At 33.3% G+C, this 72,089-nt stretch overlaps 4 protein-coding genes across 4 annotated transcripts; 2 read left to right on the forward strand and 2 right to left on the reverse strand.

Moving 5' to 3' along the window:
• Positions 1–24,821: 24,821 nt before the first annotated feature.
• Positions 24,822–33,820, forward strand: LOC131648870 (ATP-dependent DNA helicase 2 subunit KU70-like). The gene is made up of 19 exons (XM_058918598.1): positions 24,822–24,978; positions 25,091–25,168; positions 25,252–25,368; positions 25,442–25,556; positions 25,630–25,735; positions 25,838–25,955; positions 26,069–26,152; positions 26,243–26,301; positions 27,134–27,267; positions 27,436–27,479; positions 28,006–28,082; positions 30,002–30,149; positions 30,610–30,671; positions 31,253–31,313; positions 31,630–31,722; positions 31,837–31,954; positions 32,765–32,867; positions 33,232–33,415; positions 33,576–33,820. The coding sequence occupies exons 1-19, from the start codon at positions 24,904–24,906 to the stop codon at positions 33,687–33,689; spliced, it is 1,890 nt and encodes a 629-aa protein (XP_058774581.1). The 5' UTR covers positions 24,822–24,903; the 3' UTR covers positions 33,690–33,820.
• A 725-nt stretch (positions 33,821–34,545) lies between these two features.
• Positions 34,546–36,097, forward strand: LOC131648871 (F-box/kelch-repeat protein At3g06240-like). Its single transcript, XM_058918599.1, has 2 exons — positions 34,546–34,722; positions 34,765–36,097. The coding sequence occupies exons 1-2, from the start codon at positions 34,678–34,680 to the stop codon at positions 35,935–35,937; spliced, it is 1,218 nt and encodes a 405-aa protein (XP_058774582.1). The 5' UTR covers positions 34,546–34,677; the 3' UTR covers positions 35,938–36,097.
• A 155-nt stretch (positions 36,098–36,252) lies between these two features.
• LOC131648872 (protein LEO1 homolog) lies at positions 36,253–37,425 on the reverse strand. Its single transcript, XM_058918600.1, has 3 exons — positions 37,081–37,425; positions 36,854–37,004; positions 36,253–36,774 (listed from the first exon to the last, which is right to left on the reverse strand). The coding sequence occupies exons 1-3, from the start codon at positions 37,149–37,151 to the stop codon at positions 36,643–36,645; spliced, it is 354 nt and encodes a 117-aa protein (XP_058774583.1). The 5' UTR covers positions 37,152–37,425; the 3' UTR covers positions 36,253–36,642.
• A 1,443-nt stretch (positions 37,426–38,868) lies between these two features.
• LOC131645786 (ribonuclease 1-like) lies at positions 38,869–39,814 on the reverse strand. Its single transcript, XM_058915995.1, has 2 exons — positions 39,543–39,814; positions 38,869–39,446 (listed from the first exon to the last, which is right to left on the reverse strand). Exons 1-2 carry the CDS (start codon positions 39,795–39,797, stop codon positions 39,000–39,002), a joined length of 702 nt encoding a protein of 233 aa, XP_058771978.1. The 5' UTR covers positions 39,798–39,814; the 3' UTR covers positions 38,869–38,999.
• Positions 39,815–72,089: the final 32,275 nt, after the last annotated feature.

Raw genomic sequence — 72,089 nt, forward strand, 5'->3', positions numbered from 1 at the left:
TGATGCCACTTTCCAACATTTCAGCAACCAATCTCTTTATGGCGTTCTTCTGCACATGGGTACGATAATGACGTGCATTGACTGGATCAGTAACATTCTTTAAAGGGATCTTGTGAATAACACCCTATGAGGTGGTAACCTTCTAAAACATCTTGGAACTTAGTCAAAATATCTGCTATTGCAGGTGAATGTGGGACCAAACCTGGAATACCCTCTTGGCCAACATTTATGTTTTGTAGCGTAAAACATAACATAAAAGAAATAGCCGCTACCTCAGTCAGTTTGTGTAGGGTTTTGGTCGAAACTATTTGATCATCTAAATCATCTAAAATAGGGTTTCCTTGCAACTGGATCCCAACACCCTTATTAACAAAGTACATGCTGGATTCCTCCCAATTCATCATAACATTTTGGATCAATATTAAATTTCGTATATAAAAATATTTAGATCAATAGTAGATTTTTTTTCCGTATACCCTTTTTGAATAAAAAAATTTTGAATCATAAATACTATTTTTCGTAAATAATAATTTTTTTCCGTATACAAATATTTTTTTTGTTTAGGTATCATTTACTAAAATATTTGGATCAATATTAAATTTTCGTATATAAAAATATATAGATCAATAATGTATTTTTTCCCGTATACCATGTTTGGATAAAAAATATTTGATCATAAATATCATTTCTCGTATATAGAAATATTTAGATCAATAATAGTATTTTTTCCGTATACAGACTTTATTTTGTTTAGGTATCATTTACAAAAATATTTGAATCAATAAGAAATTTCATATATAAAAATATTTAGATCAATAGTAAATTTTTTCCCTTATATCATTTTTGAATAAAAAATATTTGGACCATAAATGCTATTTTTCGTAACTACTAGATTTTTTTCCATATACAAATATTATTTTTGTTTAGATATAATTTACAAAAACATTTGGACAAATATTAAATTTTCGTTTACAAAAATATTTAGATCAATAATAGATTTTTTTTCGGTATACCGTTTGTAACACGGTGAACTGACTTTTTATTAATCGGAATGTCGCGGTAAGCAAGAGTCGCCACCGACTTTTATTTTATCCAAACTATATTCAGAAAGGCAAAAAGAAACAGAAAAAAACCTTTTAAAAGAAATCTAAGTTCGGGGGGTAATTTATGCAAAGGGAAGGTGTAAGGCACCCTTTGCATCCATGGTTTTCCATGGGCTCTTAATTGCTTTGCTTGCTCGTTTGTTTAGAAAATGTAGATGAAAGAGATAGGAACTTTAGCTTGTGAATAAGCGTTGCCCTTTTGAAAAATTATGAGAAAGAATATAATAAAAAAGGTTTGAGCATTGCAAGGCAATTAGGGGCAATTACCTTAAACTCAGATGATAGGTCTCTTTTTGCCTTTCAGAATGAAAGGGTCTATCCTTGCCATAAGAGGGCAGGAAGCCTTTCGTTTGGAGATTGAAGGGTCATCGAAGCATCCTTTGCCAAAAGACTGTCCCATGCCATAGAGAGGCAGGTAGTCTAAGGCAAGGATCAGAATAAGCCTTTTCGTTGGGCAACCAGAAGATACCTCAGCCTTTCTTCGTAGGCAACTTCCGAGGGTCGAGGTCATTTGTGTATCGAAGGCAGCATCATTAGGGTCGTGACCTTTTTATCGAGGCAACATGGCTGAGGTATCTTCGTATTCGAGGGACGTGGCTTATTCTGCAAAAACACAAAGGCAACAGGCAACAAGGCAACAGGCAACAGGCAACAGAGAGGGTTACCCAAAAAAGCGTGCGTGTGTGCAACAATCACGTGATTATGTTCAGATATTTATCTTTTAATTAGTTATTCTAATTCAGTTTACGAGTTGCACTCCCTAAATTACTAACCACGCAGTTATAAAGCAATAAAGGGAAGGGGAAAATGAAACCAGCGGAGGAGAGGGGATTTGTAACCAGCGGATCCCTTAATAGGGTTTGACATAAGTAATAATAAAATAAAAAAGAAGAAAAGATTTAGGGTTACCAATGACGTAGCTTTGGCATTTGACAAACCCTGAAAGAAAGAAAAAAATGGCAAACAAAAGAGGGTGAGTGCATTATCGGTTCGGGGACAATTAGGGTTAACCTTAATAAAATAAAAGATAAATAAATTAATAATGAATGATAAATAATACTTAGCTTTGATTTGGATTTGATCTGATATGGTTAGAGTCGGAGGAAACCTCGGAGGTAACCCTGAAAAGACAAGGCAGAAAGAGAGGGTGAATGCAAGGCAAACCCTAATATCAAAATAATTTAGATATAATTTAAATTAAATGAGATTAAATTACTTAACTTTGAAGTTTGCGGAAGGCGCGCGCTCGGGACGAATCATGTTGCTAACCCTGATAATGCACAGAAAAGAAAATAAAATCAGTGTAGGGAATGGTCATCGTGAACCCTGATTAGGGTGCCAATTAAAAGGAATAATTTAATTAATTATTGGTCTAATGACCTAATTAATTAAATCGAATTGAAAAATAAAATCGGATACGAAATATATTTTTTGGAAATTTTTTGGGAGTTTTAATGAATTAATATGAATTTTGAAAGGCTTTTTAAATAATTAAATCAATTTTAATATTTATTTATAATTAAAATATACAATAAATGCTTTATGAAATAATAAATATTATATTTATTATAAAAAAAAACATATAACTTATATATAAAACAAAATTTGATTGGCTAAAAAAAAATATATATATATATATATATATATATATAAATATAAATAAAAGGATTTATGTAATTTAAAGTAAAAAAAGTAGAAACTTAGCTGGCTGATCAGGTGTGGCGCGCGTGTGCAGACTATGGTGGACTGGCAGCTCCTGGGCGTTAGATCCATGGCCTGATGAGATGGATAGCAGTGATGGCGAGGGTGCATGGTATGAGGTGTTTCTTATCACACGCGATCCATCTGCATCCAACAAAAAAACGCGCGCGAAGCATTTTGAACCACCCAATCAGATGACGCCACCGAGTCATCTTCTTCATTAAAAAACCTGCAACTGGTCTTTTACAGCGCTCTTTTCATGAAGCGCTATAAAAACATACATTCATACCACCTGCAAAATAACGAATCGATGCAAACGTACACAGAAATTTTTCGCGAGGGCATGGTTACGATCGTCCAGACCATGCGAATTCAACCATGGCAATCTTGAACCCTGATTTTTCCTATGGCCAAAACCCCCAAATCGGAGCAAAAACCCTAACAATGGCATAGTATTCAAAACAGCATAACAACACGCCAAATTATTCAGAAACGATAAACACACCAAGGTAAACCATATTATGCACTCAATTTATGTCTATGCCTCATGAATTAATGCAAACGAATCAGAAAAGATTTCGACATACCTTGGCTTATGGAAGATAATTCTGGAGTTGTTGGCGTCGAGCAGGGATCCAAACACTTTCAATGAACCTCAGAGAATGCGTATGGACGATTAGAAGGCCTTGGATTGGCTTTAATCTTGAAATCGAACTTTGGAATTTTCCTTGACTTTGCACTCGGGTTTGTTCTTTGGAGGCAGAAAACTTCTCCCCTTTTTAGGTCTGAATTGCTTCTATATATATAGGTGATGGATTTAGGGCAACAAAACTGAACCAAATCCTTATGAATCTTTGATTTGCAAAGTTGGAAAATTTGATTGAAAATTATGGAGAAATCTTTCTAAATATGTCCAAAATCAATCTTTTCTTCACCAATTAGCTTTGCACGAAATTTTTAGTGATTATTGGATATTTATGTGATTGATGATGATTGGAGAATAAACACAAATCATATCTTTTATATTTTATACTTTTAATTCATGATTTTAAATGATAAAAATCACAAAATAATTAAAAAAATATAAAGTATAAGGATATGCTTTTTTGGAATGTTCATGGGCTTGTAATGAAGATTGGGTGAAGAAATCATAGGCCCATTTGGAGATTTTTGGATTTTGAACCTTTTCTTTTCATATCTTTTTCTCAAAAATAGTCCAATTTTGACAAGGCGTATTTCTCTCAATTCTTGAGGTATGGAGGTGTTCTTGAACTTTTTGGAAACCTTAGAGAGTCCTCTAACCAATGTCTTTGGTCCCCTATCAAAATCATTTTTCATTCTCATTTTATAAGCTTTTTGAAAAAAATGTCTTTTTGTTGACTTTTGAAAAGGACCTGTAATGTATGAGGCCATAATTCTTAAACCATTGACCTGTGAGCTTTGATTCTTGGACCATTGGATAGGGGAATGAATTCCCTTCAAAATGAGCTTTGGTGGGAATTTTTCTGATCAAGTATGAATATTTGGTGATTTTTCAAAGTTCGGTTGACTTTTTCAGTTCATGCCCGAAATAGTAACTTTTGACTTTTGACTTCTCTGATCCTTTTTTGCATCATCATGATCAACCCTTGATCAAATGATGATTTTAGGGTTATGAGGATGTTGTTGACCAAATATCTTGAACTTTGACTGTATTTTTGGCTTGAAATGACTGTTTTGCCCTTGAGAGCCGACTGTTGACCTAATCATGATTTGAGGGACTAAGTTTTCTCTGTTTGTGTTGAAACTTTATATGGAGATGCTTTGGGATGTTAGTGACCTTATGGAACAACCTTGAGCCATTGATTCAATGATTTTCCTCTGAATTATTCAAACCCTAGTTTTAGAACTTCTGTGTGGGAGATTGTGTTTTGGAGCTTTGTCTTTTGATTTGGTTTTGTGTATGAAAAAATAGCATGGGCAAATTTTGGGGTATGACACCGTTTTTGGATCAAAAATATTTGATCATAAATACCATTTATTGTATATAAAAATATTTTGATCAATAATCATTTTTTTTCTTATACAGACTTCATTTTTGTTTAGCTATCATTTACAAAAATATTTTGATCAATAGTAAATTTCGTATATAAAAATATTTAGATCACGTGCCTTAGATCAACTTTCAGGTATGTGTAGGGATATGCATACCTTCTTCATAACATGCCTTAGATCACGTGCATTCATCCGTATGGATAACATTTCTTGTCCCAAAAAAACAAAACAACCAATTTTGTTGTCATACTCAACCTATATTTCAATTTTATACCTAATGAAATAGTAATATAGGAGTAAACCATTATTGACATGATGTGAATTTAACTGAACTGAACTAAAATAATGTGAACTGAAATGTTTGAAAGTAAATAGTAAACTGAAATAAAATTAAGCTGAATATATGATATCTCAAATCCATTTAGAACATGAATACTTCAAATTTAATTGTGAATTCTCTATGAGTTTAAGTAACATCAAATGAGTAAACATAGTGGAAAACCGTTTATAAAATGTCAAAAATGATGACATTGACGAAGATTAGAAAAACAAAAATTGAATTTTAAGGAAACATGAAACAAAACGGAAAAAAAACTTTATTTTGTTTGTTTGTTTGACCATTATTTTTTACTGTTGCAGTTGGAAAGTTTCTTAGACTATGTGTTGAAAGTAACCAGAGAGTCGTTTGAACATATGCACCCACGTGTTCGGTGGACAACAATGAATGTTCTTGATAAATTCAACACACGCATCCAACTCTCGCCGGAAGTATACTTTGACATAGTGTTTCCAACACTATGTAAAGCACTTGGTTACATTCAAGTGCCTTTGACACAAGTTTGCGCCTCTCTCTTTCTCATATTAATTATTACTCTTATATGGCAGATTCACACTGCTTCTGCCCTGATCATATTATATTGTAGCTATAAAGGTATGTAATAATAATATATTAATGGATTTGATACGGTGTTTCGTTTCCCACCACAGAAATAGCCATGGTAGGAAAAATAGTAGAATTTTTTTTACATGTGCGTTTATTTCTCAAATTGGTCATTGTAGGCGTCAGTTACTTCTTAGAATTATGTCTCTCCTATTGTAATTTCTAATTCTATTATACGTATGTGCCTAAGCATTGGCCGCTATTGGAATAGGTAGTTGTTTCAACTGTTTTTTCTCTAATTATAACATGACTTGACATACTATTAGACTGCCGTAAACGCCTATAGGTAAGATAGAAATCAAAGTGACCTCCCAATAAAGTAGTGTGAAATTAAGCTTACAACTTAGGAATTACTATGGACTGAGCTGATAGTACCTTGCATTCTGACTTGATGACAGCTGATTTGCAAGTCGAATTTTGAAAAAATTCAGCACCTTGCAAGTTGCAACTCATCAAGGAGTTCTTAAATTACGGGCATATGGTATTTATCTGCTATAGTGGTTCAATTCGAAGCCCTATAATCCATACAAAACCTCCAACTCCCATCCTTTTTTTGTACCAAAATCACCGGACAAGAACAAGGACGACAACTCAACTGAATGATGCCACTTTCCAACATTTCAGCAACCAATCTCTTTATGGCGTTCTTCTGAACATGGGTACGAAAATGACGTGCATTGACTGGATCAGTAACATTCTTTAAAGGGATCTTGTGAATAACACCCTATGAGGTGGTAACCTTCTAAAACATCTTGGAACTTAGTCAAAATATCTGCTATTGCAGGTGAATGTGGGACCAAACCTGGAATACCCTCTTGGCCAACATTTATGTTTTGTAGCGTAAAACATAACATAAAAGAAATAGCCGCTACCTCAGTCAGTTTGTGTAGGGTTTTGGTCGAAACTATTTGATCATCTAAATCATCTAAAATAGGGTTTCCTTGCAACTGAATCCCAACACCCTTATTAACAAAGTACATGCTGGATTCCTCCCAATTCATCATAAAATTTTGGATCAATATTAAATTTCGTATATAAAAATATTTAGATCAATAGTAGATTTTTTTTCCGTATACCATTTTTGAATAAAAAAATTTTGAATCATAAATACTATTTTTCGTAAATAATAATTTTTTTTCCGCATACAAATATTTTTTTTTGTTTAGGTATCATTTACTAAAATATTTGGATCAATATTAAATTTTCGTATATAAAAATATATAGATCAATAATGTATTTTTTCCCGTATACCATGTTTGGATAAAAAATATTTGATCATAAATATCATTTCTCGTATATAGAAATATTTAGATCAATAATAGTATTTTTTTCTGTATACAGACTTCATTTTGTTTAGGTATCATTTACAAAAATATTTGAATCAATAAGAAATTTCCTATATAAAAATATTTAGATCAATAGTAAATTTTTTCCTTTATATCATTTTTGAATAAAAAATATTTGGATCATAAATGCGATTTTTCGTAACTACTAGATTTTTTTCCATATACAAATATTATTTTTGTTTAGATATAATTTACAAAAACATTTGGACAAATATTAAATTTTCGTTTACAAAAATATTTAGATCAATAATAGATTTTTTTTTCCGTATACCATTTTTGAATCAAAAATATTTGATCATAAATACCATTTATTGTATATAAAAATATTTAGATCAATAATAATTTGTTTAGGTATCATTTACAAATTTTTTTTTTCCAAAAGAGAATAAATTAAAATAAAATAAGAGAAGGTTACAAAAGAAGAGGGGGACAAAGCCAAAAAAACCTCTTAAAGAAGAATTCTAGTTCTAGGGAAGCCTTGCTTATCTAACAAGAAATCATGCCTAATTTTGTTATGAACATGGTGGAACCAAGTAATAGTATTGCAATCTAAACCGATGCTAGCGAGAATATCCGCACAAAAATTGGCCTCTCGATAGATGTGGGTGATTCTAAAATCAATATTCATCATGTGAGCCCAGCACTTAAGCCAACGAGATCGGAGATTCCAAGGAACCAAGGCATGATTATAGAAAGCATCAACAACAAGGGTGCAGTCGGTTTCCAACCAAAAATTATCTAACTTCATATCAACAGCTTTTTCCATAGCCACCATAGCAGCAATTACTCAGCATTAGTAGGCGGTTCGCATCCGAGAAAAATGGAGAAACTTGTAACATGATTGGCGTAACAATCTCTGAAAATTCCCCTACCGGCAGCAACCAAAGGAGAACCTCTAGCCACACTATCCACATTGCATTTAATCCAGGAAGACAAAGGAGGAGACCAAAGAACATCAACACAACCATAGGCCTTGGAAGGATTCAGCTTGACATCGAATCTTTTGAGCAAAGCAAAGTTTGAAATGCTGTTATTGGATTTTCTTTTAGTCAAATTGTCGGCCAACTTAACTTGAGTCGCGATGGCAGCAACACAAGAGTGCCAAGAGGTTTTGGAATTCTCTTGTCTTATCTTGTTACGAGCCCTCCAAATATGATAGAATATGCTAATAACACTGGTTTTAACGACAGTTCTAGCCTGGGCAGACCAATCCTTATCAATAAGATTCAGGCAGTCTTCAAAATTTCTGACTTTAAAATGCATATCACACGTATCAGCAAGCCAATTCCAGATTTTAGAGGCAAAGGGGCATTCAAAGAATAGATGGTCCATGGTTTCAGACTTAGATAAACACAAAGAGCACATGGAAGGAAGGCTGAATCCTCTAATGACATAGTTTTCATCAGTAGACAACTTGTGATGCATAAATCTCCAAACTACCATGGAGTAGGAAGGAGGAGAGTCTTGATTCCAAGGGAAGGAGGACCAAAGCTTTGAAGGACAGGGTTTGTGAATTGTTTGATAGGCAGTTTTGAAACTGAGATCTCCATGCTTAGAGTGTCTCCACACAAAGGCATCCTCTTTGTTGAATTCAGGAATAGTGATAGTAGATAAAGATTGGAGAAGGTTAGGAAAAGCCAACTGCAGATTAGGTTTGATAGCCCAGCCTTGAGGAGTCCACAAATCACACACCATAGTCTTCAAATTAGAGTGAAATCTTTCAGGAATTTTGAATTTAGCTGCCAGAGGTTCACCAAGCCAGTTATCCATCCAAAAGTTAACATTCCTACCATTGCCAATAATCCAGATGCTGTTTTCTTTAACCAGCTCATGAGTCTCCTTTATACCATTCCATATGGAAGATTTGATAGTATATTTGATTATCTTGCCATTTCTGATCACCCTACTATTCAGGAGCTGAGACCAATGTTGATTCTTGTTCATAAATTTCCAACAGAGATGCATATTTGTTGCTTTGTTGTAGTCTCTAAGAGAGATGATACCAAGACAACCTTCATCCAATCTTTTGCAGCAATTCTTCCAGGCTACAGTGATGAGCTTTTTGTTTTCAATGCTACCAGTCCAAATAAAATTCCTCATCCAGGTCTCCATCCTTTTAATTAAGCTAGCTGGCCAGTTGTAGATGGAAATACTATGAATCATCATGCTGAGTCCCAACTAAGAGTATCAAATGCCTTAGCAATATCAATCTTTAAGGCAACATTCCCACTAAAGCATTTGTTAGGGAGAATATTTATGGCTTCAGAGGTGTGACAGATAGCATCCTTAATGCTTCTACCATTAACAAAGCCTTTTTGTTCTTGAGAAATAATGTAAGGAAGAATAGTACTCAGTCTATCAGCAAGAATTTTAGCAATGATCTTATACTTGAAATTAGCTAAAGCTATGGGTCTATATTGGCCTAAGCAGTTAGCATCCTTAGTTTTAGGTATGAGGACCAAAGTATTGGAATTGAAGTTGGGCAGAATCCAATCATCCAGGAAAAACTGAGTAACAGCACTAACCACATCAGTTTTGATAATGTCCTAGTAAGTATGGAAGAAAATGCCTCCAAACCCATCCGGGCAAGGGGCAGATTCAGCACTAAGGTTCAAAACAGCTCTATGGATCTCATCAAGGTTGGGTATTCTAGTCATCAACTCATTAGAACTACTGTTAACAAGAGATGGAATGACATTGGAAATGAGGTCATTGTTATGAAGGGTAACCTGTTGGTTAAAAAGAAGTTTGTAGTGACTTTCAATATGTTTTTCCAAAATAGCAGAATCATTAACCACCACATCATCAATAACAAGAGAGGAAATAAGGTTAGTTTTCCTTTTAATCTTAGCATAAGTGTGAAAAAATTTGGTATTTCTGTCCCCTTGAGCATGCCATTTAATTCTAGCCTTTTCATGCCAAAAGACTTCTTCCATAAGTAAGGCTCTCTCAAGATTATGTTGAGCCTTTAATTCCTTGTCATGCAAACTATCACTGTAACCTAAAGAGTCTATATCAGTCTGAATCTTGTTAAGGTCATCCTCAGCATTCAAGACTCTCAAATGTATGTCTCCAAAACTCTGCTTGTTCCAAACTTTAAGTTTTTGTTTCAAAATCTTGAGTTTCCTATCAAGGACAAACATAGGACAACCATATATCTTAACCTTCCAAGTATCTTCAATAAGTTTATGACATTCCTCATTCAAAGTCCACACTTTGAGGAACTTAAATTGAGATTTAAATCTAGTTTGATTTAAGTTAACAGTTAACATAATAGGATAGTGATCCGATTTAATTTTAGGGAGAGTATGACAATCTATGCTACTACAGGTGTCTATCATCACCAAGTTGCAAATAGCCCTATCCAGCTTCTTCTCAGTTCTATGTCTACCCCTCCTACCATTACACCAAGTAAAAGAGTTACCTAAAGTGGGTAAATGTATGAGTTGATTGGTGTCAGTCCACTCAAAGAAGTCTCTGATCGGGACAGAAGCAGGTGTGTGGCTCCCCCTATACTCATCAGAACTAATGATAGTGTTAAAGTCTCCTATATAACTCCAAGGAATGGAAGTGTTTTGACTGGTTAAGGATTGCCACAGGTTTCTTCTAGCAATATAATCAGTAGATGCATATATGACAGAAAAACCAAACATCATATTATTCAAATTAATAGTAAAGGAAATGTGTTGATCATCAGAGAAAGTAATAGTAGGATCAAAATTGTTCTTACAGAAGCACCAAAGATTGGGAAGCATGTTGTTTCTAATATTGAAAGCAAAAGGTTTTAAGTCAAACCTGGATAGCCAAGCCATTGGGAAATTGTTAAAATTCATCCAAGGCTCAGCTATGAAGATAAAATCAGGAGAGTTCCTTTGAATCAGCTTCTTTAGGGAAGCTCTAGAAGCATTGTTAGCAATACCTCTAATGTTCCAATAGAGACACTTCATAAGGACAAGTTGGGTTTGCTAGGCACCTACCTATTGTTGACAAGAGACAAAGATTTTTTTCCTCTCCTTCTCTTGGATGACACCAATTGGAAGTCTTTATCTTGCAGAAGGTCCACTCCATTATCATCTGCCCTGTCTGCAGCTGCCATATTGTCCCATGAGTGGAGAAGAAAGTCTTTGACCTGCTGCTGGTGAGCTTCATCAAGCTGAGTTTCAGGCACAAATTCAACTACTTGTGTAGCATCAATGTACTCACTTTCAGTGTTTCTGTCTTCTTCAGATCAATAGTAAATTTCGTATATAAAAATATTTAGATCGCGTGCCTTAGATCGACTTTCAGGTATTGTCACATTGTAAGGATATGCGTACCTTCTTCATAACATGCCTTAGATCCCAATTGCTAATTATTCCATCTTAGGCTAAAAACCAAATAAATGAAATAATATTCATAAAAGTCCAATTATTCAAATAACGCATATATTCAAATAATTTCAATTAGCATATAAAACACAAAATTAATTAATTAATCACACAATATTATCATATAATAATAAATAATAATAATAATAAATACTAAATTTAGAATGTTAAACATATGGCATTAAATGGTACGCAAAACATTCATATATATATATATATATATATATATATATATATATATATATATATATATATATATATATATATATATATATATATATATATATATATATTTCATGACCAAATTTTGCAAGTTTAACAAATTTCATGACTTTTATGTAGTATAACACACAAAAATCTTCCAAAGTACCAGAATTTGCAAGTTTAACAAACTTCTAGACTTTTATGGAATGTAGCTCACAAAAATATTCCAAAAGACCATTGTATGCAAGTTAAACAAACTTTTTAACATTTATGTATTATAGCACACGAAAATAATCCAAAATACTAATGTATGCAAGTTTAGCAAAGTTCAAGACTTTTATGTAGTATATAGCACACGGCAATCTTCCAAAATATTAAAATTTTCAAGTTTAACGAATTTAGTGACTTTTATGTAGTATAGCACACGAAAATCATCCGAAAGACCAAAATTTGCAAGTATAACAAACTTCTTGACTTTTATTTGGTATAGCACACAAAAATCTTCCAAAATACCAATGTATGCAAGTTTAAAAAACTTCATAACATTTATGTAGTATAGAACACAGAAATCATCCAAAATATCAATAGGTGCAAGTTTGACGAAGTTTGTGACTTTTATTTAGTATAACACACGAAAATCTTCCAAAATATTAAAATTTGCAAGTCTAACGAACTTCGTGACTTTTATGTAGTGTTGTGTACGGAAATCTTTCAAAAGACCAACATTTTGAAAGTTTAACAAATTAAGTGACTTTTATGTAGTATAGCACACAAAAATCTTCCAAAATACCAGAATTTGCAAGTTTAACAAACTTCGAGACTTTTATGGAATGTTGCGCACAAAAATATTTCAAAAGACCAAAATTTGCAAGTTCAACAAACTTAATGACTTTTACGTAGTATATAGAACAGAAAAATCTCCAAAAGACAAAACTTTGCAAGTTTAATAAACTTCATGACATTTATGTAGTGTAGTACACGGAATTCTTCCAAAATACCAATATATCAAATTTCATGAACTTTGTGACTTTTATGTAGTATAGCACACGAAAATCATCCAAAATATTAAAATTGGCAAATTTAACGAACTTCGTGACTTTTGTGTAGTATAGCATACAGAAATATTCCGAAACACCAAATTTTGCATGTATAACAAAACTCGTGACTTTAATGTAGTATAGCACACGAAAATCTTCCAAAATACCAATGTATGCAAGTTTAACGAACTTCGTAACGTTTATGTATTATAGCACACGAAAATCATCCAAAATATTAATGTATGCAAGTTTAACGAAGTTCATGACTTTTATGTAGTACAGCACACGAAAATCTTCCAAAATACTAAAATTTGCAAGTTCAACGAATTTCGTGATTTTTATGTAGTATAGCACACGAAAATCTTCCGAAAGACCAATGTATGCAAGTTTAACGAACTTTGTTACGTTTATGTAGTATAGCACACGAAAATCATCCAAAATACCAATGTATGCAATTTTAACGAAGTTCCTGTCTTTTATGTAGTATAGCACACGAAAATCTTACAAAATATTAAAATTAGCAAGTTTAACGAACTTTGTGACTTTTATGTAGTGTAGTGTATGAAAATCTTTCAAAAGACCAAATTTGCAAGTTTAACAAATTTCATGACTTTTATGTAGTATAGCACACGAAAATCTTCCAAAGTACCAGAATTTGCAAGTTTAACAAACTTCTAGACTTTTATGGAATGTAGCTCACAAAAATATTCCAAAAGACCAATGCATGCAAGTTAAACGAAGATCATGTCTTTTATGTAGTATAGCACACGGAAATCTTCCTAAATATTAAAATTTTTAAGTTTAACGAATTTAGTGACCTTGATGTAGTATAGCACACGGAAATCTTTCGAAAGACAAATATTTGCAAGTATAACAAACTTCGTGACTTTTATGTAGTATAGTACACGAAAATCTTCGAAAATACCAACGTATGCAAGTTTAACGAACTTCTTGACATTTATGATTTATAGCACACGAAAATAATCCAAAATACTAATGTTTGCAAGTTTAGCAAAGTTCATGACTTTTATGTAGTATATAGCACACGGAAATCTTCCAAAATATTAAAATTTTCTAGTTTAACGAATTTAGTGAGTTTTATGTAATATAGCACACGGAAATCATCCGAAAGACCAAAATTTGCAAGTATAACAAACTTCTTGACTTTTATTTAGTATAGCACACAAAAATCTTCCAAAATACCAATGTATGCAAGTTTAACAAACTTCATAACGTTTACGTAGTATAGAACACATAAATCATCCAAAATATCAATGTATGCAAGTTTAACGAAGTATGTGACTTTTATGTAGTATAACACATGAAAATCTTCCAAAATAATAAAATTTGCAAGTCTAACGAAATTCGTGACTTTTTTGTAGTGTACTGTACGAAAATCTTTCAAAAGACCAAATTTTGAAAGTTTAAGAAATTAAGTGACTTTTATCTAGTATAGCACACAAAAATCTTCCAAAATACCAGAATTTGCAAGTTTACCAAACTTCGAGACTTTTATGGAATAATGCGCACGAAAATATTTCAAAAGACCAAAATTTGCAAGTTCAACAAACTTAATGACTTTTACGTAGTATATAGAACAGAAAAATCTCCAAAAGACAAAACTTTGCAAGTTTAATAAACTTCATGACATTTATGTAGTATAGTACACAAAATTCTTCCAAAATACCAATATATCAAGTTTGATGAACTTTGGGACTTTTATGTAGTATAGCACATGAAAATCATCCAAAATATTAAAATTTGCAAATTTAACGAACTTCGTGACTTTTGTGTAGTATAGCACACAAAAATCTTCCGAAACACCAAATTTTGCAAGTATAACAAAACTCGTGACTTTTATGTAGTATAGCACACGAAAATCTTCCAAAATACCAATGTATACAAGTTTAACGAACTTCGTAACGTTTATGTATTATAGCACACGAAAATCATCCAAAATATCAATGTATGCAAGTTTAACGAAGTTCATGACTTTTATGTAGTACAGCACACGAAAATCTTCCAACATATTAAAATTTGCAAGTTCAACGAATTTCGTGACTTTTATGTAGTATAGCACACGAAAATCTTCCAAAAGATTAAATTTTGCAATTATAACAAACTTCGTGACTTTTATGTAAAATAGCACACGAAAATCTTCCAAAATACCAATGTATGCAAGTTTAACGAACTTCGTTACGTTTATGTAGTAGAGCACACGAAAAGCATCCAAAATACCAATGTATGCAATTTTAACGAAGCTCTTATCTTTTATTTTGTATAGCACACAAAAATCTTCCAAAATATTAAATTTTGCATGTTTAACAAATTTCGTGACTTTTATGTAGAATAGCAAACAGAAATCTTCCAAAGTACCAGAATTTGCAAGGTTAACAAACTTCTAGACTTTTATGGAATGTAGCTCACGAAAATATTCCAAAAGACCAATGTATACAAGTTAAACGAAGTTGATGACTTTTATGTAGTATAGCACACAAAAGTCTTCCTAAATATTAAAATTTTCATGTTTAACAAATTTAGTGACTTTTATCTAGTATAGCACACGGAAATCTTTCGAAAGACCAAATTTTCCAAGTATACCAAACTTCGTGACTTTTATATAGTATAGCCCACGAAAATCTTCCTAAATACCAATGTATGCAAGTTTAACGAACTTCTTAACATTTATGTATTATAGCACACGAAAATAATCCAAAATACTAATGTATGCAAGTTTAACGAAGTTCATGACTTTTATGTAGTATATAGCTCACGGAAATCTTCCAAAATATTATAATTTTCAAGTTTAACGAATTTAGTGACTCTTATGTAGTATAGCACACGAAAATCATCCGAAAGACCAAAATTTGCAAGTATAACAAACTTTTGACTTTTATTTAGTATAGCACACAAAAATCTTCCAAAATACCAATGTATGCAAATTTAACAAACTTCATAACGTTTATGTAGTATAGAACACATAAATCATCCAAAATATCAATGTATGCAAGTTTAACGAAGTTTGTGACTTTTATGTAGTATAACACATGAAAATCTTCCAAAATATTAAAATTTGCAAGTTTAACGAACTTCGTGACTTTTATGTAGTGTTTTGTACGAAAATCTTTCAAAAGACCAAATTTTGAAACTTTAACAAATTAAGTGACTTTTATGTAGTATAGCACACAAAACTCTTCCAAAGTACCAGAATTTGCAAGTTTAACAAACTTGTAGACTTTTATGGAATGTACCTCACGAAAATATTCCAAAAGACCAATGTATGCAAGTTAAACGAAGTTCATGACTTTTATGTAGTATAGCACACGAAAATCTTCCTAAATATTAAAATTTTCAAGTTTAACGAATTTAGTGACTTTTATTTAGTATAGCACACGAAAATCTTTCGAAAGACCAAAATTTGCAAGTATAACAAACTTTGTGACTTTTATGTAGTATAGCACACGAAAATAATCCAAAATACTAATGTATGCAAGTGACTTTTATGTAGTATAATACATATATATATATATATATATAAGCAGCCGAAATTGGATAAGTACTAGTACAAATTGCAATTACATGTCGAAACTGTTATGGCCAAAAGATACAAATTCCAAAGAGGTACATAATACATAATCCCAAAAGTACAGGAGCGTAAAAGATACAAAAGAGCAAGATCATCGCCATTGAAACATCAATTCAAGACTAAGCCATCTTACCTTTGCCTTTGTCATGTCTCGAAGAACCTGAAAAAAATTGGAATGGGGTGAGATTACTAAATCTCAGTGATCAGCCTCTCTATCTTAAGGGTGTGCTCGGTTCTACAGGGTACATATATAGTAAACGGATCCACCTAGAATCCGGGGTTATATCTCACGCTTGGGACTTCCAATGCGGTGTTATCCTTGTTTGTATTTGTGACCAGGTGTAAGTTAATATTAAGTACTTGCTTTTGAAGGTACTTGCTTTTGGTTCCTTGTCTTCGCTGAGAAGAACACATCAACGTTTGAAGGTACTTGCTTTTGGTTCCTTGTCTTCGCCGAGAAGAACACATCAACGTTTGAAGGTACTTGCTTTTGGTTCCTCGTTTTGTTCTGGTAAATCATTGTTATATTAATTCAATGTTGAGCTTCTGTTTGATTCATTTATGCTATTAATTCAATGTTGGGCTTCTGTTTAATTTATTTATGCTATTGTGCAGCAACAATGGACATTGACTTGCCGGATTGTGTTTTATCTTTTATCTTTTCCAAGTAAACTTTGAAGGATTGGATCAAAACTTGCACATTATCCAAACATTGGCTTCAACAATGGAGATTGTCATCAAGGCACCTCAATTTTGATCTCCATAACACTTTTCACTATACTACACTACCAAATGACTATCAACTCTTTCCAACCCTCCAATCTCAATTTACTGCAACGTTGGATCAATCCATATCAAATTATCGACATGCCACCATCAATTCAATACGAGTACAATTTCCATTGGGTGATGAACACCGTGATGTCATTGGTAAATTGATGAACACTGTTATCTGCACCTAGAGAACTGCCACCTACTAGAACCTAGGGAATTTTATGGACTCAAGAATCTGACAACTCTTGTCTTGTAACTAACTGGTGTGAATCAGGTTTTCATTCAGGGCCCGTTTTCCAACTGCCTCCATCTTCTAGACTTAACCCTTGATAAATGTCTCTTCTATTCGACTATTCGTATAAATAGTCCAACATTGTTGAATTTGAATTCGAATCAATTCTTAGGTACAACAAAGTCTGCTTTTTTTTCTCATTGGTGTTGTTCATTCTTTCTCCTCTATGGACAACCCTTAAGATGTTAAGTGGATTCTCAAAGGCAACATGTGAATTTTTTTGAAACTCATGGTTGTCTATAAAACCTTGGAATCCCGACTGTATGGCTAAAGATTTACATTTTCACATGGTCCCAAATTTGGGGAATACCTCTAAAAATCAGAACCAAACATATGAGCTTGAAGGTTGGAGCCAAACTTGGATCGGTCATGGAAGTAAATCTATATAACTATCCAAAGAAGGCTACTCTTGTCAAACTTGAAACGGACCTTTCCAATTTGAGGACTATTTTTCAAAAGTTCTATATTTTCAATCCATATGTAGGATCACTTTCCACATCAATTTGTTCGAAAAAACTTTAAGCATAACCTTTTTATTACAAGCTTTCTCCTCAATTTTTTTTGGGTTTTTTTTTTTAATTTACGAAATGGGTCAGATCCAATATACTTAAAACAATGAAATTTCTCTTCCCACCCGCAATTTTGAAAATCCTAAAATATTCCTTTATAATTTAGATATACATATTCGAACGCACTAAATTCTATTTTAGATGATAATCACTATGTTTCTTGATATAGAGTTTGTGACGATAAAGTAACTATTTGTGACATATTCTAGACGCATCCTGAAAGTATTAAGTTGTTCAACAAAATTTTCACCTGTTATCCTGATATTCGACACCCAAAGAAGTCTAAGACATCATAATTCGAAGAGAAGTGGTAGACTATGAAGAGGCCTTCGATGACCAAAATTCGTCTCTTTAACGAAGCTCAATCAAAATCATGTACTAAAACAAAGCGTTTCGTGGAGGCGGGTCTGATAGTTATTCAAACGAAGGTGAAATGATTTGAATTGTTGGCGCTTGTTCGCTCAATTTGAAATGAGACGCATGGAAGATCTATGACAAAGGGAATGCATGCAAGCGAAACGTGTCATCTTCTACTGAAGATACAGTTCAAAGTAGATTATTGTATATAGGAGTCTTAGTATTGGGATTTCGTGTGTTCACATTTGTACACATTACTAAAAAAAAATCTCAAATTACTGAGTGTTAAAAGAAACGTGTGCTTAGAATGTAAGTATGATACACCTGTTTATCATTCAATGTCAATCATTTTCTATTGAAATATTTGAACGCACTCGATATTTTATTTTGAGATTGTTTTCGAATATACATATCCGAAATAATCTAATATTTTGTGTTTAAAAATATTCAAACAACTAGAATCAAGGTGTATTAATTGTATTACCTTATCAATTATTTACAAAATTGGACTGGTCTAGTGCAGGAATCGCAACAGGAAAATCTTGATCGCGCAAGATCGTCGGGCGATGAAGGGAGTGTCGCCGGGCGAGATGATGAATCCTCCAGGAAAGTTAGGAGGCGAGAGGAAGAGTAAATTCTGGAAAGTCTCTGGAGGGTCTCGCCGAGGTCGGTAGGCGAGAGGTGATGCGAGAGTAGTGTCACCGGGCGACGAAGATGTTCCATTGGGTGAAGGATGACAGACAAGAATTGTTATTTTGGACTTTCACATTTTGATCGTAACTTTAGTTTTAGGGATCTGATCAACGAACCATTCGAAACAGCGGGTATCTGAGTATAAGAACTTAGTAATGAAGTGGTAAAAGTAGTAAAGCGTAGGTCCGACTATCCTTACTAGAATCAAAACGATGTTTTGTTAATAATGATTGTTTATTATAATGATGTTTTGTGACGTTAATGAATATGACGGTGACGATGAGGTGATTTGCCTAAGAATGACACGGTGACGAAAGCTTATACATCGTGTGTTGTATATATGTGTTGTTGCACAATCATATGGCATTTGCATTTGGTGACGAGGGCTTAATGCTCTGTTTGGCGACGAGGGCTTAATGCTCTGGATGCCTAGATGGCTTTTCTTTGTGACGGGTACCACATGCATTTTGCATAACATTAGACTTCATGATGTTGGATAAATATGAATTTGTTGATGAGAATTATCAGTGATTGATGTGTGATGATATTTTATGATGTATTTTGGTTTTGTGCGTGAGTTTACTACTCCTTAGCATGTATTTTTCACCATGTAATTAGTGTATGAAATTCTCACCCCTTTCGTGTTGTTGTGTCTATGCTTCTTCGGGAGTACAAATAGTCAGGTACAAGAGTAGTGCTTGGAGAGAGGTGTTACCTGATCTTGTCTTAGGAGTCGCTCTGATATGTAACACGGGATTGGGGAATTAGTTATGCTCCTTGTTTTATTTCGTTGTTATGAATATTACCTTAAGAATCCTTGTTGGACCACCTGTTGTGGAGTTTGTTTTGGATGTTGAGATTTATAAGCCACGGAACCGATTTATGTTATTTTCCGCTGTTTGAACGAATAATTTTTAGTAATTATTTGAAATAAATTATTTTTGAAATACCATGTGACATGTCATTTTGAGGACTACTCTAATAAATGTCGTGTGAATTACTACACAAATACACTTTTAAGCCAAGTACGCAAATCATAACATAGTGAAATTTACTTGAAATTCATTACAATACACATTTCATAAGCCAAGTACACACAATCATAACAAACAGCCTTGAAGCATTAAGCCAAGTACACATTTCATTACAATACAACACGATTCAACAATTACAGCTGATAACAAAGTACACATTTTTCAAAATAGACACATCAAGAAACATCATCTTTAATTTTCCATGGAATTCCTCAATTTTCAACTTGTTCTTCAATGCCTTCTTCTTCCTTTCATCTTCATATAAGAACTTCATATAACCCGTAGATATCAAGCAATCCAACTCTAAGTTCCTAATGGCACCATCTTCATTTCCAGATTTTTCACCGAGATCTTCATGAAAAAATTTGATATTTTAGAGGGACCAAAAACTTGTTTAAGTAAAAAAATATACATTTAGTGAAATACTGATGTGAATTTTTTTCTTGATATATTAAAAGAGAATAGGCGTTTAGGCGCCAAAATTAGAGTAAAATTCCAAGTAAACACGTGCATCGCACGAGACATAAGTACTAATCCTTAATATCCTTAATATATTAAAATATAATACACATTTAAGCGTTAAATTTTAAGTAAAATCCCGCCTAAACAACATTTAAGCACATTATTTTCTTCTCTCTTTTCAACAAATATTAATATATTAATATCCTTAATATATTAAAATATAATACACATTTAAGCGCCAAATTTTAAGTAAAATCCCGCCTAAACAACATTTAAGCACATTATTTTCTTCTCTCTTTTCAACAAATATTAATATATTAATATTAATTAGTATACATTATTTTCTTCTCTCTTTTCAACAAATATTAATATATTAATATTAATTAGTATTTAATATTAATTACTCCACCACTAATTTTTATGAAATTAGTTGGAGGTGAAAAGAAAAGACAAGGAAAGAGAAAGAACTCAAGAAGAAGTTAATATAGAAATTGGTTTGAATATGGATGTTGAAGATGATCCTGACTTTGATATCTTCAGAGACGAAGATGAAGATCCCGATGCTCAATTCGAAAGGGTCAGTATTAGTATTTATTACACCACTCTTCGATTCTCTCTATTCTATTCACTATTCACATTCTAATCGATTCTCTCTATAATATTATTATTATTATTATTATTATTATTATTATTATTATTATTATTATTTGAAATGAAATTACACTGTTATAATATTCAACTTTACCTTGCAAATGAGAATAACAGTAGAAAGCTTACTATGTTAAGACTCTGAATTACCATGGAACAATGGTAAGAACTAAGAACACAAGAAAGACTACCTTTTCAATCATTCATACTGCAATTTATGTACTGTGAAAGCCATTGCTCCTGAAAATTCACAAGGTTCTGCAATTTCTCCATCATCTGGAAGCCAAAAACTTAACTTTATAAATACAACCAGAAAAGGACCAGAAACTCAAATCAACTATAAAAACAAAAAAGCAAAACCAGAAAGTCATTGAACTCAGTGTTAATAGAGTTGGCAGCAGAGTTATCAAAAGGGAATGACCCAAATGCAAGTTTGTAAGGAAATCAAACTTGAAGCATATTTGCATTGCAATAAAACACAGACACATATTTGTTGAAGCTATCAAGTTACACATTACACTCAAGCAAGAACACAATGATACATTCTAAGGAAGCGAAAATACGTTCTCACTTATTGTTTCTTCAAAGCAACATATGAATTAAACTCTCTGATCTGCAACAAAATGTAAATTCTTGTTAGTAAAAAAGTGAATGCCATTCGAAGTGACAGACATCAATAAACCTAAAGATCTTACCATTGACTTCTTTTTCTCATTCAAATATTTGGTAGTTTCTCTATCAAACCTAGACTCCAAAACTTTTTCATCTTTATCGAACTCTTTTATAAGCCTGAAAAAACAGATCCAACAACATATACACTAAACGGTAAGCAGAGAGCAAAACCTTAGTTCTTAAATTAAGGAAATTCATTATCAAGACTTCGTGTGCTTCCAATACCAAAAATGAATCAATCAACCAACATTAAGAAAGTACTAACCATCAGATCTGTGCAGTCAGGTTTGCCACCTGTGATTTTTTTTGGAAAACTGTAAATAGTTGAGCTCAAGGATATCAAAACATGAAAGCTAAAACAACATAAAAACTAAAATGATTGGAAAATCGAGCAGGAACATACCTTGAGTTATTTTCAGCCATGTCGAAGTACAAATCCTGAAAAAACTGAAAAAGAAAACAGAATTAGAGATTTGAAAGGGATGAAGATGAGTTTCTACCATACCATAGAATCAGAGACGAAGATTTTTGTAGCTATGAGTTTATGTATTTGCGAGTTTACTTTTTCTTCCATTTCACAGAGAGTTTCCGCAGCGCTAGGGTTTGGAGACAAAGAGATATGAGAAGGAAGAAAATGAGAGAGATGGAGAGAAGGGAAAAGTTTTGGCAGCTAGGGTTTAGAAAAAAGTTGAAATGTGAAAACGGGAAAGAGAGAGAAAACGCAGAGAGAGAAAGAGAAAAGGTTTATGCAAGTACAACAATTGAAAAAAATGACCAATGAGAACACAACATTTGGCATGTTCTTTTTTTTATTTTGTTAATTACCTGATTAACCTTTTGTATGGGTAAAGAAATTATAAGGGAAGGGCAAAATGGAGAGTTTGGGCAATTTCTTAGTATTGGGTAGATAGTAGAAACCTAGACTCCAAAACTTTTTCATCTTTATCGAACTCTTTTATAAGCCTGAAAAAACAGATCCAACAACATATACACTAAACGGTAAGCAGAGAGCAAAACCTTAGTTCTTAAATTAAGGAAATTCATTATCAAGACTTCGTGTGCTTCCAATACCAAAAATGAATCAATCAACCAACATTAAGAAAGTACTAACCATCAGATCTGTGCAGTCAGGTTTGCCACCTGTGATTTTTTTTGGAAAACTGTAAATAGTTGAGCTCAAGGATATCAAAACATGAAAGCTAAAACAACATAAAAACTAAAATGATTGGAAAATCGAGCAGGAACATACCTTGAGTTATTTTCAGCCATGTCGAAGTACAAATCCTGAAAAAACTGAAAAAGAAAACAGAATTAGAGATTTGAAAGGGATGAAGATGAGTTTCTACCATACCATAGAATCAGAGACGAAGATTTTTGTAGCTATGAGTTTATGTATTTGCGAGTTTACTTTTTCTTCCATTTCACAGAGAGTTTCCGCAGCGCTAGGGTTTGGAGACAAAGAGATATGAGAAGGAAGAAAATGAGAGAGATGGAGAGAAGGGAAAAGTTTTGGCAGCTAGGGTTTAGAAAAAAGTTGAAATGTGAAAACGGGAAAGAGAGAGAAAACGCAGAGAGAGAAAGAGAAAAGGTTTATGCAAGTACAACAATTGAAAAAAATGACCAATGAGAACACAACATTTGGCATGTTCTTTTTTTTATTTTGTTAATTACCTGATTAACCTTTTGTATGGGTAAAGAAATTATAAGGGAAGGGCAAAATGGAGAGTTTGGGCAATTTCTTAGTATTGGGTAGATAGTAGAAACCTAGACTCCAAAACTTTTTCATCTTTATCGAACTCTTTTATAAGCCTGAAAAAACAGATCCAACAACATATACACTAAATGGTAAGCAGAGAGCAAAACCTTAGTTCTTAAATTAAGGAAATTCATTATCAAGACTTCGTGTGCTTCCAATACCAAAAATGAATCAATCAACCAACATTAAGAAAGTACTAACCATCAGATCTGTGCAGTCAGGTTTGCCACCTGTGATTTTTTTTGGAAAACTGTAAATAGTTGAGCTCAAGGATATCAAAACATGAAAGCTAAAACAACATAAAAACTAAAATGATTGGAAAATCGAGCAGGAACATACCTTGAGTTATTTTCAGCCATGTCGAAGTACAAATCCTGAAAAAACTGAAAAAGAAAACAGAATTAGAGATTTGAAAGGGATGAAGATGAGTTTCTACCATACCATAGAATCAGAGACGAAGATTTTTGTAGCTATGAGTTTATGTATTTGCGAGTTTACTTTTTCTTCCATTTCACAGAGAGTTTCCGCAGCGCTAGGGTTTGGAGACAAAGAGATATGAGAAGGAAGAAAATGAGAGAGATGGAGAGAAGGGAAAAGTTTTGGCAGCTAGGGTTTAGAAAAAAGTTGAAATGTGAAAACGGGAAAGAGAGAGAAAACGCAGAGAGAGAAAGAGAAAAGGTTTATGCAAGTACAACAATTGAAAAAAATGACTAATGAGAACACAACATTTGGCATGTTCTTTTTTTTATTTTGTTAATTACCTGATTAACCTTTTGTATGGGTAAAGAAATTATAAGGGAAGGGCAAAATGGAGAGTTTGGGCAATTTCTTAGTATTGGGTAGATAGTAGATTCAACAATTACAGTTGATAACAAAGTACACATTTATCAAAATAGACACATCAAGAAACATCATCTTTAATTTTCCATGGAATTCCTCAATTTTCAACTTGTTCTTCAATGTCGTCTTCTTCTTCTTCTTCCTTTCATCTTCATATAAAAATTCATATAACCCGTAGATGCCAAGCAATCCAACTCTAAGTTCCTAATGGCACCATCTTCATTTCCAGATTTTTCACCGACATCTTCATGAAAAAATTTGATATTTTAGAGGGACCAAAACTTGTTTAGATAAAAAAAAGTACATTTAGTGAAATACTGATGTGAATTTTTTTCTTGATATATTAAAAGAGAATAGACGTTTAGGGGCAAAATTAGAGTAAAATTCAAGTAAACACGTGCATCGCACGAGACATAAGAACTAGTTGTAGAGGAAAAGAAAAGACAAGGAAAGAGAAAGAAGAAGTTAATATAGAAATTGGTTTGAATATGGATGTTGAAGATGATCCTGACTTTGATATCTTCAGAGACGAAGATGAAGATCCCGATGCTCAATTCGAAAGGGTCAGTATTAGTATTTATTACACCACTCTTCGATTCTCTCTATTCTATTCACTATTCACATTCTAATCGATTCTCTCTATTCACTATTCACATTCATATCGATTCATTGCAGGAAAATGACTCCAACAAAGAATACGTGGTTTATCTCGTCGATGCATCTCCCAAAATGTTCAACACTAGTTGCTTATCGGTTTGTTTTCCAAAACCATATGCCCTAATTTCTTTTTCCTACTCCCAAAACTATGCCCTAATTTCATTCATTGCTCATTGCAGGATAATCATCACTCTGAAACTCACTTCCAGATTGCCCTTAGCTGCATCTCTCTCACTCTCAAGGCTCAGATCATTAACAAATCCTATGATCAAGTTTCCATATGCTTTTTCAACACCGTAACTAACACACTTTCATTTCACTTTTTTTTATTTTATTTTAAAAACCTAATTTTTTTATATTTATTTCCAGAGGGAGAAGAGGAATTTACAAGACCTAAATGGTGTTTATGCATTTCATCTTCCTGAAGGAGACTATCTAGACAGGCCTACTGCTAGGCTTATCAAAGACTTTGATAATCTCCACGGTAACTTTTTTTTTTTGTTTTGTTTTGCTGCTGCTACTAGACAACCTTCTAATTTCTTTGTAATCTTTTCTAGAATCTTTTTCCAAAAATATTGGAAGTCAGCACGGTGTCTTGCCGGGAAGTCGAGAGAATCCTCTCTACAATGCTATCTGGGTGGCTCAAGCACTTCTTCGTAAAGGGTAATACATACATATATTACTTGCATTCTAATATCTACTATATAACTACTAATTAGTTATATTTATCGGTGAATGATAATGATGAGGTAACATTTCTATCAGGTCCGCAAAGACAGTCAACAAACGCATACTTTTGTTCACAAATGAAGATGATCCTTTTGGGTGCCTCAAAGGGGCTTTCAAATCTGACATGACAAGAACCACACTTCAGAGAGCTAAAGTACCAATCTTTAAATGCTTTTTAGCATACATAGTTTTATTTTACACCAACTTGAGTTTAAAGGATGCTTGTATTTCATACTAATTATCAATATTTTTTTTGTGTTTGTGAAGGACGCACAAGATCTTGGCATAACAATTGAGCTTCTTCCATTGAGTACTTCGGATGAAACGTTTGACTTATCTAAATTCTATGTTGTATGTACACATCTTTTACATATACATTATCAACTAACTTATTAGATAAACTCTTGTTTATCCTCATTTTGTTATTTGCTTGTCTTTCAGGATTTGATTGGTTTGGAAGGAGACGAGCTTGTTAACTTTATGGCATCAGCAGGAAACAAGTATGGCAACCTATCTACAGTTTCTCCCGCATATATCTTTTATGTTTAAAATCTTTGATATATCGTTATGTACTGAGCTAGGGCAATAGTGTGTCCGGAATCTGAAGTTTCTGCCACATAAATTGTTTTTTTAGCAGGGAGAGTAGCAAGCTTACTTAATCTTGCTCCCATCATCCGACTGTGTATGCTTTAGGATTCTCGTTAGATACTATTGTAAATTAAGGACCATCTATGTGAATTCAGATTGGAAAAGTTATAATTGGTACTAATTTATAATGCGGAGTTGTCGCTAAATGGTGGTTCTGATCTGTTATAAATTGGGCACATCTATGTTGGATTGTTATAGACTATAGTGTAGAAATTTATAACGATTAAGAATAAAGCCAAATATATCCTTTAGTTTTATGCATTCTAATAATTCCTTAATGGAACCAAAGAAACAACAAGATTGTCACAGTTCTTAGACACTGTTGTTTTGTTTTCAATAAGTATTATTAAACAACTTGAAAATGTTATTTTCAAGTTGTTTATGGGTTAGGCCTTAGGTTTTGCCAAGATTGTTACACTTGATCCAAAGGTTATTGAAAGCATTTTTCTTGTAAAATTAGAAGTAATAATATATTCAACTCAATTTTAATATCTGGATTACTAACATTGATATACTTAGTAACAAAAGGTGTGATTTTCTAGTGCATGAAGATTATTATGTTGTGCAAGAGTAATTATGATTAAAAGCTCTAACCAGGACTAGGAGTTGATGTTTTGAAACTATAAGTTCGTCTTTATTTTAGGTCAATTTGATTTTCAATGTAATGTTGTTTTTCAATTTCAGATTGGAGGATATGAAAGATCAGTTAAGAAAGCGCATGTTTACAAAACGTAGAGTCAAAAAATTTAAATTCACATTAGTTGATGGGCTATCAATAGAGCTTAATTCATATGCTTTAATTCGTCACACTGTTCCTGGTAAGCATTTCTTGTTATTTTCTAGCAAACAGCAGATGTTGTTTAGTGGAATTTATATTCCTTCTTTGGTGTTTTCTTTTTCTCCATGACCCTTGCCAAATTTCTCATGGCCCCTTTGTAGTTTTTCACAGTTTATGTTGTAATGGCAGTTTATATTTTGATGTGTAGGATCAATCACATGGCTTGATTCCATTACTAACCGTCCTTTGAAGGTGATGAGTGTTACAGCCTTAACTTGTAAACAATCTAATTTTTATGTTCCAGTGTAAATTTGTAATTCACTCATCAAGCAATAATAACAATCAAAGCCTTTTTCCACTCATTGGTGTCAGTTATGTGGATTAAATGATGCCATACATTTAAAATTTCCCTGACAAGGTTATAATGTCCTTTGGTTGAAACATGAAAGGTTCTTTGTACCCATCCCATAGCCTTTCTATATAAATACACAAAAAACATAATTTTAACGTGATTCTAGAATTTTGTTGGAGGATATGTATATAACTGTAGGAAAAAAATATTTATAGATCTGTTATAACTTATAGTTTTGAGAAAGCCTAACCGCTACACACATATTGCTGCATCATATTTTTCCCTTAGTTTCTCTGTAGTCATGCATTTCTATTGGATCATAATTCTCCTAAGTTTTATGTGATTATATTCTTTTAGCCAGACTGTAACGCTGAATGTTCTAAAAAATGTTTTAAGAAAATGATTGTAACTAATTTGGTGGTCCAGAGTGAAAGAAGTTTCATTTGTGCTGATACTGGTGCATTGGTGGAAGAATCTACCAGACGGTTTCATCCTTATAAAAAGTATGCATCTTTTTCTTCTTTCTTTATCTAATTTGAATATCATTATTTTGATTCTTTAGACATTTTTGTCACTGTTACTCTATTTAGATTGGATTTAGAAAATGATAGCAACCCTACAGTCCCTTCAGTCATGCAGTCATCACTAAGAATAGGATTTGCCGGGATCCGAACCCTTAACCAGTTTTTTTTCTTTCTTTCTGGGAGAAATCAGTGATTTATTTATAGAAATTCCAGGGTGAGTTATTTAGTTGCAATATCCTCATTCATAGTAACGAGGTAGAGATTCATGTGAAGATAGCTGCAAGTGTTGAGGGAACATATATTGTTTGCTAATAAGAAGAAATGTTGGCTTGGTCCAAAGAGAAGCTAGTGTATTTGGGACTCATTGTGTGAAGTCAAGGAGTCTTGGTGGATCTTCGAGATATGTTGGAGTGGACTCCAAAGTATGTGAAGGGTTTGAGAGGGTTCCTTGGTTTACTGGTTACTACATAAAATTTGCGAAGAATTATGGAAGAATAGCATGGCCCTCACCCAAAAGCTTAACAAAGACAATTTTGCTTAGGGGGAAGATGCTCAAATGGCAGTTGAGCAACTTTAGAAAGCTATGATAGCAGTCACAGATTTTGAGAACACTTTTGTGGCAGAATTTGATGCATTAGGGAAAGGATAGAGCCTTGGCCCTTGGGTATGGAGTGTCCGAGTCGTAGAAATTAGAATGAGATGCTCAATGAAATATTTATATGTCTCGGTTCTTTTCCCTTGATTGCAGCTTTTAAGGGAGAGTTCACCAAGTACTTATCTAATGTCTTATCAAGCTTTGCCTATCTTGTGTTACATAGCTGGTTCAACGCCTTTGTAGATGTTAGCCAATGTAAAATTGGTTGAATCTCATAGATATTTGTTTATTTTTTCTTTCCATTTTTATGTTTCGCTTACATGTTTTCCTTTGACGGTAACAGGTTGACGTTACATATCCCACACTTATCTAATTCATCCACTAGTTTTAATTTTTATTTTAAATCCCAAATTACCCCTTATAAATTTATTTCAACAATGTTACCTACACTACCCAATTTTATTATTTCCAAAATTATCCCTATACCCTTTGTCCTCCCTGTGCAAGCCATTACTGCACACTCGTTTTAATTTTTTTTAATAAAAAACTAGATACACGGGGTTTCCACAACCTTGAATACAGTAGTTTTTCAAGCTTGCCTTTAATTGTAACCCGTTTGATACTGATCGTTTAAGAGTCAGAGACATCTTTTTAAATCTTGTATCACTTCTGCTCTAAAACAATGATATGTATATGTTTTCTCCTTACATTTTCCAGCTGTCAAGGTCATAATAAATAGTGTAATCTTTACCACGATATGCCTTTTCAGTTTCACCAAAGGGTGTCCTCCATGAGTTTCTGTATACATTAGTTTATCAAGCTTGGAAAACTTTGCGATGCAATTGATACTAATAATTTTTGGAAACCTCATTTATCCGAATGCAATATAGAATGTTTATCGGGAACTAAAAATTTCTCAAAACTCCTTGTATCCAGACGGCAAAAATAAATCCAATTTCCGGAAGAAAAGCATTAAAATGAGTGCGCCGGCTTGCCGTAAGGAGTTGCTCAAAGAGAACAAAGAGTGTTGGGAGGTTTTTTAAAATAGATGATGTCAGTGTTAAAATTGTCCCAATATATTACAATAGGTAGTTTAGGATTTTTTTTTTTTTAAATTTGAAAATTTGGCACTGGATGAATTATACGAGTGTACTGTATGTAATCAATTTGTTGAGGCTGGTTGTTTTTTTAGACACTGCAACAAATATGCTATTGGCATGCTTCTACCTCAAATGTTTTTGATTTTGTGTTGTCTCCTTTTTTTAATTACAATTATAATATAAGATTGTTATATTGTTTTCAGCCAGAATATTATATTTTCTGTGAAGGAGTTATCTGAAATTAAGAGAGTTGCTACTGGACATCTACATCTTTTAGGTTTCAAGCCATTGAGTTGCTTGAGAGATTATTACAACATGAAGCCATCAACTTTCCTTTATCCAAGTGACGAGGTTATTGTTCTACTAGTCATCAATACACAGTTGATTACATTTTTATTCATCAGTAATTTTTGGTTTTAATTGCAATTTGTCTGCTTGGCGCCGATGCCTTATCCTGTACTTTTGATATTGCTTAATTTTTGTGAAATTTAAGCATCAACATGATGGTCTTCAATCAGCCTTTTGGTGACATTTCATAACCTACCCTTTGAAATTTTGTTTAAACACAAATCATTCTGACAAATTTGCCTACTGTGACTTTCGCACAATTTATAGTTCCACACTCCATGTTATAGAATTGCATATATGCCTTTAGCTTATCGAATTGGTCCGAAAACTATCTTATTGTACTGTTAAGTAGTATTATCATCAATTGATCTATTGGTATTGTGTATTTATGCCTTCAGCTTTAAGTAATGTTCTGAAAACTTTCTTTAATTTTTTCCTTGTCATGCCTCGTTTTGTTTTGCAGGGTACAGATGGTAGCATGTGTACCTTCATTGCCCTTCATAAGTCTATGATACAGCTCAATCGGTACAATATTCTCAATTCCTTACAACAATGGCTCTTTTCAGTTGCACTATCACATCCTTTTGGTCATGTTTATGACTCTACTGTAGTAGAATTGACAAAGTGGTTGAATTTTCCTAACACGCAGAAAAAGGGACTAGGTGGGTTGGCTAACTTGATAAAATAGGTTGGCAGGGGCAACCCACACCAAATTATCGTAGGTTAGGTTTGGAGGTTGAAAGAGGTTGAGAGAGAATCTTTACCTAGGTGGTTTACTATTCATAAGCATATTCCAGTTAGATATCTGTGATTTCTGTTACATGTAAAGTTGTTTGTTTGTATAAAGTAGAATTTGAAATTTTAGAGTGTTAGATATACTCAAGTTAAAAATTTCCTGGCTATTAATGGGTGGTTACATAGTAGAAAAAGGGATACAAAGATTGATTGGTGAAAGCTGCAAGTTAGGCAGTGTATACTATGGATAGTTGCATACACACATGTTTAGTATTGTTGTTTCGTTATTAAGGCATAGCCGATGTCAAGTGACTTGTTAACTTGTGTGTTAATAATTACTAACCAAAGTAATACCCTTGTGATCCTTTTAGTTTTGCAGTTGCATTTAGTGGCAGTTCATCTCGGCCTCAATTGGTTGCCCTTATTGCGCAGGTACAATATGTTGATCGCGACAATGTTTTTGCATTATACAATAAATATAAATTCTTGAATTCTAGAGCTTGCATGTGGTGTTTTAATTAGATACTTAGATGACTATGTCTCTTAGAATCTGAATAATTTGGGAATGCTCTTGTACTAATACTTTACAACTGCCTTTGCATTTTCTTGCACTCTGCTCATTTGCCTGTACATTTCGTACTGCTTCCTGTCATAGCAGAATTATCACCTGTCAGCTTGTTGTAATTATGAAATCATAGCTATTTTAATCTGTTTGTCATATTTGTAGCTAATATGTCTCTGATTGTAGGATGAGGTTATCCAATCTGGTGGTCAGATTGAGCCGCCTGGAATGCACATGATTTATCTTCCATATTCTGATGACATCAGACTTGTTGAGGAGGTAGAGAGAACTGCAATAAGTTGAACTTTTCTTTAAAGTTCGATTGTCAAACTAGAGAAAACTAAGTTTGATGTTTTATAGAGTTTATTAATAAGGAGTGAAATATTTCTGCAGCGTTTTTCAGATACTAGTGGGGTGCCTAAAGCAAGTGCTGATCAGATAAAAAAGGCATCTGATTTAATTAAGCGTTTGGACTTGAAAGATTTTTCTGTATTCCAGTTTACCAACCCTGGTAAGCTGCTTCTTCCTATTGCTCAACCGCTCACTTAACTTAAAGTTGTGTTTAGATTTCTAGTAAGCTTCATTAGTTTTAAATATTGGAATACTATAATTTGATTTGTTTAGTCAATTACTCACATCACATCCACTGCATTCTGTCATCATTATGCAGACCTCTTTAAATTCCCGCACTTACCTTACCTGTGTTTTATAGATTGTTGACTTAAAAACTCTTCAAGATATACTGGATTAAGCATGTAAACAATTTCTAGTGAGAATAAAGTACCAAGTCGGATGAGACTTGAATTGAAAATATATTTATAAGTGGGAGGCGACCCCACCTTACAAGCTGATTTTGTAAGGATTGAGTTAAACTTAACTCATATTTATGTGTCAAAAAAACATTCTTTCTTTCTTTTTCCTTTCTAATGTGAGTGAGAGGAGTAAGTCTTGACCGTTGAAACAAATCATAAAGAGTCTATTAAAACATGAAATCATGTGAATTTCTTATTGGTCACTTTGACATCATAAAGAGGTGCATGTGAATTTCTTAAGCTTGACCATACATAAGGTTGCTTGATCATACATATAAGGTTGCTCGGTCAAGATTTACTCATAAAAAATGCCCCTTCAACTTTGTAATTACATTTTACAGATTCATGTTCCTCTTGTTTTCTATCTGGGTATGCCCCCCTAATAGTATATCATCATTAACTAACACGCTTCATATTTGTAGTTGTTAAAATTTTCAAACTGTTTATTACTGTCGTTTTACAAATGAGAAAGTTATCATTTTGGGGTTGGTAACACAAGAGTTTTTCAGCCTTGCAGAGACATTATGCAGTATTGGAGGCATTAGCTCTGGAAGAAGACGAGATTCCAGAAATCAAAGATGAAACATTACCTGACGAGGAAGGCTTGGCCAGGTAAATGCAACCTTTTTCACTATGTAATGAATATTTTATTGCATGAATTTCAGGCTGATCAGAAATGGAAGAAATTTTACCTTTTTTTTTTTGTCAGTATTAGCAACATATACTTTCTAATATACTCCCTCTTACTAGTTGAAATTCAAATAAGTCTCACTAAATTATGTTGTTTCCACGTAAATTTGGTGGGACCTATATAAATTTCAACTATTTGATGAGTGTGTTAGAGAGATTGTTGGTTGCAGTTTAATATTTTTTGAACTTCCTGTTTGACTCTTCCTCTGTTCACTGGAAAAGATAAAAGATTTCTTCAAAAAAGACTCGGTATGAAATGATAACCTTACTTACATGTCACCTGCAGACCAGGAGTGGTAAGGGTATTAGAAGAATTCAAGACCTCTATATACGGGGAGAATTATGACGAGGAAATTGAGCTTGGCACCGGAAAGCCAACTGAAGCCTCCAAGAAACGAAAAGCGCATACTGAGTTTGCTAAGAAAGAGTGTGAGAGCTATGATTGGGGTGAGCTTGCTGATACTGGAAAGGTAAACCTTGAATTTTTTTTAGCATAGCGGTTTTGATTTAATAAATTTGGGACCGACAGATTTGCTTAAAAACATTAAGCCAATGAATGGAGGCCCATACAACATGTTAAATTTTTCATCCGCCTTTGTTGATACTGAATGATTTGATCTTGTTTTGCAGTTGAAGGATTTGACAATGGTGGAGTTAAAGTATTATCTCACTGGACACAATCTTCCTGTTTCTGGGAAGAAGGAAGCTATAGTTAGCCGAATATTAACTCATATGGGAAAATGAGCAAGAAAGGGGCCGTGTTTTGATTACTGATTTTGTAAATTATCGTTTGTTCTTGACCCGATTTTGGATTATATACTGACTTGTAATCATCAAGACATTAGGGAAGATGCTTACGGCATATTTTACTGTTAGATATTATTACGTAATGTCTTTTCCTATAATGCTTGTTCAACCACATAACATAATCTGTGTTGATAAACCTAAAAAAGAGACTTGGATTTTTACTCAAGTCCACGCGTTCTACCAAATATACACACAAAAAGACTGATACTGAAAAGGGACAATACTATTTTTTTTAATTAGACTCTAGCTAAACTTGAAAGATCAGTAATTTTATAAGAATTAAAAATATATTTAATTTTAAAATTAAATTTGAATTCCTAGATAATTTTGTACAAAAAAATGTTGGTAGTTTTCCACTGCCTAAGCAAGTTATGATCAAATTTGGGAACTCTGTTTTTGTGTTATCTGTTATCGTGATTGTTTTGTGGTACGCGGCTTTGTGATTATTAGTTTAATATTTATTTCATTTGTGGTACATTTCTTTGATAAGGTATTTCGATAGAACCGGTATAAATTCAAAAACCTTAGCACATGTCTTAAGATCAACTGATCGATGTTGTGAGTAACCCTTAATTTTAGGACTTTAGGTGCCAAATTAAACCATTTTTCACAGTAAATAGTAGTATAAAAAAGAAAACAGGGGTGTCAAATAATGAAACCATGTACCATGTACTTAGCCTAATAATAAATCAATTTTATCCCTAAAATGGAAAAAGTTACTATAACTTATAATCAAAAGTTATACATCGGTCAAAAAAAAAAGAAGTTATACATGTATTTCCAAATATTTTTCTTCATTCTATAGAAGCCACATAACAAATACAAAAAAAAAAAAAAGGGTTTTGGAACCCCAATTCAAACATTTCTCTAACCTAGCAACTATGGTATCAGTGAATTGAAGCCATCACCAAAGCTCAGGTCGACCATGGATTATCAGCAGAAGCAATCACCACCGTTCAACGATTCAGAGGTTAGCAGAAAGAAGCAATCACCACCGTTCAACGATTCAAAGGTTAGCAGAAAGTATATTCACGATGATCTTGCTTTCTACGTTCTTTCAAAACTGCCCATAAAATCATTGAAACGCTTTGGATGCGTACGCAAGTCATGGTCCGCTTTATTTGAAAACTCTCATTTCATGGCCTTGTTTCGAAACCATTTCTTATCTCATAACAATTGTGATGATGATTATCAACCATTTCTCCTCATATATCTACGTGACCATGCTGATCGTGAATACGCTGAATTGCGTTTGCTCGATAGTAGAATCAAATTAAATTTGCCACCTCCATTACAACAGGGTGACCATGTAATTAGTATTTTGGGAAAAACAAGTGTTAACGGTGTTTTTTGTATTGCACAAACTCATCCAGGGACGGATGATATAAATAAGGTCAGCTATGTTTTGTGGAACCCGGCTACCGATGAATTCCTTGTCATTCCTCATAGCCCAGATGAGCTTGTACCACAACACCCTCTCCTTTGGGTGAATCATAAATTTCATGGGTTTGGTTATGACCAACTAAGAGATGACTTTAAGCTCATTCAATATGTATCTTTTGATAACTCAAGTTGTGATGGCTATGACTATGACATTGATTCTCCTCCACCTCAAGGTATGCTGTATGACCCTTTTTTTGAGATATATAGTCTAAGAAACAATTCTTGGAAGATACTCCACATGGACGATATGTCTCCGTGGTATATTGGTAATGCATTTACTGGTGTCGAATTGTACACGGATGGTGCATGTCATTGGTTGCTTCAGGGTAATCAACATGAAATGGTTCTCATGTCATTTGACCTGAGTGATCAAGTGTTCTTTACAACACCCATTGGTGAAAGAACTGAGTTGGATTATGGATACTTGGCGGTGTTAAATGGATCAGTTGCTTTTATCATAAATCATGACAACGATAATATTTTTCACATATCTATTCTAGGTGAACTCGGTGTGAAGGAATCATGGATCAAACTATTTATTTGTGGCCCCATGCCTTCCATCGAGGGGCATCCAATTGGATTTGGGAAGAGGGGATATATTTTCTTTAGAAAACTAGATGACGAACTAGTACGGGTTGATTTGAGCACCGGAATCATGGAGGAGCTTGGTGTTAAAGGAGAGGATTATTGTTGTACAATCGGACATTACCAGGAAAGCCTTCTCCCGATTCGAGGATCATGAAGTAACTAGTTTTTTTTTCTTCATATTGTTTTCACCCGGAGGTTATTAGAATTTTATCTTACAAAGTGATTTGTCAACTTCACAATTCATAGTTGTTATACCATGTAGTTGACAATTTAAGAAGATACTTGGTGATATGGATCTTGTTTTATCAATTTAATTTTGAACGTTTACTCTTTTTTAATTTGCAAACAGATTATGTTTCTATTTCATTTGTAATAATGCTATGTTTTCTTTAATTAATGTGCTCCAATTTTTGAATTTCATTTCATTATGCTTCAAATATATACATGAATGTTTATAATATTTCTCTTTAGATATTGTTGAACATCCAACACATGCTCATTTTTACTGGTTTAATGGTTTACCCATAACCATATCAGTTGGGTGGGTGGATAGATGGCATTGTATAGTAAGCTTGAATGTTAGTACCCAAGCATCCTCATTTCAAGATGATGCTGGCATTGTAATAATAGTGCCGGTGGTTTTGATTGATTTTGAAGTAGAAGCCCCATGCTGTTTTTATTAGTGTTTGATGCGAGTAAGAAATCTAAATTTGATATGTCCATGCTTTTAGCATGTTATTATGAGCTTTGAATGTAGTTATAATTTCATGATCCTTTTTTGTAGCCACATGCTGTGTATAATAATAAAGAGCAAAAAAGCACAAAGCAAATTGAAATTATGCTTAAATCATTTGCATCATCATGTGTCCAATGCATCCTCTAAAAACCCAGGAGAAAGTTGACGCCTCCTGTCAGTTGGAGTATATTTTTTATTCACCTTGTCACGCTTACGGCTAAGCAGTTGGCTAGCCCTAATAGTTTGACTTTCAGCCTGAAAATGATAGGGAAATTAGACTATTGTATTTGAGACAAAATATAAGTATGTGACTAATTTGTATGATTGATTATACCTTTTCCTTTTCCTCCTTTTCCCTCTCAGGATCAATGTCTGTAACACAGTTTTTAACCTTGTAAACCTTCCTCTGCCTTGAGTCAACAACCGATGAGAATTTGAGGACAAGGAAGATGGCATAATAGCCTTCCTTGTGATTGCAGGATTCCCTATAAGAAAGTACACATGGTCCATTGAGGGAAAAAAGTAAATCATCAAACATGTTATGAGAAAAATGAAATTCACCTTTCCATGTCTAAGGAAAAGATGTGATTGATCATGCTGGGCATCCTGCTCTGACATGTCAAGAACTTCATTCCCAATTAACAACTGAAGACTACCATCAGACCACCTTACAAATCGAGCATTGCTTTCAACCTGATCATGAATAATAATATCTTTTTACTACAAAATAAGTGATGTAGTGCAACTGAAACTAAGCTGCCCTTAAAAGGTTGAAAACCATTTAACAATAAATAAGAACACATGAACTCATTTTGCCAATACTCTTAATAAAAAAACATTAATGCAAAAGAAAATGTATTGCACATTCAATAGGTAGATTTTCAGCACCATATCAACAGTAATACATATTAAATGCCATTTCATAATTAGGCTATTTGTTATGTTACTTACTATCTTGAAATATGATTCATGAGAAGACATTATAGCATTAGCAAAAGGGAGATGAATAATATATATAAAAAAAATTATATAAAAAAAAACAACAGACCAAACCAGTGTTGTCCATGGCGGATGGCGGAGAGCCAAAATCCCACCATACGCGGGACAATTTGTATATCCACTATAGCACCTAGGTTGTTAATCTCGGATAACGGCGTGTAGCGCCAACCCCTAAAATGCTATAGCTGCATAGTGGATAGCAGGATGACCATATTGTGAAGACTAAAAAACAACGTACATAGTAATCATAAATTCAAACAATATACATAAATACTTCAAAATAGAAACTGCAATATCACATATCCCATCAAAATCAATTTATAAAAGTATTCCTGCACAATATTATCATCCTCTTCATTGATATTAACCCTAAACGGCAAACAATGAAGAAATAGATGAAAACGACGAAGAATGCAGAAGATGCGATGGAAGACGTTGCAGGGGAGAACGATGTAAAAAAAAGTGAAACTAGAGAAGCATAACACATGTGGAAAGGCCAACATACCCTTAGAAAAAATATTATGTTTCAAAATATTAGAGCTTACGATTTTGCTCCAAATTGAGAATAGCAGCCATCAAATCACAATGACGCCGCTATTGCACCACCCTAGTGATTGAGAATAGCAGCCATCAAATCACAATGACGCCGCTATTGCACCACCCTAGTGCCAGTACGACAGCGATTTTAGCAGCGGCTATGACCGCTATCGTCAATAGCGCTTCGCAGACCAATAGCGTAGCCGTGAGGGGCCGTGCCGTTACACTATGCAGTGCTATTGCGCGCTATTGAAATAAGCTAAATTTTGCGCATTCTTAACTGAAAATCAAATAAACATAAAATTAATATATTCTTCTTACTAATTGTCCTCATCGACTCCAATACTCTGCATAAAAGGCTAAAGTAGTGCAACATGATACGTTTGCGAACTCGATTGTAGATGGTGTGGAAATGTGCACTAATCACAATATGGTTCTTCATCTGTATAGTGTGTGTTTTGTCAGACAGTTGGTAGTAAAGTTAATTGTTTAATTGATTCATTTGTATTATGTTCAAAATTGTTTAATTGATTCATTTGTATTATGTTCAAAATTATTTAATTGATTCATTTGTATTATGTTCAAAATTTACTGAGATTACAAAGGATCATTGGGAAATGACGCATAGAGAACACCGAAAGAGAAACCTGATGAAGCTTCTTGTCGCGGACATTGTCACAGTGAGAATGGGAAACAAGAAACACCATTTGTTTGGTTTATTCAGAGGGAAAGAAGTAAAGTAGAATTCAAATGAGAACTAAGTGTGGATTTGAAATAGTCTAATGAATATATATTTTATTGAAATTCATAATAGATAAATAAACAGTAATCTCTTGCAAAATATATAGATGCTCTGTTTCATGAGAATTCATTCATAAACACCATGTAGTTGCTTCCTTTTTATTTAGTATGTGTATCCGGAAGCAATATATTTTACATGATTATTATTTTTCTGAATTCCATAAAAATTGTTTACCACAAGATGGAGAAGTGGTTGTACAGTTGATGGGCTCATTTCCATCATGATCCAAGCACATAATGATTTCATATAATTCACTTGGTGAGGACGGCTTAGGAGTAGAACACTTGAACTCAGGAATGTAGGTAACCGTGTCTTGGCTGTAGTGCTTTCTGAAGGCTTTTATTGCAGCCTCTGTAGTGTACAGCTTGCCTCCTTTAACAGGCACAATCCCTTCTGCCTTGAATGTATCAAAAAGGTTGAATCCACTCCAAAAGTTGTATGCTGTCTGGAAGTATTTGTATTGCCTATGCGTGTTTCCGTCGTAGTAACATCTTCCGTGCTTATCCCACTGAGCTTCCCATAATTCTTCATCTGCTCCAGTTGAACTTGGCCATGATATCTTGAGGCCTGGTATTAAACTTTTGATCGTCTGTCAAAAAATAAAAGTTCATGTTATTGTTGATACATGTAATTATATAAAACAAAAGTAATATCTTTTGTCATGATAAACAAACAAAGTCATCACCTTTTGATCCAAAAATTTCCCTCGAAGGTCTGTATGGCAATATTTTGGATGAGGACCCGATTGGCTCGAAGGCCACAATCCGTGTATTGTAAAATTGTCATCTACTATCTTTTGACATGTAATTGTAATATCTTCCCTCCTGCAGTATCCTGGTTGCCACTTAAGAGCCAATGACAAGTAATCATAAGCTCCCACAAGTGAAAATGTAAAGCCTATCAGAATAATAACTACAATCATTCTTGATGATAAAGCCATTTTAGTGAGATGAATATTTTTTACATCAAAGCTCTATTATTTATAACTCAAGAATCAACTCAAGCAATCTCTCATTTCTTCTTTAAATCACAATACACACACACACGTATACTTAGATATAGCAATTAGCAAATAATTAATATATTATTGGAACAAAAAAGAATTCAAATTCCAATTGCCTCCTAGCTTACTTCATCTATTTCTACAAAAATGTACAAGTTATACAGAAATAGAAAAATGCAAAATTAATTAAATACATCACTTTTATATTTTCTTTTGTTTTAATCCACCAACCAATTTGTTTTCTTATTTTTTCTATCACTCTTACTATTTCTATTATTAATTTTTTTTTTGTAAAATACTTCTTTTATGCTCTTTAGTACTTTAATTTAATTAGTTTTATTCTCTTATATATAATTATAATGACGTAAATTTACTTCCTACTTTTCATAATTAGTTACAATTTAAAAGTATAGTTGTGATGAGCTGTAATGATTTATAAATATCATTTTTTAATTATAAATCATTATTTTTATATTGAGTTATTTTAATCATTTTTATATCCATATGTACCAATAATTTAAACCTCTTGATCTATTTTGAAATACCATTTTTCTTATTATAAATTATTCTTTTTATATTGAGAGATTTCAATCTTTTATAAACTTAATTAACAAAATAGATTACCATTAAAACTACATTTGCATCTTATTACCATGACTTTAATTTTGTGACACATCATACTTTTCAAGGTTTTTATAGACAATTTATATAATTTTAATTTAAAAACTTATTTTATAATATCATTCATATATATATATATATATATATATATATATATATATATATATATATATATATATATATATATATATATATATAGTTTCACAACACTCTGTTTCATTTACATATTAATTGCCACATCACACATTATTTATGAAACATAAAATTAGTTTTGCCACATCACACATTATCCTACGTGGCATCTTAAAAAATGTCTCTCCACTTTTCAAAAGCTAAAGATTACAAAGAAATTATGCTTGAGGTCACAAGTTGGAATCCTGAAAAATATAAAAAATATATTAATTTAATAACTACTAACATAGTGCTCGAATCCTGAAAAATGCAAAAATTATGTTTACTTAATAACTACTAACATAGTGTCTAAAATTTTTTTTAGTTATTCTAATTACATAAAATATAAAAAATAGACTAAACACACTCGCGCGTTGCGCGGGTGTTAGCTGAGAATTTCGTTCGAGAAGGATAATGCTTCGAAGAATTAGAACTTAAAAGAAAGATGGTTATTGATGGTCATCTATGAAAGGTGAAAATGGTTACTAATGGCCATGTTCGAGAATATTGGTTTAAGTTGGAACGAAGACGGTTAGCACTGAAGCTGAGTTCGAAAGAATGTGTCTTTTGGGACTTAAACGTTTTTATGAAATATGCGAAGTGCTGAAACTTAGCGTATTTCTGTGTTATTTTCGCTTCTAATTATGTTGCCACGCGTCGAAGGAAGATTCAGGCGGGATGATTTGAATTTCGAAGTAGTTTATGTAACCGCACGAAGGCAGATGGCATCCCTGGATTTTTTGTGTTCAACGTGGAATTAGATTAGTATAAGACCGTTAAGGTCGAATTTAGTATAAATAGGAGTCTTAATGATAGGATTTCGTGTGTTCATTTTGTACAAATTACTCATATATCGCTCAAGTATCAAGTGTTAAGAGAAAGAGTTCGCTGAGAAATGTACGTATGACACCACCAATTTGAATATATATGTTCTTACTTTCATCAAATGTCTTTCTGATTTCTTTACTTTCTTTTCCTTGTTTAAGTTTTTACTTTCAAAAGTTATTTACTTTCATGCACGTTACTTTCCCGCAATTTATATTCCTGCACTTTAAGTTATTTCATGTTAATATCTTGCAATTTCCATTATCGCAATTTACATGCTTTTTGTTATTATGATTTATGCATTGCAGTTACATTAACTTACACAACTAACATTACATCGAATGCTTAGTCATTTTGAATATATATTTCTTGAAATCAAAACAAACAGGTATGAACCAAATTACATCAATAAACCTTTCGTTTGACTATGTCCTAGGATCAATCTAGTCGATCCTGCGAGTAACCAAATCATATTTACTATAGTTTGGAAGACTAGCGGTTGTTTACCGGAAATCACCGTAAACAGCGGGTCATATTCTAGTAATATTTATTTTTGAGAAAATAAAAGATGCAAACTAACTTTACACCGTCATCTAAGAAACGAGACACATCTTGCTAAATCTTTTTTGTAACATGATTTGAAAAATTAATGACTTTTTGTTGTAAGATTGAATAAGATTTCTTCATACATTAAATTTTTTTATTTTTTATTTAATTATTATCATTAATTTAAATATATTTGGTCTAGAAGACATATGTTAACTTAAAAATAATTTTTATAAGTCATATTATTTGAACTGTTTTGACCAATATTAGATCAAATATATAATATTATAATAGAATTAATTTAATGGAAATACATCGACACTGTCAGTGAAATCAAAACCAATAATTTTAAAGGAGTTTGACAATTATTTTTAAAGATTGTCATATTTGAATTGTTTTGACCAAAATCAATTTAAATATTCTCTCGGATGAAAAGAGATATCTCACTTATATAATTAGTATGACGTGTCATGTTATTTGAATTGTTTTGACCAAAATTAATAAAAAATGGCTTTTGGAGCCCCAATTCAAACATTTCTTTAACCAAACAACAACAGTAGTAACAGTGTGTTGAAGAAATTTCCTCTCTCTGGAAGCCATCACCAATGTTCAGCTCGAGCATGGGTTATCAACAGTAGTCTTGTTATTCTTTTAAACTTGTAATCTTGTTTTAAGAGAAAGTAAAAGAATAGCAGTTATAACCAATCTTATGTTTCTCATCTTCCTTGTCCTTTATTCATCCCTTATTTTATACTTTGTTCGTGGCATTAAATTCCCAACAAATTGGTGCGGTGAGCGTGGAGAAGATGCCTTCAACAAAGTATGAGATTGAAAAGTTCACTGGAGTGAATGATTTCGGTCTGTGGCGCTTGAAGATGAAAGCCCTATTGGTTCAGCAGGGTTGTTTAGAAGCGTTGAAGGGAGAGGCAGCCATGAATGCAGAATTGACGGTAGCGGAAAAGACGAATATGATCGATAAAGCACACAACGTAATTTTGTTGAGCCTTGGTGATAAGGTTCTCCGGCAGGTATCAAAGGAGACGACGGCATCAGGGTTATGGGTGAAACTTGAAAGTTTGTATATGACCAAATCGCTGGTAAACCGACTCTACCTGAAGCAAGGTTTGTATTCATTCAAGATGATTGAAGATAAAGTGTTGGCTGAGCAGTTGGATATGTTCAACAAGCTGATTCTTAATCTTGAAAATATTGATGTGAAGATCGATGATGGAGATCAAGTGCTGTTACTATTGTATTCTTTGCCTCGATCACATGCTCACTTCAAAGAAACTCTCATGTATGGAAGGGAGTCCCTGACCTTTGAATAAGTTCAATCAGCCCTGTATTCTAAGGACTTGAACGAACGAAAGGAGCATAAACCTTCGACTCTTGGCGAAGGTTTGGCCGTTAAAGGATAACTCTTACGAAAGGATGGTAAGTTTGACAAGAAGAAGGGCAAAAGCCAGTCGAAGTCTTACAGTGGCGAAGCATCTGGCATTCGATGCTATCATTGTAAGAAGGAGGGTCACACAAGAAAGGTGTGCCCTAAACGCTTGAAAGATCATGGAGGTAAGGATAATGGTAATGCAACCATTGTTCAAGATGATTTCGAATCATCTGATGTTCTTGTGGTTTCAAGCAGTGACTCGAGAAGAGAGTGGATTATGGATTCAGACTGCACTTGGCACATGACTCCAAACAAAGACTTGTTCGAGGAATACACAGAAACGTTGTTCAAATGAAAGCTCTTAAACTTCATCTTCATCAAAGCTCACTACATTGCTGTTGTAATATATTAGTGAGATTAAGCTTAAACTATAAGAGAAATATCACAGTTGTGATTATAGCTTTTCAGAAGTTCATTAAACTTGCATACATTGGTATTTTGGAAGATTTCCGCGTGCTATTTTATATAAAGGTCACGAAGTTTGTTATACCTGCAAAATTTGGTCTTTCGGAAGATTTTCGAGTTCTATACTACATAAAAGTCACGAAATTCGTTAAACTTGCAAATTTTATTATTTTGGAAGATTTTCGTGTGCTGTATTACATAAAAGTCATGAACTTTGTTAAACTTGCATACATTGATATTTTGGATGATTTCCGTGTACTATACTACATAAAAGTCACGAAGTTTATTAAACTTGCAAAATTTTGTCTTTTGGAGATTTTTCTATTCTATATACTACGTAAAAGTCATGAAGTTTGTTGAACTTGCCAATTTTGGTCTTTTGGAATATTTTCGTGCGCTACATTCCATAAAAGTATCGAAGTTTGTTAAACTTGCAAATTCTGGTATTTTGGAAGATTTTTGGGTGCTATACTACATAAAAGTCACGAACTTCGTTAAACTTGCATATATTAGTATTTTGGATGATTTTCGTGTGCTATAATACATAAATGTTAAGAAGTTCGTTAAACTTGCATACATTGGTAATTTGGAAGATTTATGTGTGCTATACTACCAAAAAGTTACGAAATTTGTTATACTTGAAAAATTTGGTCTTTCGAAAGATTTCCGTGTGCTATACTAAATAAAAGTTACTAAATTCGTTAAACTTGAAAATTTTATTATTTAGGAAGATTTATGTGTGCTATACTACATAAAAGTCATGAACTTCGTTTAACTTGCATACATTGGTCTTTTGGAATATTTTCGTGAGCTTCATTCCATAAAAGTCTCGAAGTTTGTTAAGCTTGCAAATTCTGGTACTTTGGAAGATTTTTGTGTGCTATACTACATAAAAGTCACGAAATTTGTTAAACTTACAAAATTTGGTCTTTTGAAAGATTTTAGTACATTACACTACATAAAAGTCACAAAGTTCGTTAAACTTGCAAATTTTAATATTTTGGAAGATTTTCGTATGCTATACTACATAAAAGACACGAACTTCGTTAAAATTGCATACATTGGAATTTTGGATGATTTTCGTGTGTTATACTACATAAACGTTACGAAGTTCGTTAAACTTGCATACATTGGTATTTTAGAAGATTTCCGCATACTATTTTATATAAAGGTCACGAAGTTTGTTATACCTGCAAAATTTGGTCTTTCGGAAGATTTTCGAGTGCTATACTACATAAAAGTCACGAAATTCGTTAAACTTGCAAATTTTATTATTTTGGAAGATTTTCGTGTGTTGTACTACATAAAAGTCATGAACTTTGTTAAACTTGCATACATTGATATTTTGGATGATTTCCGTGTGGTATACTACATAAAAGTCATGAAGTTGATTAAACTTGCATAATGTTGTCTTATGGAGATTTTTCTGTTCTATATAATACGTAAGAGTCATGAAGTTTGTTGAACTTGCAAATTTTGGTCTTTTGGAATATTTTCGTGCGATACATTCCATAAAAGTCTCGAAGTTTGTTAAACTTGCAAATTCTGGTATCTTGGAAGATTTTTGTGTGCTATACAACATAAAAGTCATGAACAATCGTTAAACTTGCATACATTAGTATTTTGGATGATTTTCGTGGGCTATAATACATAAATGTTAAGAAGTTTATTAAACTTGCATACATTGGTAATTTGGAAGATTTTCGTGTGCTATACTACCTAAAAGTCACGAAGTTTGTTATACTTGAAAAAATTGGTCTTTCGAAAGATGTCCGTGTGCTATACTACATAAAAGTCACTAAATTCGTTAAACTTGAAAATTTTATTATTTTGGAAGATTTATGTGTGCTATACTACATAAAAGTCATGAACTTCGTTTAACTTGCATACCTTGGTCTTTTGGAATATTTTAGTGAGCTACATTCCATAAAAGTCTCGAAGTTTGTTAAACTTGCAAATTCTGGTACTTTGGAAGATTTTTGTGTGCTATACTACATAAAAGTCACGAAATTTGTTAAACTTGCAAAATTTGGTCTTTTGAAAGATTTCCGTACATTACACTACATAAAAGTCACGAAATTCGTTAAACTTGCAAATTTTATTATTTTGGAAGATTTTCGTGTGCTATACTACATAAAAGACACGAACTTCGTTAAAATTGAATACATTGGTATTTTGGATGATTTTCGTGTGCTATACTACATAAACGTTAGAAGTTCATTAAACTTGCATACATTGGTATTTTGGAAGATTTCCGTGTGCTATTTTACAAAAAAGTCACGAAGTTTGTTATACCTACAAAATTTGGTCGTTCAGAAGATTTTCGAGTTCTATACTACATAAAAGTCACGAAATTCGTTAAACTTGCAAATTTTATTATTTTGGAAGATTTCCGTGTGATGTACTACATAAAAGTCAAGAACTTTGTTAAACTTGCATACATTGATATTTTGGATGATTTCCGTGTGCTATACTATATAAAAGTCATGAAGTTTATTAAACTTGCAAAATTTTGTCTTTTGGAGATTTTTCTGTTCTATATACTACGTAAAAGTCATGAAGTTTGTTGAACTTGCAAATTTTGGTCTTTTGGAATATTTTCGTGCGCTACATTCCATAAAAGTATCAAAGTTTGTTAAACTTGAAAATTCTGGTATTTTGGAAGATTTTTGTGTGCTATACTACATAAAAGTCATGAACTTCGTTAAACTTGCATACATTAGTATTTTGGATGATTTTCGTGGGCTATAATACATAAATGTTAAGAAGTTCGTTAAACTTGCATACATTGGTAATTTGAAAGATTTTCGTATGCTATACTACCTAAAAGTCACAAAGTTTGTTATACTTGAAAAATTTGGTCTTTCGAAAGATTTCCGTGTGCTATACTACATAAAAGTCACTAAATTCGTTAAACTTGAAAATTTTATTATTTAGGAAGATTTATGAATGCTTTGTTACATAAAAGTCATGAACTTCGTTTAACTTGCATACATTGGTCTTTTGGAATATTTTCGTGAGCTACATTCCATAAAAGTCTCGAAGTTTGTTAATCTTGCAAATTCTGGTACTTTGGAAGATTATTGTGTGCTATACTACATAAAAGTCACGAAATTTGTTAAACTTGAAAAATTTGGTCTTTTGAAAGATTTTCGTACATTACACTACATAAAAGTCCTAAAGTTTATTAAACTTGCAAATTTTAATATTTTGGAATATTTTCATGTGCTATACTACATAAAAGACACGAAATTCGTTAAAATTGCAACATTGGAATTTTGGATGATTTTCGTGTGCTATACTACATAAACGTTACGAAGTTCTTTAAACGCATACATTGGTATTTTCGAAGATTTCCGTGTGCTATTTTACATAAAAGTCACGAAGTTTGTTATACCTGAAAATTTGGTCGTTCGGATGATTTTCGAGTGCTATACTACATAAAAGTCACGAAATTCGTTAATCTTGCACATTTTATTAATTTGGAAGATTTCTGTGTGCTGTACTACATAAAAGTCATGAACTTTGTTAAACTTGCATACATTGATATTTTGGATGATTTCCTGTGCTATACTACAAAAAAGTCATGAACTTTATTAAATTTGCAAAATTTTGTCTTTTGGAGATTTTTCTGTTCTATATACTACGTAAGAGTCATGAAGTTTGTTGAACTTGCAAATTTTGGTCTTTCGGAATATTTTCGTGCGATACATTCCATAAAAGTGTCGAACTTTGTTAAACTTGCAAATTCTAGTATCTTGGAAGATTTTTGTGTGCTATACAACATAAAAGTGATGAACTTCATTAAACTTGCATACATTAGTATTTTGGATGATTTTCGTGGGCTATAATACATAAATGTTTAGAAGTTCGTTAAACTTGCATACATTGGTAATTTGGAAGGTTTTCGGGTGTTATACTACCTAAAAGTCACGAAGTTTGTTATACTTGAAAATTTTGGTCTTTTAGAAGATTTCCGTGTGCTATACTACATAAAAGTCACTAGATTCGTTAAACTTGAAATTTTTTATTATTTAGGAAGATTTATGTGTGTTATACTACAAAAAAGTCATGAACTTCGTTTAACTTGCATACATTGGTCTTTTGGAATATTTTCGTGAGCTACATTCCATACAAGTCTCGAAGTTTGTTAAACTTGCAAATTCTGGTACTTTGGAAGATTTTTCTCTACTATACTACATAAAAGTCACGAAATTTGGTAAACTTGCAAAATTTGGTCTTTTGAAAGATTTTCATACATTACACTTCAAAAAAGTCACAAAGTTCGTTGAACTTGCAAATTTTAATATTTTGGAAGATTTTCGTGTGCTATACTACATAAAAGACACGAACTTCGTTAAAATTGCATACATTGGTATTTTGGATGATTTTCGTGTGCTATACTACATAAACGTTACGAAGTTCTTTAAACTTGCATACATTGGTATATGGAAGATTTCCGTGTTCTATTTTTTATAAAAGTCACGAAGTTTGTTATACCTGCAAAATTTGGTCTTTCGGAAGATTTTTGAGTTCTATACTACATAAAAGTCACGAAATTCGTTAAACTTGCAAATTTTATTATTTTGGAAGATTTTTGTGTGCTGTACTACATAAAAGTCATGAACTTTGTTAAACTGGCATACATTGATATTTTGGATGATTTTCGTGTGCTATACTACATAAAAGTCATGAAGTTTATTAAACTTGCAAAATTTTGTCTTTTGGAGATTTTTATGTTCTATATACTACGTAAAAGTCATGAAGTTTGTTGAACTTGCAAATTTTGGTCTTTTGGAATATTTTCGTGCGCTACATTCCATAAAATTATCGAAGTTTGTTAAACTTACAAATTCTGGTATTTTGGAAGATTTTTGTGTGCTATACTACATAAAAGTCACGAACTTCGTTAAACTTGCATACATTAGTATTTTGGATGATTTTCGTGTGCTATAATACATAAATGTTAAGAAGTTCGTTAAACTTGCATACATTGGTAATTTGGAAGATTTTCGTGTGCTATAATAAATATGATTTGGTTACTCGCAGGATCGACTAGATTGATCCTATAGGACATAGTCAAACGAAAGTTTTATTAATGTGACTTGGTTCATACCTGTTTGTTTTGATTTTGAGAAATATACACTCAAAAATGACTAATCATTCGATGTAACGTTAGTCGTACAAGTTATTGTAACTTCAATGCATAAATCATAATAATGAAAGCATGTAAATTGCGATAATGGAAATTTAACACGAATTAATGTAAAGTGCAGGAATATAAATCGCAGGAAAGTAAATAAGATGAAAGTAAATAACTCTGAAAGTAAAGATTTGAAAGTAAATACTTGAACAAAGAAAAGCAAGTAAAGAAATCAAAAAGACATTTGATGAAAATAAGAACATGTATATTCAAATTGGTGGTGTCATACGTACATTTCTTTAGCGAACTCTTTCTCTTAACACTTGATACTTGAGCGATATATGAGTAATTTGTACAAAATGAACACACGAAATCCTAACATTAAGACTCCTATTTATACTAAATTCGACCATAATGGTCCTTCAATAATGTAATTCCACGTTGAACACAGGAAATCTAGGGATGCTATCTGTCTTCGTGCGGTTACATAAACTACTTCAAAATTCAAATCACCCCGCCTGAATCTTCCTTCGACGCGTGGCAATATACTTAGAAACGAGAGTAATATGAAAATACGCTAAGTCTCAGCACTTCGCATATTTCATAAAAATGTTTAAGTCCCAAAGACAAAATCCTTTCGAACTTAGCTTCAGTGCTGTCCGTCTTCGTTCCAAAATAAACTTAACATTTTTGAACATGGCCATCAGTAGCCATTCTTTTCTTCGTAGATAATCATCAATAACCATCTTCTTAAAAATCTAACTCTTCGAAGAACATCTTTCTCGAACGAAATCCTCAGCTAACAAATTGCCCCCAATAAATGCCTATTTCGAAAAACGAAAGAAATGAGCGTTTCTTGCCACTATGGGATTTCGTTTTGCTTTCTTAGAGTCCCGAGATTAATTATTGACATCCTAATTAATTATAGCTCTATTTCCGAAACGTCTTGTCACTTTTAGAAAACGTCTTCTCAGCAATTGCGTTCCCACGTCTTGACCTTACCTTGATCATTACTCCTATATCCTAGGAATAAAACTGGCTACTATTCGACCGCCGTTGGATTAAATCAAGACTTGCCATGTGTCCTTTAACTTTTACCCAGAGGATTTAAAAGGGTTTCCGTTAAACCTTTAAATACCTAGTCTCTTCTCCTCTTTTCCTTTTCAACTTCATTCCTTTAAGCTCTTCTCAGAAACAACAGTCTCTAGTTACCTTCAAGCTTCTTCTTCAAATCAAGACATCTCTCAATGGCGTCTTCTTCAAATACTCTCCAATCAGTTCTGAAGCTTCAGAAGCCTATTCAAATGGGGAACTAAGAATACACACTGAACCCAAATACTGCAGAGGAACGCGCCATTTACGCTTCTCAGGTAATCATCCCTTTTGAACTTTCTGAAAAAACTTGTTCCTTCATGGGCCCATTACTAGAAGAAAATAGTTCACCAAATAAATTCTTCCCTCGTATTATAAGACTAGGCCTTTAGTTAGCAAGATAAAAATAGATGACGAGGGCAATCCGATTTTAGAGGACTCTAACCCTAAAGAAGGGGTTTCGATTAAGCCTCCTGCTATCTTAGAGAAGATTAGGTTAGATTACGTGACCAATTTTGTAATGGTTTTTCGATCAGTCCATTTAGCAAAAGATCATGATTTGTATTACTCTTGGTTGGCTAAAGTGGATAAACAAAAATCTTCTTTCAGACAAGAGTTAGGGATTTATGACCTAATTCAACTATCCAAGACTAGTTTAGAATACAACCAGACTATGCTAGTAGCTTCAGTTCATTTCTGGGACGCTTCTCACAATACCTTTCACCTTCCGTGTGGAATGATTACTCCAACCCTTTTTGACGTAGCTGCTATCGCAGGGCTTCGACCAACTGGCGAAACATTTGATCCCAATGTTTTGGATGTTGATACTATTAGTGGGTAACTTTTTCCCCCGAAGCTGTGATGAAAATAAGATTATGGTGGAGGATTTGGAGTTCATCTCCTGTGCCTTGCGAGGGGTGAAGATCAATTTTCCTTTGTTGATTTTCAGAAAGCTCGTGGAAATCGTCGCTTTGACTTCCTCTCGAGAGGGTTCAATAGGTTGCCTTCCTTTTGGGAGACTCTTATCTTATTTTTTCCTCAAGAGAGGTATCGTTCGAAGGATGTGAGCTTCAAGGCATGTGGACATGTTCGAAGCAGAAGGCCTTGAAATGCTGTCTTTGGAAGGCATAGAATAACGGATCCACTGAAGGGTAAATCCCTCTTCTTTTGTTTTTTCGCTATTTCCTTTTGTAACCTTTTTGTTGCTCCATTGTGGGCCAAAATCCCTTATACCTTCTGAACGATTAATGAAGATTTTCTACGTACTTTTATTTATGCATGATTTCTGTTGAGGAGCCATTTTGGTGCCATTCTGACCATTTTGGCTTACGTAACCTTACTTGGGTGTCTACGTTTTTGTAATTTTTACTTCATGCATGCTTGGTTTGTATCTCTTTAGATATTTCCCATTTATTCTTAAGATCCTACAATCTTCTGCTAATTCCTCTATCTCGTAAGCATTATTTGAGAATGCTTTCAAGATTCGAAAGGGACCTTCCTAGTGTGGGGACCATTTCCCCAAAGCTTGGTTCTTTCGATCTATAGGTAAAATACATTTCCAAACTAAATCATTGCTAGTAAAAGTTTTACCTTTCACCTTTTTATTGTATGCTCTGGACACCCTTTCTTTCTGTCTCTTTATCATCTCCAAAGCTCGAAGCCTGTCTTCGTCCAAATCCACTAATTCGTTCATCATCAGTTCCCAGTACACATTAGGTGGAATTTCTGCTTGTCTTTGTATCCGGACTGATTGCAAGTAGATTTCAACTGGGAGTACCGCATCGTGTCCGAATGTCAGTTGAAAAGATGTAGTGTTTGTGGCCTCTTTTGGAGATGTTCGACAAGCCCACAATGCTTGGTCTAGAGTTCTGTGCCAACTTTTAGGTTTTTTCTCTACATGTTTCTTTATGAGACCAATTATTACTTTGTTTGCTGCTTTGACTTGTCCATTTGCTTGAGCATAGTAAGGTGTAGAATTAAATAACTTGAAGCCTATCTCTTTGGCGAAATCCTGCATTTTTCGTCCAGTAAACACTGATCCCTGATCTGTAGTTATACTTTCTGGGATCCTAAATCTGTATATGATATGCTTCTGAATGAACTCGATCACAACTTCTTGATCAACATTTGCGAGAGGTATGGCTTTGACCCATTTTGTAAAATAGTCAATTCCTACTAAAATATACCTTTGACCTCTGGATGACTTGGGATGAATTTCTCCAAATAGGTCCAATGCCCATCCTCTAAAGGGCCAAGGCTTTATTATTGAACTTGGTTCACTTGCGGGAGCATGCTGAATACCTGCATGTTCTTGACACTCTTGACACCCTTTGGCAAATTCTATGCAGTCTTTTAACATGGAAGGCCAATACATTCCGTATCGGAATAAAAGCCATTTCATCTTGTGCCCCGCTTGGTGGGCACCGCATGCTCCACTATGTACGTTAGAGAGAGCTAAGTAGGCTTCCGCTTCGCCCAAACATTTTAACAATACTCCTTCAGGAGTCTTTTTGAATAATTCATTTCCCATCAGAAAGTATGATAAGGCTCGATATTTTACCTTTCTATCTGTGTCTGTCGAAGGGTTTTCCAGATAATTCACAATGGGACTTCTCCAGTCTGTGTCTGCTAAAGAATCTATGTTCAAAACTTCGAATTCTTCTTTGTTGGCGAACCCTATACGCGAGTTTTCCAGATCACTTGGAGAAAGCTTCGTAGCCATTGCTCTGCCCCTTACTTGGATCAATTCCTCGAATTTGTTTTTTGATACCCTGTACCCTGAGGCTAGTTGTGCCAAATCGTTTGCTTCCTGATTGTGCAATCTTGGGACATGGTTCAGATCCACATATTCGAATTTTTTAAGCAACCTATTCGCTATAACGAAGTACATGATCAAATTTTCTTTGATGCACTTGTACTCTTTCGTTAGTTGTTTAATCACCAATTCAGAGTCTCCTCTAATTTCGACTCTGGTTGCCCCAAATTCTAACAAAGCTTCGAGTCCGGCTATTAACGCTTCGTATTCAGCTTCATTGTTGGAACATAGAGGGCCTTCTATTTTATACTTGAGCTTTGTTGGAATTCCTTCAATAGAAATTAGCAATATTCCAACACCAGTTCCATCTTTGTGAGTTGAACCATCGAAGTATAATTTCCAAGGTAACAGTTCCACGTATTGCTGGGAAGTTTCTACTACTGCATGATCAACAATGAAATCTGCCACAATTTGTCCCTTCATTGCTTTAAGTGGTTGAAATGTTAAAGAGTACTCAGTTAAGGCTAAAGCCCACTTGCCAATCCGGCTATGTAATATTGGCTTAGATAACATATGTTTAATAACATCACAATGGGACGAAACATACACATCAACTGGCTTTATATAATACTTGAGTTTAATACATGAGAAGTATAAACAAAGGCAGAGCTTTTCTATTGCACTATATCTAGTCTTTGCATCATTGAGTACTCTACTTAGATAATAAATGGCTCTTTCGATGCCACTTTCGTCCTCTTGGGCTAGCATGCTACCTATTGTTCTATCCGAAGCTGAAATATACAAGCGCACGTGCTTTTTTCCATTTGGAGGAGCCAATATTGGAGGATGCATCAAGTATTGCTTTATCTTTTCGAAAGCTTCTTGATGTTCAGCTAGCCATTCAAACTTGCCTTGCTTGAGTCGAAGCAGAGGCGAAAAGGCTTGTGTGCGTCCACTTAGGTTGGAAATGAATCTTCTCAAAAAGTTTATCTTTCCCAACAAGGACTACAGTTGCTTTTTCATGGAAGGAGGCTTCGTTTCCATAATAGCCTTTGTCTTATTCTGGTTAATTTCTATCCCCTTCTTGTGGACCAAAAAACCCAGGAAGTCTCCTGCCTACACAAAGAAAGCACATTTAAGGGGGTTCATCTTTAAGCCATGTTTTCACATTCTCTTGAATGATTAGCTCAGATGATCTAGATGATTGGAATCTGATACAGATTTCACCATAATATCATCTATGTAAACCTGCATAAACGTTTCTATAAAATCATGAAATATAGAATTCATTGCTCTCTGATACGTTGCTCCAGCATTTTTTAGGCCGAAAGGCATCACTACCCATTCGTATGTGCCTATTGCCCCTGGGCAACGAAAAGCTGTTTTAGATACATCTTCTTCTGCAATGAAAATCTGGTTATATCCAGAATATCCGTCTAACATACTCAGATACTCAAATCCTACGGCTGAATCTACCAGCATTTCAACCAGAGGCATAGGATATTCATCCTTAGGCGTTGCTGCGTTTAGATCTCGAAAATCTATGCATACTCTTAAAGAACCATTCTTCTTAATAACTGGTACAATATTAGCAATCCATTCAACATACCTCGTGGTCTGGATGAATTTGCAACGCAGGAGTCTTTCTACCTCTGCCTTGATCTTCGAATGGATCTTGGGCGCAAATCTTCTTGGAGTTTTCTTAATGGGCTTTTTTCCTTCTTTGATTGGCAGCTTTAGTTCAACCAAGTCTCGTTCCAAACCATGCATTTCATCGTAATCCCATGCAAAGCAATCTTTGTTTTCTTTCAGTAACGCAATAACTTTCGATTTTAGAGTAGGTTCCAGCTTTGCACTGACATACGTTATCCTCTTCAGATCTCCTTCTCCGAGATTTACCTCTTCGAGAGGATCTTGGGCCAACATTTTAATATTTGAGGCCATCGGGTCTTTTTCGAATCCCAGAGGTTCTTCGTCATAGATTGCGTCCAGTTTTTTGATAAGTTCTTCCTCTGTGACGTTTATCTTTGAACTTGGTACCTCCTTGTCTTCTGTAACCGAATCTACTGTCACATTTGATAATTCGGCTTCGAGAGCCGTGTTTCTTTTGTTCTCGGCTATATAAGCCGAAATCTTCTCGAAGAATGATGACTCAGGCATCATCAACTTCGTCGTCCCAGCCTGTTGGCCGTATCATTGGGTAATTCTCTGTTGATGTAACATCTTCCGGAACGTCCATTATCTCCCTATTCCACTGGAAGCCATTTGGGTGTAAAGACAGATAATATAACGCGTTCTTGTTTGGAGTGTACCCATCTTCCGCAGCATGACAAGGTCCTATGTTTCCCAAGTTCCTGTCGAAGCTAGTTCTGTTGACTTGGTTAACTTCGGCCATATAGTAACTCTGGTCTCCTTCGATGTTCTCTACTATGCCATCTTACCTCCAAATAGTTAGTCTTTGGTGCATAGTTGAAGGTACCGCAGCAACTCCGTGAATCCATTCCCTTCCTAATAAGAGGTTATAGTTTGCTTTCGCTGGTATTACCATGAACATAGTTGGCCTGGTAATGGAACCCACAGTTAGGTTAACTTGAACAACTCCCAGAGTGTGCCCGATTTTGCCTTCATAATTCGACAAAACCATGTTGTAAGGCTTTATGTCTGTATCGAACATGCCAATTCTTTTCAACATATATTGGGGCATCAGATTCACCGCAGCCCCTCCATCTACCAAGACTTTGTTGATGCCAACATTCTCGATCTTAGCCCTTATGTAAAGTGGTTTCAGATGGTTTCGCATACCCTCGTCAGATCTTTCGAAGAAAGCATTCTGCTCTTCAACTTCCCCATTGTTTAGCACATAGTAGCACACGGGTCTATGTTTTGTCATTTCTTCTGCGTCAGTTTCTTCACAATCCTCGACTTCAGTTTCTTGATTGAATTCGTGAGGAAGAACTGACACCATGTTGCATATCAAATTGAAAGAATATACTCCATCCGAATCGAAGTCATTCGTCATCCTATCTTCTTCCCTCCAAGAACTGGAACGCATCTTTTCCTCTTCTTCCAAAAGATTCTCTGCTTTGAAGAGCCTGCATTCCACCGGAGGCTTGCTTGTCTTTGCCCCTTGGTATCGTACTTGGTTGCTGCTAGATTCTCCAACCTCTTTTGGCTTGTATTCTTTCTAGGCCTTCCTCATTCTTTGGTGCCTTCTCCATTGGGATCTGGACATAGGATTTTTGCCTTTGTAATTTTCGAGCCTATGCATCTCTCGATTTGTAGTCTGGAACTGTTTCTTATAGGCCATCGCAGTTCTTCCTCCTTGCTCCCAACTTCTCCACTTATTAGTTCCTTCGCCAGCTCGCATCCATCCGCCCTTAGGTATATTTGCAGGGACTTTGAATGCGACCCTTCGTGTTTTGGGGTGAGGACTATCAGGCCTTTTATATGAAGTTCGATTGTCGAACGTATATAAATTAGGACGGAGGCCTTGAGTTTCTCGATTCATGACAAAGTAACTCCTCTCGAAGGAACGCGCTAGGAGTTCGTCATACACTGCCCCACACATGGGACATAGCACTACCTCCGTATTTGCCTTGTGGCATCTGATCAAGAAACTCGCCACGCTTTCTGCAGTTCTTGGGTATATTTTCAGCAGTGAATTTCCGCCTCTCCAAGGCTTCTCCAATCTTTCTCTCAGGGTCCTCTTGATGTTAGTTTGGACCCTTCGATTCAGCATTATGGAACATCTCGGGTACATCAGCATCTTTCCTCGATTTCTCTCGTGGCAGCTCCAAAGGTAATCCATCAAAGTTTCGTCCTTTAGTGAAATATCCACGTTTCTCTGCTGCTTTGTCAACCATTCTTCTAGTTCTTCGATTTCAGACAAAGGTCGTCTAGCATTTACCATGTTGACAACCGCTGGAGGAGCTTCAGAAATTTGTATTTGTTGAAGTCTCGTCCTGAGGTCTTCAGTGGCCTCACAAGATTTTGCTTCCAAAATGTCAGCTGTTTCTGGTTCGAAGGATCCTTCAACATCAGTGTTGAAGACTGTGTCATTATTTAGGCTTTCAGTAGCCTGCTTTCCACTTGACACCAATTTTGGCTCAGCAAACTCGACTTCAGATACTTCTACCATGTTGATGTTGTACGGCTCCCACAAGTTGTTGTCAGCAATGTTCATAGGATTGGTATCGACCTTCATATGGCTTTTGATCTTGTCAACAAACTTCAAACGACCATCCCTGATAGCATTCTGAATTAGATCCCTGAAAAGAAAACATTGTGAGGTTTTATGGCCTAGAAAGCCATGATATTTACAAAAACCTCGCTTCTTCCTTTGTTCTAACGGAGGAATTTTAGAATTAGAAGGTACTATCATCTGGCCATCTTTTACTAATAAATCGAATATCTCGTCACACTTGGTGACATCGAATGTATAAGTTTTCTTAGGGAATTTATCAATTTGATCATTTTCTACTGGATTCTCCCCATTGGCAGGCGTGAGTAATTTACAAGCATAAGGCGGTGCTTCTTTTAATTCCGCTAGGTCTATTTCGACCTTCTCCGTGCCATATGAGTCATCGAAGGCTTCGCTATCAGTGTCTTCGACTTCAACATAGGATACTCTTTCTTTCTTGTAACTCTTGTTCGCTTTAGCCTTTTCTGCCTTCAGTCGTTCGACCTGTCGAACCCTATCTTCCAATTGAGCCATGTCCCTTAAATATTGGGTATCTAATTTCTTTCTAATCGAATAGTCCAAACCGCTAGTGGCTATTTCGACTAATTCATGCTCCGGGACGACTGTGAAACATCTTGATTTCAACAAACGAAACCTGTTTAGATAATCATCAATAGGCTCTGTAAACATTCTTTTAATGCTAGCCAATTCCTTCAAACTTATTTTTGTTTGGCCCATGTAAAATTGTTCGTGGAACAATCTTTCCAGTTCTGTCCATGTATCTATGGAGTTTGGGGGCAAGGTGGTAAACCAAATGAAAGCATTCTTGGTTAACGAACTAGGAAAATATTTGATCCTTAGATCTTCATTTCCTGCTAACGATCCTGCCTCTGTTAAATATCTGGCTATGTGTTCGACCGTCGATTCACTAGTATCCCCTGCAAATTTAGTAAACTTTGGTACCTTAATACCCCTAGGCAATTCACTCTACATGATGTATTCAGGTATGGGGGATGTGTAATTTGGCCGTCGAAACCCAGTATTGAGGCCGTTGTTAGCCATTATTCTTTCTATCATGGCAGTTAGATTATTTTCTGTTGCCACGTCATTTCTTCTGACTCTGTGAACAACGTCATCAAGATGTTCGCCCCTTTCCACCATAACTAACCTAGGTTGTTGTCGAAGAATAGCCTGTTGGCCAGTCTCCGTCGTTTCAATTTGAGTTCCCAATTCAACCATTGGATTCTGTACGACTGGATTTGGCCTTGGTGGGGGTTCCATGTTTCGGACTTGTCGAATAATTGGATCCTCCTCCTGGTAGGTTAACTGGTTATTCCTTTGTCTGTTTTGTGGGACTCCTAAAAAATCCGCCATTCGTCCTAATTGTGATGATAATCTTTGGTATGTTTCTGCGCTATCCTGGCTCGACCTAGTAACACTTGCTACTATTGGATTAAAGATGGTTCCTAATTCTCTAGCAAGGAGTCTTACCATATCCTGGTTACTTGCATCCATTTCTTGTCGAAATGCTGCTTGAGTACTGGTAGTTATAACGCGAATCTGAGCCGACAAACCAGCATTGTGTGCGTTTCGACCTACTGAACCCACATTTGGTGAAAAAGCCGTTGGGTTGGTTGTAGTATATGTAGGCCCTGCTCCTCGTGTACTTGCCATGTATGAATATGGCATCCCGTATGGCATATTTGGACTTGGTCTCCAACCATCCACAGTAAATGATGGTCTTGGGGTGGATAAATGATTTGTAGCGTTCGTTGATACGGGTGGCATCTCGCCTGTGCTTGCCAACGGGGGAGCGGTAGTCGATACTGAAATTGGGATAGTCCCAGTAGAAGTATTCTCAATCCTGGCTTGCGAACTATCCGTTGGTTCCGGTCTTGTCGAAACCGGTATAGCCTGCGCTCGTTGAGTGGAAGTCAAAACATTTGTTGCGTTAGGCGCTACTACTCCTGATCCTTGTGGGGGATTCTCTTCGCCCCCTGCGCTGGCCGTTACGACCATTTTCTTGTTGTACCTTCGTTTAGGAACTGGGTTTGCACTTTTTTTAATTTACCGTTCCTAATGTTCTTACAAGGCCTTGACAATTTCTAGACAAAACAAAACAATCGACTAATAACACTTAGTCTGACACGGTCCCACCGGGTGTGCCAATTTGTTTACGGTGATTTCTGGTAAACAACCGCTAGTCTTCCAAACTATAATAAATATGATTTGGTTACTCGCAGGATCGACTAGATTGATCCTATAGGACATAGTCAAACGAAAGTTTTATTAATGTGACTTGGTTCATACCTGTTTGTTTTGATTTCGAGAAATATACATTAAAAAATGACTAATCATTCGATGTAACGTTAGTCGTACAAGTTATTGTAACTTCAATGCATAAATCATAATAATGAAAGCATGTAAATTGCGATAATGGAAATTTAACACGAATTAATGTAAAGTGCAGGAATATAAATCGCAGGAAAGTAAATAACATGAAAGTAAATAACTCTGAAAGTAAAGATTTGAAAGTAAATACTTGAACAAAGAAAAGCAAGTAAAGAAATCAAAAAGACATTTGATGAAAATAAGAACATGTATATTCAAATTGGTGGTGTCATACGTACATTTCTTCAGCGAACTCTTTCTCTTAACACTTGATACTTGAGCGATATATGAGTAATTTGTACAAAATGAACACACGAAATCCTAACATTAAGACTCCTATTTATACTAAATTCGACCATAACGGTCCTTCACTAATGTAATACCACGTTGAACACAGAAAATCCAGGGACGCCATCTGTCTTCGTGCGGTTACATAAACTACTTCGAAATTCAAATAATCCCGCCTGAATCTTCCTTCGACGCGTGGCAAGAAACTTAGAAACGAGAGTAATATGAAAATACGCTAAGTCTCAGCACTTCGCATATTTCATAAAAATGTTTAAGTCCCAAAGACAAAATCCTTTCGAACTTAGCTTCAGTGCTGTCCGTCTTCGTTCCAACTTAAACTTAACATTTTTGAACATGGCCATCAGTAGCCATTCTTTTCTTCGTAGATAATCATCAATAACCATCTTCTTAAAAATCTAACTCTTTGAAGAACATCTTTCTCGAACGAAATCCTCAGCTAACACATACATTGGTAATTTGGAAGATTTTCGTGTGCTATACTACCTAAAAGTCACGAAGTTTGTTATACTTGAAAAATTTGGTCTTTTGAAAGATTTCCGTGTGCTATACTACATAAAAGTCACTAAATTCGTTAAACTTGAAATTTTTTATTATTTAGGAAGATTTATGTGTGTCATACTACATAAAAGTCATGAACTTCGTTTAACTTGCATACATTGGTCTTTTGAAATAATTTCGTGAGCTACATTCCATAAAAGTCTCGAAGTTTGTTAAACTTGAAAATTCTGGTACTTTGGAAGATTTTTCTCTGCTATACTACATAAAAGTCACGAAATTTGTTAAACTTACAAAATTTGGTCTTTTGAAAGATTTTCGTACATTACACTTCATAAAAGTCACAAAGTTCATTAAACATGCAAATTTTAATATTTTGGAAGATTTTCGTGTGCTATACTACATAAAAGACACGAACTTCGTTAAAATTGCATACATTTGAATTTTGGATGATTTTCGTGTGCTATACTACATAAAAGTCATGAAGTTTATTAAACTTGCAAAATTTTGTCTTTTGGAGATTTATCTGTTCTATATAATACGTAAAAGTCATGAAGTTTCTTGAATTTGCAAATTTTGGTCTTTTAGAATATTTTCGTGCGCTACATTCCATAAAAGTATCGAAGTTTGTTAAACTTGCAAATTCTGGTATTTTGGAAGATTTTTGTGTGCTGTACAGTACTACATAAAAGTCACGAACTTCGTTAAACTTGCATACATTAGTATTTTGGATGATTTTCGTGTGCTATAATACATAAATGTTACGAAGTTCGTTAAACTTGCAAACATTGGTAATTTGGAAGATTTTCGTGTGCTATACTACCTAAAATTCACGAAATTTGTTATACTTGAAAAATTTGGTCTTTCAAAAGATTTCCGTGTACTATACTACATAAAAGTTACTAAATTCGTTAAACTTTAAAATTTGTTATTTAGGAAGATTTTTATGTGCTATACTACATAAAAGTCATGAACTTCGTTTAACTTGCATACATTGGTCTTTTGGAATATTTTCGTGAGCTACATTCCATAAAAGTCTCGAAGTTTGTTAAGCTTGCAAATTCTGGTACTTTGGAAGATTTTTGTGTGCTATACAACATAAAAGTCATGAACTTCGTTAAACTTGCATATATTAGTATTTTGGATGATTTTCGTGGGCTATAATACATAAATGTTAAGAAGTTCGTTAAACTTGAATACATTGGTAATATGGAAGATTTTCGTGTGCTATACTACCTAAAAGTCACAAAGTTTGTTATACTTGAAAAATTTGGTCTTTCGAAAGATTTCCGTGTGCTATACTACATAAAAGTCACTAAATTCGTTAAACTTGAAAAATTTTATTATTTAGGAAGATTTATGTGTGTTATACTACATAATAGTCATGAACTTCGTTTAACTTGCATACATTGGTCTTTTGGAATATTTTCATGAGCTACATTCCATTAAAGTCTCGAAGTTTGTTAAACTTGCAAATTCTGGTACTTTGGAAGACTTTTGTGTGCTATACTACATAAAAGTCACGAAATTTGTTAAACTTGCAAAATTTGGTCTTTTGAAAGATTTTCGTACATTACACTTCATAAAAGTCACAAAGTTCGTTAAACGTGCAAATTTTAATATTTTGGAAGATTTTCGTGTGCTATACTACATAAAATACACGGACTTCGTTAAAATTGCATACATTGGTATTTTGGATGATTTTCGTGTGCTATACTACATAAACGTTACGAAGTTCTTTAAACTTGCATACATTGGTATTTTGGAAGATTTCCGTGGCCTATTTTACATAAAAGTCACGAAGTTTGTTATACCTGCAAAATTTGGTCTTTCGGAAGATTTTCGAGTTCTATACTACATAAAAGTCACGAAATTCGTTAAACTTGCAAATTTTATTATTTTGGAAGATTTTTGTGTGTTGTACTACATAAAAGTCATGAACTTTGTTAAACTTGCATACATTGATAATTTGGATGATTTCCGTGTGCTATATTACATAAAAGTCATGAAGTTTATTAAACTTGCAAAATTTTGTCTTTTGGAGATTTTTCTGTTCTATATAATACGTAAAAGTCATGAAGTTTGTTGAACTTGCAAATTTTGGTCTTTTGGAATATTTTTGTGCGCTACATTCCATCAAAGTATCGATGTTTGTTAAACTTGCAAATTCTTGTATTTTGGAAGATTTTTGTGTGTTGTACTACATAAAAGTCACGTACTTCGTTAAACTTGCATACATTAGTATTTTGGATGATTTTCGTGTGCTATAATACATAAATGTTAAGAAGTTCGTTAAACTTGCATACATTGGTAATTTAGAAGATTTTCTTGTGCTATACTACCTAAAATTCACGAAGTTTGTTATACTTGAAAAATTTGGTCTTTCGAAAGATTTTCATGTGCTATACTACTTAAAAGTTATTAAATTCGTTAAACTTGAAAATTTTATTATTTAGGAATATTTATGTGTGCTATACTACATAAAAGTCATGAACTTCGTTTAACTTGCATACATTGGTCTTTTGGAATATTTTCGTGAGCTACATTCCATAAAAGTCTCGAAGTTTGTTAAGCTTGCAAATTCTAGTACTTTGGAAGATTTTTGTGTGCTATACTACATAAAAGTCACGAAATTTGTTAAACTTGCAAAATTTGGTCTTTTGAAAGATTTCATTACATTACACTACATAAAATTCACAAAGTTCGTTAAACTTGCAAATTTTAATATTTTGGAAGATTTTCGTGTGCTATACTACATAAAAGACACGAACTTCGTTAAAATTGCATACATTTGAATTTTGGATGATTTTCGTGATGCTATACTACATAAACGTTACGAAGTTCGTTAAACTTGCATACATTGGTATTTTGGAAGATATCCGCGTGCTATTTTTTATAAAGGTCACGAAGTTTGTTATACCTGCAAAATTTGGTCTTTCGGAAGATTTTCGAGTGCAATACTACATAAAAGTCACGAAATTCGTTAAACTTGCAAATTTTATTATTTTGGAAGATTTCCGTGTGCTGTACTACATAAAAGTCATGAACTTTTTTAAACTTGCATACATTGATATTTTGGATGATTTCCGTGTGCTATACTACATAAAAGTCATGAAGTTTATTAAACTTGCAAAATTTTGTCTTTTGGAGATTTTTCTGTTCTATATACTACGTAAGATTCATGAAGTTTGTTGAACTTGCAAATTTTGGTCTTTTGGAATATTTTCGTGCGATACATTTCATAAAGGTCTCGAAGTTTGTTAAACTTGCAAATTCTGGTATCTTGGATGATTTTTGTGTGCTATACAACATAAAAGTCATGAACTTCGTTAAACTTGCATACATTAGTATTTTGGATGATTTTCGTGGGCTATAATACATAAATGTTAAAAAGTTCGTTAAACTTGCATACATTGGTAATATGGAAGATTTTCGTGTGCTATACTACCTAAAAGTCACGAAGTTTGTTATACTTGAAAAATTTGGTCTTTCGAAAGATTTCCGTGTGCTATACTACATAAAAGTCACTAAATTCGTTAAACTTGAAAATTTTTATTATTTAGGAAGATTTATGTGTGTTATACTACATAAAAGTCATGAACTTCGTTTAACTTGCATACATTGGTCTTTTGGAATATTTTCGTGAGCTACATTCCATTAAAGTCTCGAAGTTTGTTAAACTTGCAAATTCTGGTACTTTGGAAGATTTTTCTCTGCTATACTACATAAAAGTCACGAAATTTGTTAAACTTACAAAATTTGGTCTTTTGAAAGATTTTCGTACATTACACTTCATAAAAGTCACAAAGTTCATTAAACATGCAAATTTTAATATTTTGGAAGATTTTCGTGTGCTATACTACATAAAAGACACGAACTTCGTTAAAATTGCATACATTTGAATTTTGGATGATTTTCGTGTGCTATACTACATAAAAGTCATGAAGTTTATTAAACTTGCAAAATTTTGTCTTTTGGAGATTTTTCTGTTCTATATAATACGTAAAAGTCATGAAGTTTCTTGAATTTGCAAATTTTGGTCTTTTAGAATATTTTCGTGCGCTACATTCCATAAAAGTATCGAAGTTTGTTAAACTTGCAAATTCTGGTATTTTGGAAGATTTTTGTGTGCTGTACAGTACTACATAAAAGTCACGAACTTCGTTAAACTTGCATACATTAGTATTTTGGATGATTTTCGTGTGCTATAATACATAAATGTTACGAAGTTCGTTAAACTTGCAAACATTGGTAATTTGGAAGATTTTCGTGTGCTATACTACCTAAAATTCACGAAATTTGTTATACTTGAAAAATTTGGTCTTTCAAAAGATTTCCGTGTACTATACTACATAAAAGTTACTAAATTCGTTAAACTTTAAAATTTATTATTTAGGAAGATTTTTATGTGCTATACTACATAAAAGTCATGAACTTCGTTTAACTTGCATACATTGGTCTTTTGGAATTTTTTCGTGAGCTACATTCCATAAAAGTCTCGAAGTTTGTTAAGCTTGCAAATTCTGGTACTTTGGAAGATTTTTGTGTGCTATACAACATAAAAGTCATGAACTTCGTTAAACTTGCATATATTAGTATTTTGGATGATTTTCGTGGGCTATAATACATAAATGTTAAGAAGTTCGTTAAACTTGCATACATTGGTAATATGGAAGATTTTCGTGTGCTATACTACCTAAAAGTCACGAAGTTTGTTATACTTGAAAAATTTGGTCTTTCGAAAGATTTCCGTGTGCTATACTACATAAAAGTCACTAAATTCGTTAAACTTGAAAAATTTTATTATTTAGGAAGATTTATGTGTGTTATACTACATAAAAGTCATGAACTTCGTTTAACTTGCATAGATTGGTCTTTTGGAATATTTTCGTGAGCTACATTCCATTAAAGTCTCGAAGTTTGTTAAACTTGCAAATTCTGGTACTTTGGAAGATTTTTGTGTGCTATACTACATAAAAGTCACGAAATTTGTTAAACTTGCAAAATTTGGTCTTTTGAAAGATTTTCGTACATTACACTTCATAAAAGTCACAAAGTTCGTTAAACGTGCAAATTTTAATATTTTGGAAGATTTTCGTGTGCTATACTACATAAAAGACACGAACTTCGTTAAAATTGCATACATTTGAATTTTGGATGATTTTCGTGATGCTATACTACATAAACGTTACGAAGTTCTTTAAACTTGCATACATTGGTATTTTGGAAGATTTCCGTGGCCTATTTTACATAAAAGTCACGAAGTTTGTTATACCTGCAAAATTTGGTCTTTCGGAAGATTTTCGAGTTCTATACTACATAAAAGTCACGAAATTCGTTAAACTTGCAAATTTTATTATTTTGGAAGATTTTTGTGTGTTGCACTACATAAAAGTCATGAACTTTGTTAAACTTGCATACATTGATAATTTGGATGATTTCCGTGTGCTATATTACATAAAAGTCATGAAGTTTATTAAACTTGCAAAATTTTGTCTTTTGGAGATTTTTCTGTTCTATATAATACGTAAAAGTCATGAAGTTTGTTGAACTTGCAAATTTTGGTCTTTTGGAATATTTTTGTGCGCTACATTCCATCAAAGTATCGATGTTTGTTAAACTTGCAAATTCTTGTATTTTGGAAGATTTTTGTGTGTTGTACTACATAAAAGTCACAAACTTCGTTAAACTTGCATACATTAGTATTTTGGATGATTTTCGTGTGCTATAATACATAAATGTTAAGAAGTTCGTTAAACTTGCATACATTGGTAATTTAGAAGATTTTCGTGTGCTATACTACCTAAAATTCACGAAGTTTGTTATACTTGAAAAATTTGGTCTTTCGAAAGATTTTCGTGTGCTATACTACATAAAAGTTATTAAATTCGTTAAACTTGAAAATTTTATTATTTAGGAATATTTATGTGTGCTTTACTACATAAAAGTCATGAACTTCGTCTAACTTGCATACATTGGTCTTTTGGAATATTTTCGTGAGCTACATTCCATAAAAGTCTCGAAGTTTGTTAAGCTTGCAAATTCTGGTACTTTGGAAGATTTTTGTGTGCTATACTACATAAAAGTCACGAAATTTGTTAAACTTGCAAAATTTGGTCTTTTGAAAGATTTCATTACATTACACTACATAAAATTCACAAAGTTCGTTAAACTTGCAAATTTTAATATTTTGGAAGATTTTCGTGTGCTATACTACATAAAAGACACGAACTTCGTTAAAATTGCATACATTTGAATTTTGGATGATTTTCGTGATGCTATACTACATAAACGTTACGAAGTTCGTTAAACTTGCATACATTGGTATTTTGGAAGATATCCGCGTGCTATTTTTTATAAAGGTCACGAAGTTTGTTATACCTGCAAAATTTGGTCTTTCGGAAGATTTTCGAGTGCAATACTACATAAAAGTCACGAAATTCGTTAAACTTGCAAATTTTATTATTTTGGAAGATTTCCGTGTGCTGTACTACATAAAAGTCATGAACTTTTTTAAACTTGCATACATTGGTAATATGGAAGATTTTCGTGTGCTATACTACCTAAAAGTCACGAAGTTTGTTATACTTGAAAAATTTGGTCTTTCGAAAGATTTCCGTGTGCTATACTACATAAAAGTCACTAAATTCGTTAAACTTGAAAATTTTTATTATTTAGGAAGATTTATGTGTGTTATACTACATAAAAGTCATGAACTTCGTTTAACTTGCATACATTGGTCTTTTGGAATATTTTCGTGAGCTACATTCCATTAAAGTCTCGAAGTTTGTTAAACTTGCAAATTCTGGTACTTTGGAAGATTTTTCTCTGCTATACTACATAAAAGTCACGAAATTTGTTAAACTTACAAAATTTGGTCTTTTGAAAGATTTTCGTACATTACACTTCATAAAAGTCACAAAGTTCATTAAACATGCAAATTTTAATATTTTGGAAGATTTTCGTGTGCTATACTACATAAAAGACACGAACTTCGTTAAAATTGCATACATTTGAATTTTGGATGATTTTCGTGTGCTATACTACATAAAAGTCATGAAGTTTATTAAGCTTGCAAAATTTTGTCTTTTGGAGATTTTTCTGTTCTATATAATACGTAAAAGTCATGAAGTTTCTTGAATTTGCAAATTTTGGTCTTTTAGAATATTTTCGTGCGCTACATTCCATAAAAGTATCGAAGTTTGTTAAACTTGCAAATTCTGGTATTTTGGAAGATTTTTGTGTGCTGTACAGTACTACATAAAAGTCACGAACTTCGTTAAACTTGCATACATTAGTATTTTGGATGATTTTCGTGTGCTATAATACATAAATGTTACGAAGTTCGTTAAACTTGCAAACATTGGTAATTTGGAAGATTTTCGTGTGCTATACTACCTAAAATTCACGAAATTTGTTATACTTGAAAAATTTGGTCTTTCAAAATATTTCCGTGTACTATACTACATAAAAGTTACTAAATTCGTTAAACTTTAAAATTTATTATTTAGGAAGATTTTTATGTGCTATACTACATAAAAGTCATGAACTTCGTTTAACTTGCATACATTGGTCTTTTGGAATTTTTTCGTGAGCTACATTCCATAAAAGTCTCGAAGTTTGTTAAGCTTGCAAATTCTGGTACTTTGGAAGATTTTTGTGTGCTATACAACATAAAAGTCATGAACTTCGTTAAACTTGCATATATTAGTATTTTGGATGATTTTCGTGGGCTATAATACATAAATGTTAAGAAGTTCGTTAAACTTGCATACATTGGTAATATGGAAGATTTTCGTGTGCTATACTACCTAAAAGTCACGAAGTTTGTTATACTTGAAAAATTTGGTCTTTCGAAAGATTTCCTTGTGCTATACTACATAAAAGTCACTAAATTCGTTAAACTTGAAAAATTTTATTATTTAGGAAGATTTATGTGTGTTATACTACATAAAAGTCATGAACTTCGTTTAACTTGCATAGATTGGTCTTTTGGAATATTTTCGTTAGCTACATTCCATTAAAGTCTCGAAGTTTGTTAAACTTGCAAATTCTGGTACTTTGGAAGATTTTTGTGTGCTATACTACATAAAAGTCACGAAATTTGTTAAACTTGCAAAATTTGGTCTTTTGAAAGATTTTCGTACATTACACTTCATAAAAGTCACAAAGTTCGTTAAACGTGCAAATTTTAATATTTTGGAAGATTTTCGTGTGCTATACTACATAAAAGACACGAACTTCGTTAAAATTGCATACATTTGAATTTTGGATGATTTTCGTGATGCTATACTACATAAACGTTACGAAGTTCTTTAAACTTGCATACATTGGTATTTTGGAAGATTTCCGTGGCCTATTTTACATAAAAGTCACGAAGTTTGTTATACCTGCAAAATTTGGTCTTTCGGAAGATTTTCGAGTTCTATACTACATAAAAGTCACGAAATTCGTTAAACTTGCAAATTTTATTATTTTGGAAGATTTTTGTGTGTTGTACTACATAAAAGTCATGAACTTTGTTAAACTTGCATACATTGATAATTTGGATGATTTCTGTGTGCTATATTACATAAAAGTCATGAAGTTTATTAAACTTGCAAAATTTTGTCTTTTGGAGATTTTTCTGTTCTATATAATACGTAAAAGTCATGAAGTTTGTTGAACTTGCAAATTTTGGTCTTTTGGAATATTTTTGTGCGCTACATTCCATCAAAGTATCGATGTTTGTTAAACTTGCAAATTCTTGTATTTTGGAAGATTTTTGTGTGTTGTACTACATAAAAGTCACAAACTTCGTTAAACTTGCATACATTAGTATTTTGGATGATTTTCGTGTGCTATAATACATAAATGTTAAGAAGTTCGTTAAACTTGCATACATTGGTAATTTAGAAGATTTTCGTGTGCTATACTACCTAAAATTCACGAAGTTTGTTATACTTGAAAAATTTGGTCTTTCGAAAGATTTTCGTGTGCTATACTACATAAAAGTTATTAAATTCGTTAAACTTGAAAATTTTATTATTTAGGAATATTTATGTATGCTTTACTACATAAAAGTCATGAACTTCGTCTAACTTGCATACATTGGTCTTTTGGAATATTTTCGTGAGCTACATTCCATAAAAGTCTCGAAGTTTGTTAAGCTTGCAAATTCTGGTACTTTGGAAGATTTTTGTGTGCTATACTACATAAAAGTCACGAAATTTGTTAAACTTGCAAAATTTGGTCTTTTGAAAGATTTCATTACATTACACTACATAAAATTCACAAAGTTCGTTAAACTTGCAAATTTTAATATTTTGGAAGATTTTCGTGTGCTATACTACATAAAAGACACGAACTTCGTTAAAATTGCATACATTTGAATTTTGGATGATTTTCGTGTGCTATACTACATAAAAGTCATGAAGTTTATTAAACTTGCAAAATTTTGTCTTTTGGAGATTTTTCTGTTTTATATAATACGTAAAAGTCATGAAGTTTCTTGAATTTGCAAATTTTGGTCTTTTAGAATATTTTCGTGCGCTACATTCCATAAAAGTATCGAAGTTTGTTAAACTTGCAAATTCTGGTATTTTGGAAGATTTTTGTGTGCTGTACAGTACTACATAAAAGTCACGAACTTCGTTAAACTTGCATACATTAGTATTTTGGATGATTTTCGTGTGCTATAATACATAAATGTTACGAAGTTCGTTAAACTTGCAAACATTGGTAATTTGGAAGATTTTCGTGTGCTATACTACCTAAAATTCACGAAATTTGTTATACTTGAAAAATTTGGTCTTTCAAAAGATTTCCATGTACTATACTACATAAAAGTTACTAAATTCGTTAAACTTTAAAATTTATTATTTAGGAAGATTTTTATGTGCTATACTACATAAAAGTCATGAACTTCGTTTAACTTGCATACATTGGTCTTTTGGAATATTTTCGTGAGCTACATTCCATAAAAGTCTCGAAGTTTGTTAAGCTTGCAAATTCTGGTACTTTGGAAGATTTTTGTGTGCTATACAACATAAAAGTCATGAACTTCGTTAAACTTGCATATATTAGTATTTTGGATGATTTTCGTGGGCTATAATACATAAATGTTAAGAAGTTCGTTAAACTTGCATACATTGGTAATATGGAAGATTTTCGTGTGCTATACTACCTAAAAGTCACGAAGTTTGTTATACTTGAAAAATTTGGTCTTTCGAAAGATTTCCGTGTGCTATACTACATAAAAGTCACTAAATTCGTTAAACTTGAAAATTTTTATTATTTAGGAAGATTTATGTGTGTTATACTACATAAAAGTCATGAACTTCGTTTAACTTGCATACATTGGTCTTTTGGAATATTTTCGTGAGCTACATTCCATTAAAGTCTCGAAGTTTGTTAAACTTGCAAATTCTGGTACTTTGGAAGATTTTTCTCTGCTATACTACATAAAAGTCACGAAATTTGTTAAACTTACAAAATTTGGTCTTTTGAAAGATTTTCGTACATTACACTTCATAAAAGTCACAAAGTTCATTAAACATGCAAATTTTAATATTTTGGAAGATTTTCGTGTGCTATACTACATAAAAGACACGAACTTCGTTAAAATTGCATACATTTGAATTTTGGATGATTTTCGTGTGCTATACTACATAAAAGTCATGAAGTTTATTAAGCTTGCAAAATTTTGTCTTTTGGAGATTTTTCTGTTCTATATAATACGTAAAAGTCATGAAGTTTCTTGAATTTGCAAATTTTGGTCTTTTAGAATATTTTCGTGCGCTACATTCCATAAAAGTATCGAAGTTTGTTAAACTTGCAAATTCTGGTATTTTGGAAGATTTTTGTGTGCTGTACAGTACTACATAAAAGTCACGAACTTCGTTAAACTTGCATACATTAGTATTTTGGATGATTTTCGTGTGCTATAATACATAAATGTTACGAAGTTCGTTAAACTTGCAAACATTGGTAATTTGGAAGATTTTCGTGTGCTATACTACCTAAAATTCACGAAATTTGTTATACTTGAAAAATTTGGTCTTTCAAAATATTTCCGTGTACTATACTACATAAAAGTTACTAAATTCGTTAAACTTTAAAATTTATTATTTAGGAAGATTTTTATGTGCTATACTACATAAAAGTCATGAACTTCGTTTAACTTGCATACATTGGTCTTTTGGAATTTTTTCGTGAGCTACATTCCATAAAAGTCTCGAAGTTTGTTAAGCTTGCAAATTCTGGTACTTTGGAAGATTTTTGTGTGCTATACAACATAAAAGTCATGAACTTCGTTAAACTTGCATATATTAGTATTTTGGATGATTTTCGTGGGCTATAATACATAAATGTTAAGAAGTTCGTTAAACTTGCATACATTGGTAATATGGAAGATTTTCGTGTGCTATACTACCTAAAAGTCACGAAGTTTGTTATACTTGAAAAATTTGGTCTTTCGAAAGATTTCCTTGTGCTATACTACATAAAAGTCACTAAATTCGTTAAACTTGAAAAATTTTATTATTTAGGAAGATTTATGTGTGTTATACTACATAAAAGTCATGAACTTCGTTTAACTTGCATAGATTGGTCTTTTGGAATATTTTCGTTAGCTACATTCCATTAAAGTCTCGAAGTTTGTTAAACTTGCAAATTCTGGTACTTTGGAAGATTTTTGTGTGCTATACTACATAAAAGTCACGAAATTTGTTAAACTTGCAAAATTTGGTCTTTTGAAAGATTTTCGTACATTACACTTCATAAAAGTCACAAAGTTCGTTAAACGTGCAAATTTTAATATTTTGGAAGATTTTCGTGTGCTATACTACATAAAAGACACGAACTTCGTT

The sequence above is a fragment of the Vicia villosa genome, linkage group LG2 (assembly GCF_029867415.1).
Source record: "Vicia villosa cultivar HV-30 ecotype Madison, WI linkage group LG2, Vvil1.0, whole genome shotgun sequence".
Taxonomy (NCBI): Eukaryota; Viridiplantae; Streptophyta; class Magnoliopsida; order Fabales; family Fabaceae; genus Vicia; species Vicia villosa.

Bases quoted from the DNA above. Each gene is read 5' to 3' on its own strand.
- LOC131648870 (XM_058918598.1), top strand. From the start codon at position 24,904: ATGGATGTTGAAGATGATCCTGACTTTGATATCTTCAGAGACGAAGAT. The intron at 25,736-25,837 runs GTAATACATACA...CATTTCTATCAG, and splicing joins CAAGCACTTCTTCGTAAAGG to GTCCGCAAAGACAGTCAACA. The intron at 31,314-31,629 runs GTACAATATGTT...CTCTGATTGTAG, and splicing joins TGGTTGCCCTTATTGCGCAG to GATGAGGTTATCCAATCTGG.
- LOC131648871 (XM_058918599.1), top strand. From the start codon at position 34,678: ATGGATTATCAGCAGAAGCAATCACCACCGTTCAACGATTCAGAG. The intron at 34,723-34,764 runs GTTAGCAGAAAG...AACGATTCAAAG, and splicing joins CACCGTTCAACGATTCAGAG to GTTAGCAGAAAGTATATTCA.
- LOC131648872 (XM_058918600.1), bottom strand. From the start codon at position 37,151: ATGAAGTTCTTGACATGTCAGAGCAGGATGCCCAGCATGATCAATCAC. The intron at 37,005-37,080 runs GTGAATTTCATT...ACTTTCTTATAG, and splicing joins TTTTCCTTAGACATGGAAAG to GGAATCCTGCAATCACAAGG. The intron at 36,775-36,853 runs GTATAATCAATC...TATCATTTTCAG, and splicing joins AAAAGGAGGAAAAGGAAAAG to GCTGAAAGTCAAACTATTAG.
- LOC131645786 (XM_058915995.1), bottom strand. From the start codon at position 39,797: ATGGCTTTATCATCAAGAATGATTGTAGTTATTATTCTGATAGGCTTT. The intron at 39,447-39,542 runs GTGATGACTTTG...ATTTTTTGACAG, and splicing joins GGAAATTTTTGGATCAAAAG to ACGATCAAAAGTTTAATACC.